Source organism: Phragmites australis, chromosome 17 (genome assembly GCF_958298935.1).
Source record: "Phragmites australis chromosome 17, lpPhrAust1.1, whole genome shotgun sequence".
Lineage (NCBI taxonomy): Eukaryota > Viridiplantae > Streptophyta > Magnoliopsida > Poales > Poaceae > Phragmites > Phragmites australis.
In genome coordinates, this window is record NC_084937.1 from 20308354 (window position 1) to 20377956 (window position 69603).

Below are 69603 nucleotides of genomic sequence, written 5' to 3' on the forward strand. Positions count from 1 at the left end.
TGTTTATAAATATAACACCTAGCATACCTAACACTTACCTCATCTTCCTCTCTGTAGAACCTTTCAAAGTCTTCCCAAACTTCAGAAGTACCGGTTCTTGACCATTTAGAGCTAATGCTTACTGATGTGTGTGCACTTGTAGAGCCTGACAATGAAGGTGTTGATGCATCACCTGCATGTGAATCTGGTCCATCATCACTTGCAGCACTAGTATCAAAGGGGTCGTAGTCCCCTGTGAGTCATTGATGAAAAAAACCATGATCGATGGATGTATTATGATCATTATCACTAACATCTATGATCAATGTTAAATGGCATAAAAAATTCAAATATTCAGAGTTAGAAATAATCAAATAATAAAATAAATGATAAACAAGAATGAACAACGATGAAAAAAATCACCGAGATTTCTTCGGTGATTTCTTCAAGACAGCAGAATGAAGTTTTTGAAATTGCTCAGATTTTTTTTAATACAAACTAATTTTATCAAATTATTGCAAATTCTCAAGAACTTCAAAACAACAATGTGAGTAAAAAACAAGAGAGCAAATGGTATGACTAGTGTGAAATGAAAGGGCAGGATGGTCCTCTATTTATATGTGAAAAATGATTATTTTTACATTTTTTTTTGAATTTTTAGAGTCCTAATGGTCACAAAACGGCTAGAAAATAAAAAAAATAACGGGTTAACAAGTTAAACGGACCCGTTAACCCAGCATGCCCATGCGTGCCTTCCTGTGTCGGCCGTGCTACCCATGCCCCTGCGTGCCTTCGTGAGCTGACTCCACCCGCAATGGCTTCTGGCTGGCCTAGGTGTGCTGGCTAGGTTTTGCCTTGCCAGGCTGACCGTGCCCCCGCGTGTCGAGCAGACGAGCCAGGCCGCTTCTATGTCGTGCCTGCATGGGCAAGCCATGCCTAGCTGGGCAAGGCGTGTGAGGCCTTGCCATACTCAGTTGTGCCGTGCTTGTGCCGGTCCGGGCTGGACCGTGCCAGCCCAAAATAGCCGGGTCGTGCTATGTGAACCTGCCGTGCCACGTCTAGATTGTGACTACAGTCTCATGTCTCGAATCGATCTAATAAACACGACCTATTTAGATATTTTTATCCGCATGGAATACGAGCAACCTTTCAATTTGTCGCATAGATGGATCTTAACGTCAAGCAATGAGCAAGATCTCTCGACACCGCCAGTGGGTCTAATCGCCTTTGGCCCGTAGCGATAGTTATCCAGATCACGGTCAGTTTGTGGAAAGGCACATGCCGACCAATAACCGGGCGTGGTGGCCGTCACAAGCATAGCAAATAGGGCGGGATATGCTAGCGGTCGGGAGTATGAACGATGATGACCATGACACGGGACGCGACCAAGGTCTATGAATCTCCCATCAAAAACCTAAATACAATGCTTAAAAGTTTCATGGACGTTTCCCAACACTGAAGATAATTCACAAGTTAGCTGTGCGCGTATGGAACACAAGAATTTTGCATTGTAAACCTTTCACACTACTTGCAAAAGTTCTCACCGTTCCTGAGCGAACTGACATTCATGGGGTGCAACTCTCAAACATGCATAACAGCATGTAAATAATCCAAACAGATCGAACATAACTCAGAACAAAGAAAAAGGGAACCAAGAGAGAACCGTTCACAATTAATATGCATAAATTAAAAAGGAAAAAACATGCCGCCAATTTCATCTTCCATTATACCCCAGAGATAGTACATTTGTACACCCATATCACCCCCTTTTCCCAATACCTGCAATTCAGTAATCAGTACCAGCATGGACATGATTACATGAACATACGAAGGGATACATAAAACACTCCCTCCTGAACCTTCAAGTTATCATTTCCATCATGCATGCAGACATGCACACACCATTTTACCCAAAGAAACCTCACCCCAAAAGCTTGAAATGACGGCGAAAGTTAAACTAGCTATGCTAATTAGCTCGCATATATGCGTTCATGCATGCATCCATGCAAAGCATGAACGGCCTAAGCAGCTTATCCTGGAACGCACTACACCGAGTACTGCTCCTGCGCGCCGTAGTTCATGCGCTGCCTCTTGATGCTCCGGCCGCCACCCCGGACGACGACGTGTCGCTGCTTGCCGCCCTGCGGTCCATGACGCCGCGCAGGGCCTCCTGGACCGACGCGATGCACTCGTGTCTCCGGTGCGACGCTGCGCGCTCGTCGTCGATGCCGTCTCCGCCGTGCACGGCGCTCGGATGCCCGTCCTCGTCGCCGTCGCCCTGATCCGTTCTCTCGTCCGCGGTGATGAGAAGCACGATCCGGACGCGCCCGCCCAGCGTGGTGATCTCGGCCCGGCGCGCGCGCATCTGGAGCGCGGCGAGCGCCCGGACGATGTCCGGGATGAGCCGCGGGCGGTCCTCGCAGCAAAGCGACGCCCGCACCACGAGCCGCCCCGCCCCGTCGGCCGCCGCGTCCACGGCCAGCTTGTCGGCCTCCGTCGGCAGCAGCTGCGCTGGCCCGGCAGCTTCTTCGTCGCCCGTGACGGCGGCGGCTGCCACCATCATCGCCGATGTCTGCCGCTTCAGCTCCTTCACGTGATCGAGCACCTCGGCCAGCAGTGACGCCTTGTCCGTCTGCACGCACGCAGCAAGCACATACAATCATACCAGTGCATCCATTAGAAATCTGTATGAATATCATCCCAAGAAGCATGATGATTTATCTCGTTTAGACCTTCCAAAAGGGTGGCGCACTCACACTAGCGAAATGATCAAGTGTGAGCGTGGAGAAAAAAAGCTGTACAAGAATTGCCGTTGCGGTGCAGCTTTTCTCTCTGCATTCGCATGGCCTTTTGAGCTTTTACACTTAGGTGCGTGGTGGTGTCGTACTGTCATACATGCTATGTTTACTTCTGACACGATATATAGCGCGCGCATTCATGTCATGTCGCGCAGGGGTTGAGCCGTTTTCCCCTCTCGTCCAAGCAGAAACAGCGGCATTATCCCGTATGAAAGATTTATGCTGCCTCCTCATGTTTTGTCAGGAGTTCGGCATGCAACGCATGGCGTGCGTGCTGCGTCCTGCCCATTGCCACTGATGCCGACCATTTCATTAATACCAACATTTATCCAACTTGTATATGTGCGTGTATACACTAGCTAGTACCATATATTTTTTATCCTACCCCTCGAATGAATATTGAATCTATACAAGTAGCTCATGAATGTCAATATTAGTTAAGGGGAAACCTCAAGCCTAGCAAAGTAGATGAGCATCGAGCTCAGTGACAACGCTGCAGATGGACGAGCCGGTTGGGATTTGAAGCCCCTGTCCCACACACCCTTGTTTAGACCTCCAATGAAGGCCGGGTAAGGGGGCCCTTATCTAAAAAAAGCGAAGTATATCCTTGGAAGCCGCTTCATGTAATGATACAAACTACAACTTTTGGCAAAGCTATAGCTCTCGCTACATGCAAGTGAAATCGATTGAAAATATGGCTATTTTAATTTGCCTTTCTTGATAAACAGGTCTAATCAAACAAAATACGCATAGCCATGTAAGTTCATCACGGAACTACCTAGTCCATACCCTTAACTAGGCATGGTTATCGTTTCACTGTCTTCTTGCACTGTGATCGCACTTAGGCTCATCGATCCACCTCGTAGTCCATTTGATTCTTTGATTGTACCAACGAGAACGACGGATCGACGTGAGTATATGTCGAAATCACAAAAATGGTGGCGCGTAAATTTGATGTGGTTAATTATAGCAAGTTTAGCTCGTGAGGATATGTATACGATGATGCCTAGTGCAGTACGAATATATCTAATGATCACCTTGGTGGTGCTGGGGAGGAGGCTGCGTAGCCTGGCGAGGTGCCCGTTGATCCGCTGCCGGCGGCGGCGCTCGGCCTCGCTGTGGCTCCGCGACGCCGCCAGCGCCTTAGCGTCCATCATCTCCCGCGCCGTCATCCGCCCCAGCTCCGCCTGCAGGCTCCCCAGCAGCCCTGATACCACCGCCTTGCCGCTGCCCTCCGCCGCGCGCTGCTGCTGCGCCGTAGCCGCCGCATCGAACCCGAACCCGAACACCCCGCCTTGCCCGAGCCCGAACCCACCTCCGACGACGTCGCACGCGTAACCACCCGCGGCGCTGACGAAGCCCCCGACGGCCGGCTCGGAGAACGGCGTGCCGAGCCACGGGATCAGCTGCGCGGCCTCTTGGCTCCCGTGGCCGACGCCTCCATCCCACATGGCTGAGCACGAACGAACTAGCTTCTGCTCCTCTAGCTGGTCTTGGAGTTCTTGGCTTTGTGGTTGGTGGTGGCGGCGGCTTCCGGTTGCTCTCGCTCTCGGTCAAATAGGCGTCGCCTTTTAAGCCGGGTGCTCGTGGCTACCGCGCACGGCGACGGCTTTCGGGGGTGGCTTTTTATCGTGCCCTTTTGGCGCCCGCGGCACGGTAGTGGCCGAGTCGGCGAGCGAACCAGCCAGCCAGGGGCTCGTTTACGGCACTACACTAGTCAGGGGGGCCGGCCTGCTGCCTTTCTAAAGATTTTTTTTTCCAAGTAGATGTTTCATGGTACTATAGTAGTGGAAGAATATGCTTTGGATAGAACAGGGACGTGACTAGGCATGTAGGGACTAGAGTAGTAGAGTTAGTTGTGATCGATTGTTGTTGCTAGCATAAGCTAGCACATCCGGTGGTGTTGGAGTTTTTCATTGATGCTTACTCTGTGTTTTAAAAGTTTGATTTGATTAATTTTGTAGTAATGGAAGAGAGTAAGAGCATCCATAGTGTGGGGCTGAACCGATTCTTGAAACCCATTTTCCGCTTCTGGCATCGGTGCTAGCCACTGTGGCATGAGATGCCTGGAAAAAGATTCCTGGTATAGATACAAATTCAGGCTTTGGTGTCTACTAAAGATGAGTTATGGGCCCACAAGTAAATGTAATAAGAGAGGGAGGAAGAATATGATGGGAAATAAAAAGATAATATTCAATTCAACTGTAGGTCGACTAAGAAAATAAAAGTGATGCTAAACACTATATCGAAAAAGAAAGTCTAGCACCGGTGTGATGTGGCTGTGACATGAATTTTTAAGCTTCATCTACACTGACTGGCCTAAGAGACGGCGTCGCACGGCTCACCGGCAGCAAACTCGAAAGGTTGAAACATCAGCTGCGTATCAGGTTCAGTTCAGAAACGGAAGCCGAGCCTGCGATTTGACAATTCGGGGGGCAGTATGAAACCTCCGCGCCCGTCAATCCGTGAGCCATCCGCGCGTCCGTGGACCCAACGCGCCGAGCATAAAGCCGACCAACGCTGCCGAGCAGTCAATGGAAAAAAGGAGCCCCGCTCCGGCGTGCCACCGCCGCAGGGAACAGCGCGGCGCTGCGTGCCCACCCGCCTCAGGCCCGAACCCCCGCGCTGACGAGTGACGACGCCTCCTCGTAAATAAAGCAGCAAGCAGCACCCCCGCCGAGAGCCGGAGCGCCTATCAATCGGCTAGGCCTAGGCGCGCGCCGCGAGCGAGCCAACCGAGCCAGCGGGGCGGAGCAAAAGGCGCACGCACCTGCTGGGCGCGAGCCACGTTTTGTCCCTCCCGCGGCTGACCCTGCCGCGCGGGCGAGCGAGCGAGCGAGCGCGGCTGCGTGGACGCGTGATTGTGTCCGCCCGTCCGCGCGCGGCTTTTTGGCAGGTCCGTGCGCCCGCGCGGCCCACGCCTCGCGCAGTGCCGCGCGGCCCGAGGCGCGACCGGATGATTGTGTCCCGCAGGCTGCCGCTGCAGCCGCCGATGCCGCCCCGTCCCGTCCGTGCCTGGCTCGGCACGCACGCTCCCTGAGGAATATCGCCTGCATGCCGAGATGCGCGGCCGTCCGCGCGACGCCTCGGGCGAGCGAGCCAACGGTCGCAGCGATCTCCGCCGGTGACGCGCGGCGCGGGTATTGGGCGGGTCGCTCGGTTGGTTAGGTTCGTTGCTCGATGGACGGATGGAAAAAGGATTGTGCGCGCGAAAGTTGGCCGAGTCGGGCAGAAAGTTCGCTTTGGCTCAACTTTGTTAGTTCTCTTCCTTTTCTTTTCTTTTTTTCGAAAGGAGTAGAGATTTCCTTCATTTTGTAGTACAGTACACTCTTATTACATTCAGTATCCTTACACAGAAAGAAATTACAAACAAGGACAACATGATCCTCGTTACAAACTTCTTCCACTCACACCTTCCACCGATGTTTGCGAGACTGCCAAAGCGTAGCAACGCAGGTCGGTGTAGACGAGATCTGTCATACTAGAGTTGGCGTGGAGGCCCAAACATTAAGAACCAAGAGAGCCAACAACTCCAAATCCCCTCGAAGCAACATCTTTGACGATGAAGGAGCATCGGCAGCGTCCACCACAAGTCTAGTACCACCACCCTCGACCACGCGAAGTATGGCGACCCAGAACAATACTCTGCCATCGTCGGCTTCAATCCTAACGACGTAGCAAAACAAAAATACGTCCAAACAAACAACAAGAGATAAAGACATCCCCATTCGCAACACCCATACAAAAGCATAACACGATAACCAACCGTCCGGCAAGTGCGTTGCTGGCCAGTGCTCCGACGCGTCTGCCTTCTTGCTGGCCTTGTTCCGCCGGCGGCACGAGACCAGGGGAAGGCAGCAACCGCGACGAGGAGCGCCTCCAACTCCATCTTCAAGGCCGTGGCACGCCGGGGCCAGCGCCTTGCACGGACAGCATGGTGGCAGAGCGCGGCGGGCATGCGCACCACGGCGAGGACGACGAGCACAACAACGGCACACGGGAAGCAGCAGCACTGGGCCGCCGTGTTAGTTCTTTTCGTGCTTCCTCTTTCGCTCTTCTTTTTGTCCGAACTCGGATGCGTTGCATCGCTGCGTGGCGTACAGCAGCATCTTGTCAGGTTATCAAACTAACTACGTACGACTACTCGTGAGGTTGTCGAGCTTTTGTTCAGCAGATTGTGCCGGCCGGACGAGTCATCGAGTCTCCGGGTCCAGCACTAGCAAATACATATGACATGCAATTAGACCTGAGCAAATTGAGTACGCTCCGAAAAAGCCCGAAAAGTCAGCAGATTGGAATCCCAAAACACCTGGACCTGGACCGAGCCCGGCCTGAATATTAATTTTTATTATTTTCCAAATAAAAATAGGCGGGCAGCCCGGCCCAGACCGGCCCGAAGTCCAACGCGATTGATTCGATTAGTCCAACCCGGAGTATAATGGAGGCACCGGTGTGTATACTCTGGTAGGGTTTGTGGGCAGTGAGACGGGCCGGCTGATCTGATTGATGTGTGAATCGGAGACGATGATGCCACCACCGAGCTGAGAGCCCGAGTCTCTCGTGCTCATGCATCCGCCACCGAGCGAGAGCGGGCCCCGCGTGCGCTTGATATCATCACCATGGCATTACGACGTGAGTACCATGCGGCTTTTCCCCGTGCTCCTCCCCGACGGAACAAAATTTCCTAGAAAGCATGCTCGCCTTTTCTCGGCCAAGAAAGAGGCCGGGAACATGCATGAGGGAAAGAAGTCGTAGGGTATAGTGCTCGCTCAAGATTTACTTGAGCTGTGCACCAGCTAGGCTGATCTGAGGTAATTATAGTGCTAGGTAGACTGGAATACTGATCAATATAATGCATTTTTCGGAGCAGGGATAATGTAAAGATCTTGTTAATTCGATCTTGCTGAAGCTTAATATGCTCAAACGAAATTAAAGGATTTGATTAAACACAGCCATATTCTTTACAATAGAACTTTGACAATGTCTTTTTTGAATAGTATTTTAATTTGGCCAAAATAAGGAACATCGTTTTGTTAAATTTGCCTTTGCAACACTAGTAATCCCGCACGTGGATCCACATGTCTATAGTCAAAGAGAAATATCAAATAATTCAATATGTTAAACATGTCCATGTGTCAAGCCCACCAAAAAAATCTCACGAACTAAACCCATCAATTAAATGGTTTTCATTGCATTAAACAACATTAATATTTCATAAATAATATCCGATTTCAGTTAGAACATATATCTGTCCATTGCATTGCACAGGCACCTAAACCGCTCCATGTTACTATAGACCTTACATATCAAATCACTACGTGAAAAATAGACAAATGTGACATATCATAATCGTCATGGGTGACGGATCCCACACCCGTCACTCCGAACGCGTCATTAATAACATGTAATAAGTGACGGGTAAGGACCCGTTACTAATAAGATCATTGGTGATGGGTCAAAACTTGACCCGTTACTTATTAAGGTCATTGGTGACGGATCAGAACTGTGATCCGTCACTTATGACTTGTTTGTGACCCGTCACTTATGACTGATATACGATTTTCGTGTTTTTTGAATACGAAAAAAAATCAAAAAAAAAATATTTTTCACCCAAGTCAATCCAACTTAGGCCTATCACCACTCGTCACGTGTCTCTACCTATTTTTAGGCTGTTTTTAGAATGTGCTTTCTGTGGGAATCAAACTCGCGACGGTCCCTTGCGCGCGTAGCTACCTAACCACCTCAACCTCGCGTGTGTCCTGAAGGGACTCAGATAAAAGATCATTTTAACTATTTTGCCGAGGGTCATAAGTGACAGGTCTTGTCATAAGTGACGGGTCACAGTTATGATCCGACACCAATATTAATTTTACAATAGACATAAAAATCAGTTGACTCAGAGTGCATTCGGTTAAATGGCCATAACTTTTGCATACGAACTCCGATTTCGACGTTTTTTTACTCTACGAACATCTATAGAAAAAGTTACATCCATTTATTCCCGACTTTGTCGGGTTCGGTGAATTTTTCAAAGCCTAAAACGGCTTGGAAGATTGAGTTCTCGCCTCCAGAAGTTTCTACACTGTTTTCGAAAAGAAAAAAATAAATAAAAATAATTTTTTTTCAATGTTTGGATCATTTTCTGTATTTCTGAATAACGTCATTAGTGACGGGTCCTAACTTGATCCGTCACTTATGACAGACCTATGAGACCCGTCACCAATAACTGACCTACGATGACCTGTGAGTGATGAGTCATCATTGGTGATGGATCAAGTTTTCATCCGTCACCAATGACTGTCATTAGTGACGGGTTACAACTATGTTCCGTCACTTATATAGTGTCTACTTTGTCTATTTTTCACGTAGTGAATCTATATCTATGCTAATATAAAAGGCACTAATTATGGTGATCCATCGTTCAACCCTGGATGAGATTTCATAAATAATATCCAATTTCGGTTACAACCTAGCTTTGTCCATTGCATTGCACAAGCACAAAAACAACTCCATGTTACTACAGGTGTACATATCAAATCTATATCTATGCTAATATAAAAAGCACCAGTTAGGATGATATGAAGTATCTCCAATGTACAACCCTTCATAAGAATTCGTAAATAATATCCAATTTCGGCTACAACCTAGCTTTGTCCATTGCATTGCACAAGCACATAAACAACGCCATGTCACTACATGTCTTACGAATCAAATCTATATCTGTGCTAATATAAAATGCACCAGTTAGTGTGATCCGAAGTATCTCCATCACAACCCTTGATGATCTAAAGGCTCACGTTGCTCCAATGTTCCCGCTCTTCCTACCAAAATACTGGCCCATTTAATTTTTTAAACATGTATTAGATGTACAAAATCAGTTAACTGGCTGACCTTTAAAGTTGAAAATTACTGAGACGACCATTTTGTTTCTATATTGTAAGTCATGTAACAAATTGTACTCGTTGCTATAATCACAATTACTATTATATAGTGCAATTCATATTCTTGGTGAAACACTAAAGGCATGCTCTATGTTACTTATCTATACTAACAATAGAAATGACAACAACAATATGCAAGCTCCAGTTTTCAGCACATAATTTGCATTTGATGCTTTGTGAGAGAGTAAGCAATTGCAAATAGATAATTCAACTACCCATCGAGCAGCTTGGCTGTATAAATGAATCAAGATGCTTTTTGTGCTTTTAACATATTCAAGATTCTGATTAATAGTGCATGTATTGTAATAATATTGAAGCCGGAAACCGTGCAGCAAGAGCGTTATGTCCGGTGTTCCACCTCCGCATGGCCCGACAAAGGTCTTCATCAGCCTCCACTCAGCTACCGTCACACCCCACTACCTCCCCCTGGTTCTTCTATTCCTGACCACATCCGCGTGTCCATGGCTTCACGACGAGCCTTTGGTTGTCAGTGGGGAGGTCTGGCTTGGGCTGGGTGATTACACATTGAGGTTGGCCCTACGCCGATGAGCTTTGCCGTTGTTCTTAACTCTCCTTTGGCAGCTGCCGTCGTGGATCAACAAGTATCAGTTGATAATTCCCGCTTCATCCTCGCCCTCTTAGCTTGGTTGTTTGTTGTCGCTATTTTCAGTGGCCCTGCCCCGGCCCCTCTGGGGCTTTCCTTCCTGTGGAGGGCGTCGAAGGGCGTTGAACTGTGTGGCAACCTAAGAAGATTAATTCTGGATGTCTTTATGCCTGCAGTCATGGCCAACCGCGGGAGTTGGACATTGCCGGGGGTGAACCGGTTGCGTGACCGTTTGTGAAGTGGACTAGTTCATGTCCGATTGAGCACTGGTGATCTTCACTTTTCAGTGCACAACCGGCAAACAGGGTCGCGTAGTGGTTGTTCAAACCGATGATCGGCATCATGCTTCGACGGTGGAGCAATACTCGGCTTGGGAGGCAATGACCGTTATTCCTTTGTTGTGTTGTCTAGTGTTATATCGTGTTGTGCATGTGTGTGCCGTGACTGTAGTTGTTTGTGCTCCATGTCGCTTTCTGTCCCTTATACCCTGATCACTAACTCGCAGAAGTGGGGGTGGTTGCCTGTTCTTGTAATATCGTTTTAATCGAATGGAAATTTTGAGGTAGGCTTGCTCAGCCCTCCGTTGATTCCTCGAAAAGGAAAAATAGTTTAATACCACTGTCTTGCCATAAGACTATAATATACTATATCAGAGACAACACGTTTCTGACTCTGTGACCAGCAGTGTAAAGCTTGAGAAGATCTTCTGCCTACGATGAGTAGTACACTTTGCAGGGCTCTATGCCCATTCACCGTTGGGCGTAATCTTTTCTCAAGCACAAAGTATGCTTCGACGCCTGCATGCGCGTACTGTACAAGAAAAAACGCACGGTTCTTCCCCTTTCTATGCGTGATTTATCACTGCACCCGAGAGTCCAGTCTCCGGAGCACCTGTCCCATGTAGATCGCGATATTGTTTTTCACAGATTCAGGTAAAGAAATGCTGTCCGTGATGCATGCGCCTATACGAGTAGTACATTATTTCTAGGAGTCTATAGGCGGGTATCTGTCCTTGAACAGCGGCGTGCCCTCCTTTGGCTTGGACCAAGGGTACTTCATGGTTGGATCCCTCGGGAACTTCCGGAAGTTGACGAATGGCGCCCAGAACATCAGCCTGCGAAAGCAGATGTATACGTAAACTGAATTCAGTTTTTTTTGTTAGTGTTTGAATCTGAATTCAGTTAGTAGTAGTGCTAGAGGACTAGATTTATATCAAAGTTAAGTCGATAGAGGATGTCATGAGTTTTGAGTTCAATTATCAGGTCAGACAAGCAAAACAACAAGAGCAAATCTGAATTTCCCTGCCCTACCTCGCTGTGTGATAAAAAAAAAACCCCAACACTTTTGATATCTGTGGCTCAATCCTGAGTGTTTGTTTTCTACTGGTCCCGGCCTGCGGAGACACCCGATAATGCAATTGGAACATGTGTTTGTTTTGTACAATTGAAACAGTTGGATCAGGAAAGTGTCAAACCAGATTCTCAGTTAAGCTAGGTGTCTCAATCCCTAAACAGATTACTCCCTAGATATTAGGCTTATTTTTTTAGATCAGTCCTCGAAGCTAAACTTTGATTAAAATTTTCTCACAAAATATATCGTTTGTAGCTACAAAACCTATAGTGTGAAATTATTTTGAATTATGAACTTAATTGTATAATTTTTATACAGTAGATATTTTTGTAAATGCCAATCAAAGTATATAAAATTTGATTTTTTTAAAAAAAATATGTCTATTATTTCTGAACGGAGGGAGTATGTTACAAACAAATGGTCTTCAAAATGACCTTAACGCAATGCCATGTCTAGATTCTTTCTAGCAGTTTGCCTGATTAAGCATTGTTGTATCCATCACATACGATCCATTGATCAATTACGCATTTTGCATTCATGACACCATATCTGTCCGTATAGAGAGGCAAGTACTCACGCGGGGTAGAAGATGTAGGTGAACATGAACTGCAGGTACGTCTCGACGAAGCCGCGCTTGTACCACCTCAACCTCATCCAGTTCATGATCAGCGGCTGCACACCACCAATTCAAAGCACGCGTTACTCAGGGACCCTCCGAATGAACTCGCTTCCAAGCAACAGAGAACAGCTGAGCTCACTCACAGGAGCAACGAGGAAGTACAGGAAGGCGAATACTGCGATCGGCGGCAGGATCGCCAGGAGGTCGATGTCCTCCTCCCCGGTCACGGCCAGGGCCGCCGGCGCCTCAACCTGCGCACAGCATTTGTTCGGGTTCAGTTGTATGTATCCAAGAAAGCTGCAGGATTGAGCTGTGGGATAGTATCGAATTGGGCGAGACTCTCGTACGTACAGCAGCCCAGACGGCGCCCCACTGCAACGCCGCCGCCAGCCTCTGCAGCTGCGAGCTCTCCGCGGTCGGCGCCGGCTGCGCGTTCAAGAAGCAAACAAGAAATCAAGAACATGGATCGGACATCACAGATGGTACAATACAAATTGGAGGTGAGATAGATGGGGATGATGTAGCTAGCTTGCTAGCCATGGACCTTGTCATCGCGGAGGCAGAGGAGCCTCCTGAACATGGCGTTGGAGTTGGCCGAGTGCTGTGGCGATGCCGCGAAGGTTGCTTGCCGTTTGGGTAGCTGAAGGTGGCGAGGCGGCGAGGAGGATGCCGAGGAGAGGAGGCGCCATGAGGCGGTGGTGTCCATTGGTGGCCGCGCCGAGGTTGGCTTTGGAACGGCTTGCGCAGCAGGCGTGGCCGTGGCACGCGCCTTATCTGGATAGGTGTCAGGCGACGGTTTGGGGACACGGAGCCCTGTCCAAGTCCAAACTGGCGGTGAAGATTACGGCCTATCTAAACCGTTGGATTGGGATCCATCCAATGGATGGAGGTACTTGATTTGACTGTCTACCAGGTGAACTTGTTAGTCGAAACCTTTGTGAAACTTAGTTTATGCGTGAAACCTTGTTGAAATCTTCGAAGAATCCGAAACTTTAAACTAGCTACCCCGTTGGTTCAAGTCCTAGTGAGTGGCTAATACTACCTCTCATTACTTATTGTAGTCACCTTAGACCTAATAAACCATAGATCACGTGCTCGATCAAGTCCCAAAAACCATGGTGAAAAATCCTCACAAGTTTCCAAACTCTGGTTCAAATATTTCCTGACCAAAGTTCAGAGGCTTGTGAACTTTCTTGCTGGAACTAACTTCAGCAAGAGATCCGCAGCAGATACTAGCTAACAACAATGTGCTCATTTGTTTAATCGTATCGTCTCATTCTGCTAACATACGCACCTTCCAATGGGTTCATTGCTACTACACAACCAATCCTGAGACGATTTAACAAAGGCGCTCATGTGAACTGAACACTCGCTGACGGACCTGGCTGAGTGAGGAGTGCTATGATGGGAGCAGTGCAAAGTGCAAACACAGAGAGAGCAAGCAACTTTTTTTTTTGGTCGAGTTGATGTGTCAAGCGAGCCCAAGCGTGCAGCCCGCGGCCAGATGCTTCTTCCAAGGAGCAGCAGAGCCTGCCACTCCGCCGGCGCAACATTTACCGATGCGAGGCGCTGCCGGCCATGACGGAGCGTGATCTGACAGACTGACACCTCCAGGTTTGCCGGTCCGCGGGCACGACGTCGTCAGGTGAAAGGACAGCGCGACAATGGGCACTCGAAATCCATTTCCGCCCTTTCATCCCCCACTTCCCCCACTTCCCCCTGGAGCTGAAAAGGCCGGAGCTGCAACAGTCCAATTTTGGCTCCTCTCCTCGTTGCAATGGGCCGCCCGATTCAGCCTCAGATTTCGCCCGGTTCCCTCTCGCCAACTCAGTTTAATGGGCTGACCAAGTTAGCCTGTCGCGCAATTGCGATGGCCCGGCATGGCCCGGCGGGCGAGAATATTCCAGCGGCACGAGAAGAGAGACCCGCTTGTGCGCGGCGAGGGGAAGATCCTTTCGGAATCGGCATCCCGCGCTCCCATTTCTTGGCGTCACGCTGCGCGGGGCTACAGAATTCCAATTTATCTCCCTCCTTGCCGGCCAGCGAGCGACGAGCCGACGACCATCGGGGAGGAGACCGGAGACCCACGCACGGCACGGCGCCGGGCATTGCTTCGTTCTCTCTCTATATATATGGCCTATCTTCGGCGGTAACCTTTACCACTGACTGATAAATTATACGGCTATTTCCTGAGTGATCTATCTTACGGTAAACTTAGTATTGTAGATCCTTAATGTTAAATATTTTTCTCACTTATATAATTTATAAACTATTCATCATCTAGTGACACAAATAAATATTACTAACATGATAAATTAAGTAGTAATTAAATAATAGTTAACTTTCAACATGTTCTTTATTCTTGATAAATAATATTGATATTATAATAAAAAAAAGTAAAAAACGAAAAAAACAATAAAATAAAACTAGTATGATTACCTTAAATAAGAATCAAACTTCACGACTATGTTTCACAAAAGAGTAGATGACAAACATCCAATGTCTCATAAAAAAAAAACTTATTCGGGTATTTCTTGAGGCAAAATCATTAAAGACAATATCGAGATCAATATTGTCCAAGTATTCTTCTCAATGCAGCATATAGCCAAGCCATTCAATCTTTTCTGTGTCATAGTTGACCTCAAATAGTTTTTTCAGTAATTTTAATTTTGAGAAACTTCTTCCAGTTAAAGCTACAGTCACAGATACAATTAAGAGGATCCGATAGGTAATAGAGATATTTGGATAGCAATCTATAGCTGTAACAAACTGAAGAATCTCATGTGCTAACATCAAACCATCTGACAAAGTTACCTACAACACTTTTAGTTTAAAGAAAAAAACATTTAACTCAACATCAGTAAACAACTTGGTTGCTGCTCAAGATTTTCCTATCAAGAAGAAAAAAAAATAAATTAAAACATTACATGAAGAAGCCCACTAATCCTTCGACTTATTCAGAGAAGCCACTTTGGGTTGTTGGAGAATAACACATGCATAATTGCCTAATTTTGACTTTTGACTTGAAAACTACAGCTGTTTCGATTGAGACCTTATTGATAATCGTCAAGTTTAATCACCTTTTAACTGAAACGGTACCCTACCTAAAAGCGTAGGTTTAGGAGCACCAAATACATAAGAGTAGAAAATTACTCACAATCTACAGTGAAGTCGAACGCTACGGATTATTAGTCTCCACGGACAATACATAAGATTCTTGAGCCATCGGGATGCATACTAAGCATTGAGCAGAGCGCAGGCAGGCCGCGTGTATGTGGACGTGTGGTGATTTTTGCGTTCTGGGTCTGACTCATGAGGCAGAGTACCTTTAGGCTGAGCCCCTCACTGGCTTTGGCCCTAGACGGTTGCACCCCCCACCCTGGCCTAGAGTCGGGCCTGCCCGCTCTTTCAGAGGGTGGTAAGGGTGGTACTGCCACCGTGGTTATCCTTACCGCTCTCTGAAAGAGGTAGGCGTTTATTTCTGTAAATCTTGTCATCATGAGTCTATTTATTTAAATATTTAATAAAAATAAAAAAAATAAAAAACTCTCGCCAACTCAGTTTAATGCGCTGACCAAGTTAGCCTGTCGCGCAAATGCCATGGCCCGGTACCGCCCGGCGGGCGAGAATATTCCAGCGGCACGAGAAGAGAGACCCGCTTGTGCGCGCCGAGGGGAAGATCCTTTCGGAATCGGCATCCTGCGCTCCCATTTCTTGGCGTCACGCTGCGCGGGGCTACAGAAGTCCAATTTATCTCCCTCCTTGCCGGCGAGCGATCGACGAGCCGACGACCATCGGGGAGGAGACCGGAGACCCACGCACGGCACGGCGCCGGGCATTGCTTCGTGCTCTCTCTCTCTCTCTCTCTCCGGAGGTGAGACAGGTGACTACCTTGCGACTCAGTTGCAAGTTTAATTTCTTGCCTCCTTGTCTGCATGGCTCAAGAGCATAAATCGATTCTGCTGTTCATCGTCCTGCTAAGCAGAAAAGCACGAGCGCATCGGAGATGGGGGTCGAGAACGACAGGAACCCTTCTTCTGCAGTCTTGGATGGCCTCTACGGAGTGCAGCTTGGGCGCCCATCGCCGCAGCCACAGACTGACGAGGCTCTCCGAACTAGCTATATTGAGTCGTCAGCTTGTGAGCCCCAGAAAGGCGCCGGCAGAACACAGCAAAGGTTGCTGATCCGGTGAGCAAATTTTGCAAACAATGAGCTCAATATCCGCAGCTCAAAGTGTTCCCTGGGCACCAACTAACCACTGACTAATGCCTTTCGTAACTGCAGACGCCTGTGGCAGCAGAGACCCTCGTGCTTGAAGCCCATCCACTGCAGCATTACATGTATGACACTATGACGACTTCTTCCATCAATCAAAAATCAAAGTTTCTGCTACTCCAATGTCTACTTGTGTCCAGCAAAACTTTTTGTCTAACAGTTCACTTCGAGCAGGTGACAAGCATGCCGGTGAAACCATTGCTAACGTTATCACCTCTCTGCCCTTCATTGTTCTTGGACTGCAGACTCCAAGGTAAGGCACCTCCAGAAAGAAGACGCGTCTCTGCTTTGTTTGCTAACAGCTGAGTACACACAGTCTACTAACAAGCCGTGAAAGGATGCTGCAGGAAGAACCTGAACACCGCTATCTACGCAAACTCGCTGGTTGGGGTAGGAATAGCTTCAAGCTTATATCATTCTTCCAAAGGAGAAATCCGAAAATTTCTGCGGTGGGCGGACTACACTATGATTGCTAGCACTACACTGGTAAGTCATATAGACTTTCTATCATTGTTAAACTACCAGACTTTGCACATCATGACCAGCATGTGTTTCACGCAGTGTTTAACGAGAGCACTTAGGAGCGAGAACCCGAGATTACTAATGGCAGCATCAACATTGCTCCTGCCGTTTCAGCCTTTGATAGTTTCCGCTGTCCACACTGGATTGATGGAGGCAAGCAATCTAAAATGACCTTGCATATTTTTCTAGCTAAAAGATACCACATCAACAGTCAGCGGACCAATTTGTTTGGAAATTAAACTAACTATTCATATATGCCAGGTTTCCTTTGCAAGAAGGGCATCAATTGAACCAGAGCTCAGGATGGCACATAACCTGCACAAGATGTCATCTCTGTTGGGAGGCGCGTTGTTTATTGCTGATGATTGCTTCCCAGAGACTCCCTATATCCACGCTGCATGGCATCTTGCTGCCGCGATTGGTATTGGCACATGCAATAAGCTTCTTGAATGACAGTGGAAACGATCCTGCTGGTATAAAAAAAGTAGTTGATTTCAGTTTTATCCAGAAGATATAGTGCATCGCCAATAGCAACTTGTCGACGTTAAAAACAGTAAACGCCACAGGTCTATATTGGAGAGGAGATTGAAATGTTTATCAGAATGATATCAGAAAAGTGCTTTTTAACCTCTCATAAAAGAGTTGTAGGTAAGAAAATTAGATGAACTAGGTGTCTAGGATGGATTATATCTGTATTTCTGCTAGGATTTTGCATTGGTTTTCGATCATTGGGGTGAGCTGCCGTAGATAGCTTCACCACAAAATTAATAAGATGAAACGAGAAGTTTACGATTGGATCAATACTATACTAATCTGTAATTGTTTCTATCAGTCTTTACCTTGTAAGTGCCACAGAAGAATCTAAAACAGTGATAACCTGAAAAGGAGCAACAATGGTGCATAATATCACGGGTTGACCACAAGGCGGTGAAGATTTGCTGCAGACTAATCCTTTTGTCATCTATATCCGAAGCTTTTCCACTACAAAATTCATACATTGCGGTGAGGAAAATGGTGGCTTAACACCCGATGATCACATAATTGCAATGCTCGTTCAATTGCATAGGCTTACTGCATATTGACTTCACGTGAAATCTTGTCACTGATCAATCAGTTGAGCTCATGCTACTACCACCATGCTGGACTGGTTTGGATTCACCCAGGTTCTACCAGCAGGCCTTTCAGCATTTAGTGCAGCCACTCTTTCCCTCACCATCCGAGCCTGCTCCCACTGTCCAACGTTGGCGTACATGTTTGACAACAGCACCAGGTGCCCAGCTGCTTGCTCTGGCTGCAGCTCAATCAATCTATCAGTCACTTCAGCTGCGAGCCCAAGATTACTTCCCTCCTGCACCCGCTCAGGAGTGTACCCCACGAACTCACGTTAGGCTGAAATGGCATTTTCTCCACAAGTTCCAGTGCTTCGTGCAATCGTCTCCCGCGGCAGAGCATGTCAACCATGCATCCGTAGTGCTGTATCTCTGGAGTTATCACATAAGCTCTTTCCATGCTCTCGAAGTATCTCTGTCCATCATCAATCCTCCCTTCATGGCTGCACGCCCGCAGGACCGCGAGCAGCGTGGCACCATCAGGACGCTCCTGCATTCTGTGGAACAAATCCAGTGCCTCTTGGGCACGACCATGCATCGCAAGCCCCGAGATCATAGTTTTCCATGAAACAGTACTCCGCCTTGGCATCTCAAGAAACAAGCGGAGCACATCCTCCACAGCACCACACTTCACATACATATGGATGAGCGCATTGTCCAACAACACCGTCCTCCGCTGCCATCTTTCCCATTCCACGCGAGCATGCACCCACCGCCCAAGCTCTAGGTCACTCAGCTCCGCACATGCTGTCAGCAAGGTAACCATGGTCACCGCGTCATCCTTGACCCGCGCCTTCCTCATCTCCCAGAACAGCTCCACCGCCTCCGCTGCCCTCCCAGCATTCACACACCCACCGATCACCGTCGTCCACGCCACCGCGTCACGCTCAGGCATCTCGCCAAAGAACCGCAGCGCGATGTCCACCTCCCCGCACCGCACGTACGCGACCAGCATGCAGTTCCATGCCGCCACCGTCCTGCCCAGCATTTCGTCGAACACCTTCCAGCATCCCCAAGCCGCCCAGCCGCCCGGCCGCCGCGTACACGTCCATGAGGCTCGTCATCACGCGCCGGCCGGACGACGCGAGCACCCCGCCCGCGAGCCCGCGCGTGTGGAGGGCGCGGCCGTGGTTGAGCGCCCCGGCGCCAACAGCAGCTAGCGCGGCGAGGGTGGAGAAGGAGAATGCGTTGGGCCGTAGCCCGTGTGTCACGTCTAAAAATGATAAATCATAATTAAGCATCACTTAATCATTATCGTATATGTTATCACCTATATTATTACGTAATTATTCGACAAATTTAGTTCAAATATGTTTCAAATACACTAAAAATGGTTTAGAGCTTCTTAGAAAAGTCATAGATTTTTTGGAGAACAAAGAGAATAGAAAACGGGAATACTTATAAAGATTTAGCATAAAACCCTTCTCGTGATCGGATCGAAATCATCCGTGGTCTGACCGTCAGGTGGCAGCCATCACATGTGCTTGCTGTGGTTTGATCGGTGCCCTACACGGTCCGATCGTCAACACACAGAGGCTCGACTTAAGGTGGTCGGTTGACTCTCTCACTCTCTCATTTGCTCTCTCACTCTTTCGATTCATTTGTCGTCGTGTTCGAGGGCCGGAGATCGGAAGAAGGGACTCTCACGAGCAACCGAAGGACTTCCCCAAGCGTCTCTCCCTCTTCTCCTTTGTCAAAGACCCGCCATGCACCTTAAGCTCCACCACCACCCCGAGAGTCGATTCGCAAATTAAAGCTTTCTCAAAGTAAACTCATCCGCTAGAAAGCTTCAATGCACTAAGGTGAGGTTTCCCCTATCTTTTTTCGTTGTTTTCAAGCTCGATTCGACCCCCGTGTCATTTAGGCCCAAAACTCAACCTAGCCTAGGTCCAATCAATGGGGGCATTTTGAGTTTATCTCAGTGAAGGTAGTCCAATTCACTTTAAACACTTCACTAGTTTCATAGAGCATTTAGGTACTCTCTGTGATCCAGAGTCTCACGGGAGCTCTCGCCGATAACCACACAAGGGTGTTGCTGGCAAGGCATAGCGGTCTGACCGCCGCTAAGGCCGGTCTGACCGTCAGTTGGGACCGGAAGGTCCAAAGTGAGGGCTCTATACATAGGTCAGACCGCCGCTAGGCCGATCTGACCTTTGGTGGGCGGACTGATCGCCAGATCAATGTCGGTTTAACCGCCAGTCCAAAAAACTCTTTGCTGGCCACTAGTCTAACTACCACCCCAGGGCCGGTCTGACCGTCAGCCACTGAAAGCTTGGTGCACTTTAAATTGGCTTATCCAGGGTTTCACGGTTTGAATCCCTAGTCCCTTAGCGGTCTTTTACGAATGTTTTTGAGTCTCTGTGCTCCACTATTACTTGAGCATGTATTTTATGCATCATTTTTGTATTATTCATTTATTTATGCATCGCACTCATGTTTCTTTTAGAGAGCATCGATGCGACAGTTCAGACGAGCGAGGGCAACACCGAGGCACCCTACTTCTGTGAATTCTGTGAGGGTAGCATCAGGTAGCCAACAGAGCAACAAGGTAAGCATCTAAGCAACAAGGCATATGGCTCTATCCTCCTTTTATTGTCTATAGCTTTAGCTTTCGCTGCGTAGTTTCTTTTGTTGGTTAGGAGTTGAGTGGGTTTTAGTCTCCTCCTAACTCTCTTTTGCTGTAAATTATAATAACTTGGTAGTGCTTAAGAACTTGTAATGTAATGTAATGTAATGTAATGTTAATTACTTGTTATTTCTTAATGTAATGTATGTTTTCCAATCTTGGATATAAAACACGTGTCAGGACTATCAGGATGATATTCTGGTTAATCATCGAAGTTGTGATTATGAATATGATCTTTTTGGTGATTAATTAAAATATTATTTGGACGGTTCCCCCACACCGTGGTGGCCCACGAGGCGGGAGAAGAGCGCGAGCAAGGCTCAGGGCGTGGTGCCCGATGTGGTGGCAGCGCGGAGGAGGACTTGCAAGGGTCGGGAACGGGGAAGAGAGGAGGAACAGGGACTCAGCGCGGGGGAGGTCGGCAGCAGGGACGGCAAGAGAGAGGAGCTTGGTGAGTAGGAAGCACATGCAGGTGAAGCCGTTGAGGAGGAGCTGCGCATGCAGCTGGTCGAGGCCGCAGCGAGCGGTGGAGGGGGAGGGGGAGCACATGTGGCGGAGGTGCTGCGTGAGGAGGTAGATGCGCTGCTGCTGCGCGCGGGAGTAGGGGATGTGAGGTGGCAGGTTGGGCGGGAGCAACGCAGCATGGTGAGGGGGGTCGCCCGGCATGTCTCGCCCGGCTGCTTCTAGCTCGGTGGTCGTCTTCCAATGCACGGTAATGATAGTACAAGTGAAGCACAACACCTTCGTCTGTTGGGATTGGGAAAACCGATCATTTGGAAGTTGGAACTCCAAGGATGCGGCTTTTCAGGATTTGCAAAACATTTCTGACGGAGGGTGAACTCCTCAAGCGGGGATCCGGAGGGACCCCCTTTGAGATTCGGTTGGGGGGATGATTCTGAATCCGTTTTGCGGGTGAAATAAATGGGCGTAAATGAGATGCAGGTGGAATGGAATGATCGAATGCAGTAAGTAGTAAATGCTCAGGGGATTTTTAGACAGGTTCGGGCCGCACTGAGCATAACACCCTACTCCTGTGTGTATGCTATAAATGCTCTGAGAATGTCTCTCTGAGTGTTTGTTGGGTTACAAGAATATTTGTCTAGTCTAGAGCTTCGTGTTCCTTATTCTTCGGTGCTCGTCCGGCTTCAAGACTTGAGCCGAACTGAAACCTTGCTGTCTGAACCTGACTCAGTCTTCCTCGTTCTTCTCCGGGGAGCCCGCCCAGCTTAAATACCCACCGGGGCGGTAGCGTGCCCAGAAAGGATGGTGCGAGTTTCAAGGCACCATAAATGGAAAGCAACTATCATGGGCTGCTGCGCGAGGTGACGGGGAGAGTTGAAAACGCGCCCCGTCCGGTCTTGTTCGCCATCATGCCGTTCTTCAACGGGCGCCACAGGGAGGGCCACTGGGCAGCCACCGAGCAGCCCGGCGTGCCCACCCGGTTAGAGCAAGCCTGACACAACAGGGCGGTAGACGGTGCGCTTTGGGCTTCGTGATGTTATCCCGAGGCGCGCCGGATACCGCGCGATGGGATCTGTGCATTAAATATCCCCACGCCTCCCTGCCAGGCCATGGCAGGGACTGACAGCGAGCGTGGGAGGTCAGTTGGAAGTGATAGACCACACACCCTCTTAAATGCAGCATCGAGCCTCTCACCAGCTAACACCTCACCGCTTGACCCCTGTGGGGGCCACCGGCGAAGGACTTCTCAGGCCCTCGGGGAACCGAGTGCTCGGGGGGCCACTGTTCGCCGCCCCGAGCACTCTCTCCCGGATATGCCCCTTCTTGGTCCTCGAGGAACCGAGTGCTCGGGGACTACTGTTCACGGCCCCGAGCACTCTCTCCCGGAACTGGCTGTTATGGTTCTCGGGGAACCGAGTGCTCGGGGGCTACTGTTCACGGCCCCGGGCACTCTCTCCTGAAACTGACTTCCCTTGGGTCCTCGGGGAACTCGGATGCTCGGGGGCCACTGTTCACAACCCCGAGCACCCTCTTCCCGGTACTTGGCTTTTTTTGTTATCGGGGGACTTGAGTGCTTGGGGGCCACTATTCGCGGCCTCGAGCACTCTTTTTCCGACACTTGGTCTTCTCGGGTCATCGGGGAACTCGGGTACTCGGGGACCACTGTTCATGGCCCCGAGCATCCTCTCCCGGAACTTGGTCTTCTCGTCCATCGGGTCGTGGGAGGGCACCACGTGGCACTCTGCTGTTCTGGCCTCGGGACTCGGGGACCCCTGGTTCCTGTGTTACTGACAATTTCTATTGTAATCCAGGATTTGCAAATCATTTATCAAAAGTTTTCAAATGACCATGTGAACGTGCGGACGCCGATAAGTTTAGAAGAGAGGTTAGGATTCGAGGTTCATTGGTAACCACAAAGGTTAGAGGGAGACTAGCGGTGGCAGTGCGGCAAGGCAACGACGGTGGCACTATAGCCTCGGGCAGTGGGCGGGGTTGGTGGTGGGGGCGATGAAAATGGAGCGGTTAGTGCGGCGACCGACGGTGGGAGTGGATCTGGCGGCGGGAGAGCAACCGGAGATCGCAAGAGGCAAGCGGCACAGGGCAACCAAGCGCAATATGTTGTTACGAAGAGAGAAAGAGACTAAGAGGTGGACATTAGGAGGTTAAAGATGGCTGTGAGCCGTTAAATGGGTATCTAACAATTCACAGATATCACTTGTAAAAATGGAAAAAAATAAACACCTAAAATATAGTATTTTCCTATGTACATAGGATTTGTCACTAGTATAGTAACATGCCGTTTCGTCTTACTGTCTCTTAAACCAAAATCCAGACCAAAATGCTTTGGTTGGCCGAAGGTGCTGTGGAGCACCCAGCCCGCCCCCGGGCTTGAACCTTGATGTCCCTCTTTCTCAAGTGAACGAGAGAGCGTGTGGAATTTTCTAAAATAAAAGGGACCAAAGCGCACTTCATTGCATGTACATCTCGGTAGTCAATATCTCTACAATTTTTCTAAACACTAATATAACTCATAAATGTAAGTGCACGTTCACACCATCATACACGTACTCACAACGTCTACTGAAGATTAGATATATAAAGCTTGGAGATTAACGAAATATCTATAGACATCTTGCTGTCAATGGGTACATCGTCTACCACTAAAAAAATCATCTTAGTAAGAAACAAAGAGGTAGAGGTACAACTACCTTCATTAATCATCAAGTCGGAGGTTGTTGTCAAAGATGAACACTTTTGTTTGGTACTGCGCCGAAAACTTCCCGGTTTCCTCGACCAATGATTAAGGCTGGCAACGGGTCAGGTTCTCACGGGTTTTAGACCATGCGGGGGTGAGAACGGGTGTAAAATTTGTCCCACGGGGGTCGTGGGTCGGAGATCCGATAAGTATTTGAGTCACGGAGGCAGTTTTTCACCCGCAAGCCCTTGATAACGGTCCACATTGTCGGCCTAGTTGGCCCAGCCGCCACTCCACCCACTAACCCTGGCCCATGCCTGGCTCTCGGCTCCTGCTGCCACTCCCACCTGTTCCCCCGCCTTGGTGCCATGCCACCGTCCACGAGTCCCTATCAAGTTCAGGGGCGGGGATGAATTCTCACTCGTTACAAGTTTTAGATCGAATCGGATTTCACGTATCTAGTTTTGAATTAGGTTTGTTCTCGCTGCACCCGATCCATTTCTAGGCCTAACAATGATTTGTTTCCTATCAAGTTGAAACAAATTTTTTTCTCGGATTCCAAAGAGACGGTAAATATATCCGAGGTAGGACTATGGGCCAGTTTGGTTCCTTCGCGAGCTTGGGCTCGCTTGCGATAGCAAGGGAAAAGCTTGCCGGTCAAGGCCTCGACGAGAGCTTGCCAGGATCCAAACGTCCGGTCCAGCCACCTCCAGTTCCTTGCTCAGCTAGGCGAGGCCGCCCAAGCTCGTCTGATTAGCTGAAACGATGCTCATTGCTCCTGACGTCATCAGATATTGAGATGGTTGAACAAACCCCGTAGTCAATTACGGCAGATTTGCCGCCGCCTCAATGCCAACCCCATGCCGCCTTCCTCCCCATCGCTCCGCTTCCTCCTCTCCTCCCGCCGCCACCCCGTCGCTCCGCAACACCACGGCCTCCGCCGCCACAGCCTCTCCGCCTCCGCCTCCGCGCCCGCCGCCGCCGCCCCGCCTCCCTCCCGCGACCGCGCCGCGCGCCTCGCCGCCGCCGTCCATGGTGCAGCCGCGGCCAAGAACTTCGGGCACGCCATCCGTTTGACGAAGTCACTCATCCAGGCCTCTTCCCCCAGCCCGCGCCCCGTAGCTGGCGCCGGCGCCAGCGCCTTCGCCGCGCTCGCGTCCACCTCCAGCTGCCCCGCCCCCGCGCTCGGCGTGCTCGTCATCGCCCTCTCCCAGATGGCGCTGCTCGACGAGGCGCTGTCCATCTTCCGTCGCCTGCGGACACTGCCGTCGCTGCCGGCGTGCAACGCGGTTCTGGACGGCCTCGTCAAGGCCCGCAGGTTCAGGTGCGTCTGGGAGATGTTCGACGAAATGCTTAGCCGGGGGATGTTTCCCAGTGTGGTCACGTACAATACGCTCATCAATGCGTGCCGGCATCAGGGTGCTGTGGAGAAGGCTTGGGAGGTGTGGCATCAGATGGTGGCGAGACGGATTGATCCGAATGTGGTCACCTACACGACGATGATATGTGCACTTTGTGAAGAGGGCTGCATCGGTGAGGCTGAGCGGCTGTTTGTCACGATGAAGGAAGCAGGGATGCAGCCTAATCTATACACATACAATGTGCTGATGAGCAGCCACTGTCAGACAGATGATGTCGACCGTGCATTTGCGCTGTACCAGGAATTGCTGAAGAGTGGCCTTATTCCAAATGCTATTATCTTTACAACGCTGATTGACGGTTTCTGCAACGTGAAGAGGTTCAGTGAAGCAAAAAAGATGTTTCTTGACATGCCCAGGTTTGGGGTTGCTCCTACTGTGCCTGTGTACAACAGTTTGATGGATGGAGCTTTCATGTCTGGAAATGCTCGAGAAGCATTAGCAGTTTATCAGGAGATGACTCGCCTATGGTTGTGCCCGGATGAATTCACCTGCAGCATAGTTGTAAGAGGGCTTTGTGATGGAGGGCAAGTGCAGGTAGCGACCAGGTTTCTTGAAGGAGTGCGGCAATCTGGTGCTAATCTGAATGCTGCTGCTTACAATGCACTAATTGATGAGTATTGCAAGGATGGAAATTTGGAGGAAGCCCTAGCAACTTGCACAAGAATGACCGAGGTTGGAATTGAGCCCAATGTGGTGACATACTCCTCTTTGATAGATGGGCATTCGAAGATAGGGAAGATGGAAAAAGCAACTGCTATATACACAGAGATGGTAGCTAAAGGGATTGAACCTAATGTGGTGACTTACACGGCTCTTATTAATGGCCATGCCAAGAATGGTGACATAGATGCTGCTTTTCGGTTACAGAAGGAGATGGTAGAGAAAAGCATTTCTCCCAATGCGATCACAGTGTCAGCTCTTGTTGATGGTCTGTGCAGAGAGAGTAGGGTTCAGGACGCAGTCAGGTTAGTCATGGAGTACTCAGGGAACAATAAGTATGATCATCGTCATTCTTTTTTGTCAAACTCTGCAACTGTGGAAGATCATTCAGTTCCAAACGTTGTGACGTATATGACCTTGATATATGGTCTCTATATAGATGGCCAATACAATGAAGCTGGTAAGATCTTCTGTTGCATGAGAGAATCAGGTATGGTGCCTGATAGCTTCACTTACACACTACTGATTCGTGGGCAGTGCATGCTTGGTTATGTCTTGAATGCCATGATGCTCTATGCAGATATGATGAAGATAGGTGTTAAACCCAAGAAATACATGATAGTCTGCCCTGAGATTTGGTCATCAGAACCACCAAATGGCCTCAGAACTGTTGAAAGTTAAGTTTTGGTTTTCAACTGTAGACTCAAGGCTTCAACGCAGTTCAACACAGGTCAGTTCACAGATTGTGAAACCTAGTGGCTTGTCAGTTATCAGTATGACGGACCATGCTGCTACATCTTGGGAAACATTGAAGGCTCACCATCTCAAAAACCCTCTGCTTATGAGCTTCAGAGGTGGAATATTCAGATAAAGTCAAGCTGACTCTCAAGGCAATTGAAGCCCACCCAATTTGGCTTTGGTTAGCATCATACTACCAGCTCTGTGAATGAAAGAACACTCACGTTCCCTATTATATGGTCAATGAAATGCTGATTAATAGGAACGGCAGAAGATGAATGTGATGAACAGAGACTTAGAGTTGAAGCCAGATTGTAGCAAAGGACAAATATGCTACCCATCACGCTGAACTATAATAGCGCCGGTTGATAATTCTGGGACTAGCATGCTTTTACTCTACTCTCCAGCAGGGATAGGGATAGCTGTGGTCTGGTCAGCCCGTCAGAGGGATGTAGTGTAGATGCAAGTATGCAACATACGCTGCACTCGGAGTGCAATTGACTATATGGTCCATAGCACCTTTATAGATATTGTACAGCTTTACTGGCAATATTCAAATTTGTTGCCGGATGTGCTAGTGAGAAGATGTTCAATTTGTATTTTGGTGAATATTTTTACAACTATTCACCTGATATAACTATGATGATCATGTATTCTTTTGAATGTTGATCAGTTGATGATGATTCAATTTTTTCAAACTTTTTTTACTGATTATGTCACAGAAGTGTGCATACCATTTTACCATGCAATGCTTGTTAACAGTGTTAAGAAGGCATTTCTTCATTAGCTCTGTAGGACAAATAGCGCTACAAAAAAACAATCTCTACGATTCCCAAAAAATAATTTCACCATTGTCACCGACAAAACCGAGATCCTTGAGTCTTCTTTCCTGGTAGTACTCAAGGCCATCCAATTCTTCCTCCCTCTGTTTAAAAATATCATCAATCTGCTGTAGTACTTTCTTTTCACCGGCTCTTACTCCAATTGCAATTTTAAGTCTTGGCTGCAAATTTTCTCTTTCCAATAGTTCTTCGTCCTGAATATTCCATACATGTTTCATAAGATTAATCAGTAGATAACAAAAAGACGAAGGAATGGAATAACAATATCCAGTTAATAGGCAAACCTCTTGTACTGTGGTGTGATAGGCAGCAAGGGCAGATTTGCAGGCATCTCGGATGACCTGACATATTGATTCCTCATTGTCAGGACTCACTGGCAGTTCAAGGTGGCCCCAAACTGAGTTCCTAAAGAGTGCTTCCAAGAGAAATGCATCTGATCCACCAATGCAAAGTAATCGCAGGTAAGGAACCATTTGAGGAGGAAGGGGTTCGTCAAGGACAATATCGAAATATGCAGTCTCTCCCAGGCCGTTTAACTCTGCAATGTCAAGCTTGTCTCCATAAAATGGATCAGATTCAGATATCTCCAGAGTCACGGTATATGAATCCCTTGATGGATTTGATTCAACGAACCCGTAGTCAAGTGCTAATTCAGAATTACTCTTGTCCAGGTCGTACTGAATATATATCTGTCAATGTAAAGCTCAGTTATAAATTGCACATATCTAGCTTATCACCTGAGACATCCAATATGGTCTATATATGATGAAAGCCACATGAACACAGCATCTAGTGTAGAAAAATAGAACTTCAAATGTACCTGTTCTCCAGATTTAACATTCACTGGTGTACGCAAAGAGAACATGACTTCCCTACCAAAAAGCCCCTTTCCTTTGATCTCCCAACTAGACCCTTCTGAGGTAATATCAGGACTGTGATTAACCTGATTTGGCAAGGCAGCAAAACTATTGTAAAAAATGCATTCTCAATCTTCGAAGGAACTCTCCTACGAAAAATATTCCATCTTCTGACACGGTACATTCCCAATCACATAAATTATAAAAAATGCATTCCCAATCTTAATCACAGAAATTACAGGAATGCACATCGCAACAGCAAGTAGGTTCGCAGCCTGTTGGACTAGAAATTAGAAAATGTTGACATGGCTTGCATTTTGAGAACATACCAGATCAGCAAACGGTATGAGAGCAAGCTTATCTCCACCGAGCCCTGGAAACACCCTTGATCTGAGTATTCCAAATGCCCATAAGAAATCATCAAATGTTATGGTACCAGGGAAAAGGTCTTTGTTCGCGCTTATGATCTCAGCTTCAACACTATCGAATTCACTCTGCACATAATCTTTCACACCCACTGTTGTGCCCAGTAACTGTGTTCCTGCAAGTGACAGAAGTAGCGTAAAAGTTACTATGCAAGCAACAAATCCACCAAACAATTGCAGACGACCAAAAGAAAAGGCGCGGGTTTTTCTCATTGCACACTCACCTTGTATCTCCAGGAGCTCTTCTTCTGACCTGCACTGGAGGCACGAAGCAACCACTCAACGTGAGGTCCATAGCAACAGCACAGAAGCATTTCGGCAGAAACATGGAGAACCGTTAGGGTCAGTTCACTCACCAGAAGATGGTGGAGTCGGTCTGGCGCGGGAGGATGGCGAGGTAGGGCGCCCACGGCGAGTCTGCCCCGCGCGCAGCCTCACGGAGCAGGAGCAGCGCGACGGTGACCCACGGCCGCAGGTCCCTGCCGCCGCAGGCGCGGCCGATGTCGGATGCCGAGACGGCGTCGGCGTCCATCCAGAGCTTCTTGGGCACCTCCGCGACGACCTCCCCGCGCGGCAGGTCCCGCGCCGCCACGAGACCAAGGCCCTCCAGCACGGCGGCCGGAAGAGCCTTTCCCTCGCCCGAGCCGTGGGATGAGAGCCAGCGCCGGAAGTCCTGCAGCGCGGACGCTGCCGCGGTGGTGTTGGCTGCCGCGCGTGGGAGCAGGCCGCGGGGCATCGGCGGCCTCGTGGGCAGGCGAAAGCGAGGAGGAGACGAACGGAGGGAGAGCGGGCGGTGATGCGGGGGGAGAAGGTGGCGGTGGGGGTGGAGCGTGGCCATGGCGCGGTGGCGCGCTGGCAGGAGACGGAGCCGGGACTCGAGAGGGATCCGCTGCGGCGGAGGGGATAGAAGGTTTGGACGACCAACCACGGCCGTTGGTTTCGTTTTTTCTGGCGGGAGTGGATACGTTAGCGATGGACGCAGTTCAGGGATTGGTAGAGCAGTTTTTTAATTAGAATTAGAGAAATTTTACTAAATAGTAGGTTTTAGTTTTAAGTTCTTTAAGTGGATTCCATATAAATGATTCTGTGAAATGAATTAAAAGCTGAGAGCTGAAAAAATACTTTCTCCTGATTCACTTTTCGCATAGAATCATTTCATCCATATAGTTTATTACTGAGAATCACTATAAAATCACTTTTAGCCACAAAATCACTTTTTTTAGAGAATTATTCTCCACAAATTTGAATCAGTGAGAACTCTAACAAACAGACCCTTAACTGCAAGCTCGCTGGAAAGCAAATTCTATAAGATTCTATTTAAAAAAAAATTCTCGTGAGATCTTATCCACATCATCTATCTCATGATCTAATAGTTGAATTGAAAAATAGAGAAAGAGAATAAATATATATCATTATAAGATAAATAGTTATTTATAGAACATAATTATATAGAATTTGTTTCCTGCTCGCTGACCTATCATCTGATGTAGTAATTGTATGGAGAGCGACGCTGTCACTGATACGTGGACACACCTCTCGGTGGGCCCTACACGTACACGTCACGTGTGCAGTTAGTAGGATGTCTGGGAGCTAGCGCTAAGCCTCTCAGTCCCAGGCCGCGCCGAATGCGTTTCCACAGCAGCGAACGACGAAGCTATCTCGAATCGGCGCAGCTCGTTTGATCATGGAAACAGAGAGCAAGATGCCGGTGGATGCTTGGAAGAAATCGGGCGAATCAAGGGCAGAGATTTGGCCGATCATGTCTGATATTCGGGAGCTCAGCAGGATTTTTGCTTCTTTTGATTTTAGTTTTACGCGCAGACATTGCAACTCTGCGGCGCATTTGTTTGCCAAGCAAGCTTCCTGTGATTTGCACAGGTGTTTGTGGCTTAGTGAGGCACCTGACTTCTTGCAAGTTTTGTTGCAGTGAGATTGTTAACCCTCCTTGTAATCCTGCTGTGATTTAATGAAAGTGATCCCGTCTAAAAAAAGTTCCACAAATTAGCTCAGCGTGGCAGGTGATTATAGGCAGACGATCAGCTCCTGATGGAACAAATCGCTCCTGCAGAGTTAGTACTTTCGTTCTTATTTTTTTTTTTATCACACTTCATATTCTTTAGGCGACTGAAATTTCGGAAGTGACTCAATTAACAATGTAAACAGAATGGCGTCGGAGAAGAAGAATGAGCGACGACAAGGTTAGGAGAAGGGGATAGGATTCGGTGGATTCACCAGGTGCCAGACTTAAAAAGGGATGCCCGGGGAGGCGACCAATAGTGAGCGACAAAGTGGCAGTGCGGCAAGGTATGGATGACGGCGGCATCGGTGCAACCAAGCTGCAAGAAAATGCGGAAACAAGTGGTTAGCAAGGTAGGAGAACTTGGATTCGACGGCGAAACATGGAAACAAGTGGTTAGCGAGACCGGAGTGATGATCGCAAATCTGACAGCCCGGACAGGGGAGCGAGCGATGACAGCAGGATGAAGAACGGTGCTAAAGAAAACGTCAGGAGGATGCAGATGACCTTGTGACCGATGGATTCGTATCCTAAGGCTACGAACGTCGAGTGAGAGAACTCTTATTTTCAGCTAATTGACATATAGCACCTCCTCTACAACTTTTGCAATTCAGTTCAAATCGGAACTCAAATCACAATGGTTTGAATCGAAATCCCCTGTCCAAACATGTTCTGATTGGAGTAGCATCCAAGACACCGAGTTGCCATTTTTTTACCACACCGGCCCTGCGGCATGAAGAAAACCAACAGGATAGAGCTCAAGTCGGGCTCAAACAGGACTTACATTTGACAGAAACAATAAAAGAGCAGCACGTCCAACCTCACGTTAGAGCACGGGAGGGCAGAACATAGAGAGATGTAGGCATGTAGCTTGAGCAACATATCGCTCAAAAACAAGTGATTACCATGAAGTGGTGCGGTGTCGGGGTGGTGGTCAAAACTTAAAAGGCATGTAATGCTAAAAGTGAGCTTGTTAACCAGGTATGCCATATCAGTATTATAGGTTACTTACAGCAAGCGCACATTTGTTTGGCAGCTCCTTTGGGACACAGCATGAGAATAGCTAAACATAAAATACACAAGTCCAGCGCATATTAAGGCAACAGAGAAGACGTGGCGTTTACATTGCGTCTCATATAGCCTGAGGTATCCCCGTCCCCAACCCGAAGCGCCTTCCAGATCAGTTCTTCCTTCCTTCACAGAGGATAAAGTGATACCCGTGCCTGCACCAGAGACAGATCGTCGTAGTAAATACCAGACAAAAGATAAGGCAGAAGATCAAGAGGCACAGGCTAAAATATGGAAGAGCATATCAGTGCTTTTCCTTATTCATAGAGCAGCAGCATATGTTAAATCCTAAGGAACAATGCAGTGTTGCACAGACCAGGACTCATGCCATAGGCACTACTAATTGCATACTCCCTCCGATTATAAATATAGATTATTTTAGACTTATGTACAAAGATTAAAAAAATAGATCAAATGATATTGTTACCTCTTATTTATTCTGTATTGGAAAAGATAACTCATTCATTTGTGAGAGTGATAGTATTTATTAAACAATGGCAAGAAGAGAACAAGAGAGAAAAAAATGCATAAAAATTTAAGAATGACTTATATTTAAAGAATAGTTGAATAGGCTAAAACGATTTACATTTGTAATCAGAGGGATTTCCAATCAGATGGAGTAATCAATAGACCAACTATGAAAGAAAAAAATGACAATACATACGTGGACTTGAAAGGTGCGCTAGTAGCTCCCACAGGTGTGTTAAATGCAACTTCCTGGAAAGGGCCAGCCATTTTGCCACGCGGGAACCATCCAAGATCTCCTCCTTTCTTTCCTGATGGGCATTCAGAATATTCTTGGGCTATCTGCAGTATGAAACCAAAAGGCATGATGCATTCTGATTTGCGGTATCTAATGGTGTTGAACTAATGAGATAGCCTCCAGACAACATATTTAAGAAGATTGTACATGCCTACATAGTGGAACGCTAAATTGAAATTTTAGTCCGGTATAATGTATTTGGCCGAAATTTTCCAGTTTGATGTCCCATGCATGATGCACCGCACTAAATAGCAGTTGCAGGCATGTCCCTAATAGTAACTCCACTGAATCATTAAAAAGTTCATCAGCCTTCATAGAAGGTATATCGCCACTGACTATTTTTTGCCACTTGACTATCAACAAACTAAAATCTCTAAGTGTAGCTATACACCCCAACTCCTCCATTACCCTTTTAGGGGTTCCCAAAGTTCAGAAGCTTACCAAACTCAATTAAATTACAGCAGTAAAATGCACGTAAAGTAGATAGTCTAGCCAGGCCAGTTTCAAAAACCAGTTTGCTTAACAGACTAAACACTGGAGCTTTCCCCTGCATGTTTTGCATTTCTCATGCATGTAAGCGCAGTTTATCAAACCTTCGTAGGAAACATGATTTAAAAAGATTCATTATATATACATTATAGTGATTTTCACCAGAAATTGACTTGCTCCTATCCAAGTAAAGCTCCCAAGATAGCCAGTCCTTCAGCTGGGTACCCAAACCAGTTACCAGTCAGAAACTGGCATTGATAACCAAGCAGTATAAGTACAAGGTTTAAGGCCATGCATCTACCAATTTTGAGTACCAGGACTGCGCAGCCACATTAACAATAACAAAATCACCTAACCCCTGTTCACAGTAGACCTACATGCTTAACATGACAGCAAAGGCCCATCCTAGAAAAACTGACCACAGACATCATCTGCGTTTCCTCATGAGACGAATGGACTTAGGGCAGTCAGGGTGTGCAGCATAACAGATTTTTCAAACTAGGCATGCATGTAAGCAGGGGTGGAGACAGGAATCGAACATAGGGGCCAAATCGCCAATGTTGATAATAATTATAAGACAATAAGTATGACGTGATGGAGAATTGCCAATGTAGTTATAATTCTTGCTTGGTGATCTTGTGGCGGTGCACAAGTATTTTGATCAGGAGTTTGCACATCAACCGGTTCAATAGCTTGATTAGTGGCCACATTACGATTTTCAGCACAACTAGAACTTGAAACAACTAGCTTATAAAAGCTATTGATCATCCTTAGCCTCTTCATCATGGCTAAACAAGTCAACAACTAAAGGCTATCAAAGCATACTGAAATTGAAAAAAAATGAATTAGATTTTTCATGGCATCTTCAATTCATCATTACAACTAAAAAATAGTTCATACCTTTCTAGAGATTAGGATAACTAGTAGGGATAATATAATTAACCCTACCCCTACACGATTAATCTAATCCTAAAGTATAGTTCCATACAGAAATTGGAGATTAGGATGGCCAAGTTAATTAATGAGGGCCCTAAAGCATGTGATTAATGGAGTCTCTAGTTTCTCCGCCCCTGCATATAAGTTTCAAGAACCATGATGGCCCAACCTATGGAACTACACTGGAAGACAAAATATATCACATATTTTGGGTTGTGTTATTAAACTGCAGGTGAAGATCATCTAGAGCTAATTCATCATAACCAAGTAGACTGTCAACTATACCTAATGATACAAACAAAGGCAAAATTGTATGTATCCTGCAAAACACGATATGTGTGGCGACCCGACATTCTACTTCCGAGGTAAAACATCTTACTATGGTCCATACCTTAGTAAGCGAACTCACCAAAGCATGAACACACCAGAGAAGCATAGTAGAAGGCAATGTAGTAGATCCATATACAATAAAAACCCTTACTTAAGGTAACTTTAGGAAGTAACATTAAGTAGAAAACAAAGGTTCCAACAAGATCCAAGTTTCACACCTTGAAGGCAGGTCAAGTTATCCTCCCAACTCATCCTTAGTCTTTAGATGTGCTCATGATGTCCTTCTCCAAGTACGAGAACATCGAGTTCTCCACCAATTCAACCTTCGGTCGCTTGTGAGGGTTCTTCGTTGTCTTTCGGAAAGCTGGATTCTAATTCTATCTCTAATCCATCTATATATTAAGGAGGTTTAAAGGTATGAGTACGAAGGTACTCAGCAAATTCCATAATAGCAATCACACACAACATTGACAAGGCTCTCAGTGCTTCCACTGAATTCTCAAGGTTATTAAAAAATATCATGCATGCAAGGGTTTTCTAATAGTGCGATAACAACATAGTCTAGTTTTAACTCCAAACCTCTACTGGTTAGGGCACCACATGATAGAACAAAATGGTGGCTCCCTTTTCTGCTGTGAACAAAGCTTCTTAACCCAGATGCAGAGAGTGACAGTCACATTCTAGACTCTGGCCAGGGATGCATTATTGTAACCATAAACCGACAATTGATTATATATGTCTCATGATGTGCCTGACATGATCAATGCCACCATGACTTTTTCTCACACTATTGATAGGTTGTTCCAGAATTGGACCGGCTGAACCAAGACTAGGGCAAATCAGCAACCACACCCTCTCGTCCCTAAGAGGCAGATGGAGTAAGTCCACCGACCACCAACTCACGAATGACAACCATGTCCGCAATATTTACTACATGGTAATAGATATCTATAACTTTACTAAGTGCTACTTCGTGATAGTTCTGAGGGTCTTTTTGCAAAGTGGCCCAAGGCTTGAAAAGTCAAAAGACTTGGTTTGGGACTATTGGCACGAAAGGAAGGATTTTTGGTGGACTTTTGAAACACTAAAGCTGCAAATTGTGCCCCCTGCAAAGGTTGGCACAGTTTAGCAGCTATAGGGTATTCAGAAGGATTTTTTATCTTTGTCTAGTTCTGGGTTTTTTTCGAGTTCTGGCCTTCTATAGCAAAATGCTTCCCATTGGGAAAGCATACATTTCCAAAGCAATGTAATGTTTATCTCCACTGGTGTATGCATGCAAAGATGAGATGGGTGTACGTATGTACTATGTATGCAAAAACATGTAATCTAAATGCACTGGTGTAAAAAACTCTGTAACCATGTATGTATGTATGCATGTATATGCCAAGACATGCAAAGAACTCCTTCTGAATGCAATAATGTATGCTATATCTTATTTATGCATGAATGAAATGGATGCGATGTGAAATAGATGAGAGTCGGACTTCTAATTTCCCGGTTTTCATTCTATAGAGTCGCAACAAGCTCACAGTTATTGTTTAGCTAGGAAAAACCAATTCTATATATGATAGGCTATTGCCGGCATCACGGCTCGTTCAACGCGTTCACAACACCACATGAACATACCGGTCAGTGTTAATAGGTAATTACCCAAAATTTAAATATACTGCTAAAACCTGGGTCTTAGCAATATGGAATGGAATCCTCTAAGTTTAAATATCTCTATGCGTTTAATTACACTAAAAATTACAGGTGGGGAATATCCCTAAAAATCCAAATACCATAAAACCAAGTTTTGCAAGTACCAATGTGTGAGATGCCTCACAAATTTCCTTTTGTTTTTTTCTTTGAGCAAACCTGACTAATTTCTACCAATGTCGTATAGATAAGTACTCATCAATCAGTCGCTTACCTTAGCAAACTCAGCAGGAGGGACCTTGTCCCCATTGTCCAGCCATCCATCCTGCAACTTCTTGTATGCCTCATTGATCTTCCCCTGCTTCTCACACAATACGTGCCTAGCTGCAAATGAACAACAATGCAGCAATCAGGTGAAAACAAAAAAAAATTGCAACAAAGACTACTGTCCTAAATGAAATGAGCCTTTTCTTTTTTCAATACCGAAGGCCCAAGACCCAGTTTTATTATACTAGAAAGCATGGCCAATTATGTTAGGTTTACCAGCTTTACATGAACATTGCCCAAACAAATTGTAAATGCCAAACCTCTCAGCAACTATCTAATCAGTGGAAGCCTACAAAACCCAGCATGTAATCTAAGTAGTATACTAATAACAAGATTAATGATCATGTAATCTCAATTCAAACCCATCCATAAACCCAAGAACCATCGCCAACCACGGAAGACCCATCCTTCCGCGACCTAGGACACTAAGCCCCACAACCGCAAGATTTCACCCTAATCCCGCGGGGTCTCACTCTGATCTTTAGTTCTTTACCAGTAACACTAATACCACCACCATAAGGCAAAATCCTCGCGCGCAATATAGCAGGGGGAACCCGCAATACCTTTGACGTAGGTGCAGGTGCCGAGTCCGTCGGCGGACTTGCCGCCCTTGCCCTTACCCCCCTTGCCGCCGGCATCATCGCCGCCGGAGGGGCCCGCCGCCGGAGGGGCCCGCCGCCTGCTTGCCCTTGCCCTTCACATCCTTCGGTTTCGAGTCCTTCCCCATCGGCGGCAGCGAGGTGGGTTGGATTTGCAAAAAACCCTACTACTACTGGCAAGTAAGATTGGTTCGAAACCGAGACGACGACGAGGAGGAGGCGACGAAGATATTTGGACGGGAAGATGGAAAAGGCCTCGTCGTGGAGAAGGCATTCTTGGGCTGGTAAGATGAGCTAATTTCTGCAATGGGTTAAATTGGGCCGAACTTGGACCGTTGTTTTCTCTGTTATTTCTTTCTTGTTTCTGATAAACTCATAACTCCAAAAACCGATCCAATTTAGACCAATGTATTTGTAGTCCACTAGTAACTGCATATGTGTTTCACATATGTAGAATCGATTCAGATATAAAAATTGAATAAGTAAAAAAAATATAACATAATAAAAGAGGGATTTGCATACACGATGATTGAATTCAGTGTTTGTATGACACAGAGATTGATGATGTTGAGGAGACAGCCTTTTATTGTGTGATAATTATTTATTTTGATTTAAGTTTTGAAAATAGAGTGATAGATGGAAAAGAGAGCATGCTTCAATCAAGGAAAACGATCAAGGATGACACGTGGGGAATATGTTGATTGTTAATCGGCTAATTAATTATAATATTCTATATTATAGGAAAGGGAAAACCAACTTTGATATATAGTGAAGATCATTTAAATTTGTCATAACTCGTCTATTTTATAGAGTATAGATGAATGTTAATCAAGGCCTGTTCGGAACAAGAAAATTTCTGGATCCCATGAATCGACTTCTCTTCCGTGAAATATAAGCTCCATGTGTGCCCTAAATTCCTCTGAAAAACAATCGTGCCCTAAATGGAGCATGAAACTTGACAGTTGAATTCAGTTGAAAGTTCCTTTCCCTTATCTTGTTTGAGTACTCTATTTACAGTTTAATCAATCAATTAATTAATTGTGCGTTCGTGCCATTTGGAACTTGGAAACTCTTTGAATTCTGTTTCAGGGAGTCATCTTCATATTTTCTTTAGCATCGCTCCTTATGGTCACTTGTTCGTATTCAGGCTGAGGAGGGACATTCCTTTCTGTCTGGCTCTCTGCATGACGCCTGCTGCAAAGAAACAAGCATACAGCTGCAACCTGCAAGCCCTGAGCAGTCATAGTTTGGTAGACCTGCCTACATCTCAGGAATGCTCCTTTTTCCTTTACAATCTGCTTAAACAATTAACAGTCTTGTGTAGTGCTACTAGAATACAAGCCGGGGAATAATGTGGCGCAAGCTGCGATCTAGGGAGATCTCGGCCACCTCTCGTAATCTGACCGCCGCAGGGGATCGCCGGCTCGGCTCGGGACACATGGAGACTCAGCGTCGAGTAATGGTGGTGGTTGTTCCGTGTAAGCCTCAAGAGTCAGGGGCTCAGTGCATTGCATTTCATACAATTGCACCGGCATGCTTGGTTTGTTCTGTTCGGGACGATGAACACGTGTTTCGGACCAGGTCTAGGCGTCTGTATAGCAGGGGATGCTGCATCGCCGCAATCGAAACGACAAATCTAAGCGGGATTTTAAACGATGTGACGTTGAGATAATAATGCATAGTTAGATGCTATGAGTTTGTTATAATTCTCGAAACATATCTATATTTCTAGAAATAAGATTATATATATATATATATATATATATATAGCCAAGGGGATCTGCGGAGGGAGAGAATAACACAAACAAGAGAAGCCAACAAAAGCTAAGAAGTAAGTTGCCGACTAGGTTTAGATCTATCGACGATTAATAAACCGCCGATCTAACGAACTTGTTGAAGAACAAAAGATGCTTTGAGTAGACAAATCACTAAAGGATATACAGAGTTTTTAGATAAGTTTGGATCTCCCTGAGGATAATAATCTTACGTCTTGTTTATCTTATATAGATATGAGTCTATTAAATAGGGAGGCATAGCTAGCCTTAGATAAATCTATATCTAATTGACGACTTTTTTTTTTAGCATCGGTTGGCTTATGGTACTTTGGTTACTGTTTGGGCGTGTTTGGCTCTCCTCTGTAGGGCTTTCTGGCTCCGTATATATATAGAGGTGTCGTATATCTTTAAAATTTCTCATTTATATTTTTAGAAATAAACCTTGCTGGTTACAGACTGTTTTGGGCATCTATGGGTAGTTTTTTCTTTCTTTCAGTAATCCTCTTCTCAGAGATATAGATATGTTTCGAGAATTATGGGACATCATAGAGTGCTAGAATATGGTAACTATCCAATATTCATCATTAAGATCTATCTAGGCTAGCTATACCCCTTTGTAACATGCTCAAATCAATACAAGACAAACATGATGTAGAATTATTATCCTCAGGGAGACTCAAATATATCTAAAAAATCATACGTGTTTCACTTGTGATTCGTCTACTCAAAACATCCCCTAATATTTTAACAAGTTTGTTAAATCAACGATTCATCAATCGTCGACAGCTGGTGCCATCCGCGGGGATCATGAAAAAAAGGTGTTGAAGAGTCTACACGTGACATGCCATTGATATCGCCCAAAGCTTCACCAAAAACTGGTTTTTTGGATGAGGGATTCTACGATAATTTTACCTCTCTTCCTGATGAACTGGTGATAGATCAGGTGAATTTCAGTGATGAACTTTCTGACGACGATTCAAGCAATAAGGTAAGTCAATTTATGGATCAAAACGTCAAAGATTATGGCATTGAGTTCGAACCACTCGGCAGCTAAGACAACTGTGAATGTAAGATTCACAACAAATCGGGATCAATCACCGCAGTTTCTAACAATATGAATTGTCAAGATACCAATCTGGAGCAACCCGAGGAAGCATCCATGATGGATCGAGACACTTCCTCTAACGGAGATTACTCTGGAGAAGTTTTTGCTATCAGAGATAGGGGTGATAATCTGGGTCATCATGATTACGACTCTGTAATCGGTTGAGGTCCTCCGGCCCTGGTGGTAGGCAATGATAAGCCTCAGACGGGCACACCACCTCCCGTCCTTATCAGGGGCCCAATCATACAGTCTCTTGATTATCAATAGGGGATTGATCGCTTTAAATCCGCGACTGCTAAGAGGATTCTCGTTCTACAAGAGGCCCTCATGTGTTATCTGACCATGGATCTAGCTACCCCAACCGGTAAGGATTAGGTGAATTCGGTGGTCAACTTAATAAAGGAGATATCCACCAGACCGAGAACTCTCACAAGGTCCTAGCCGGAAACAATGCTCATCGGGGCAGACCAGATAATTCCCTGTTGCAAAACGCGTCGGGCCCGGAGAGGTGTAACCCTAGGAACAAGGCTTTCCGAGGTAACAATCGTGCAAACAACCGTCATCGGACCTCACCGGTCAAAGGCTATCTGATCGATGATTTGCGTCAGGTCATCCACGACCAGCGGAGACGCTCGGGGGCTTTTCCTACCCCTCATCGATCTAATCGGAAAACGTTCTGACATCAATCGAATTAGGACCAATCTCCAATCATTGTAGAAAGACTCTTGGGGATGCTAGAACCAAGCAAGACGTCATCAACGAATGTCTGTCCTTCCCTCTAGATTTACAGAACGTAAGCTGGCCGGTAAGGTTCCGCCCTGGGATGATTAAGAAATACAATGGAAGCACAAATCCCGTTCAGTTTCTCTAGATCTATACCACGACCATCCAAGCGGCTGGTGAGGACGAGAAGATAATGGCGAATTACCTCCCCACGACTCTTGAAGGGGCAGCCAAAACATGGTTGATCAATCTATCGTCAAGGTCAATCTACTATTAGAAGTAGCTTTGTGATGTGTTCCGAGCTAACTTTCAGGGTGCGTACGTTCGCCTCGGCACGATAAATAATCTTCACCATTGCGAACTGATGGGGAACACAACCTTGCACAAATTCGTGCCCTGCTTCAACAATACCCGGAATACTATCCCTAAGATCAATGACTACGATGTTATCCAGAAGTTTACTCAAGGTGTTAAGAGTAAGTGTTGCATTGAAGACATCGCTAGAAAAGAGGCCGAAATGGTTAAAGAGCTCTTGCAAATCGTCGATAAATCCACGAGGGCCAAAGATGTGCTCCTATACGTCAAGGAAAAGACTTATAGCATTAAGCGTCCTCAACCCGGGCTTGATGGCGACAATGCTCAGAGTAAGTGCAAGAAGAACATCAAGGGAGGTAAGGGCAAGAAAGCTAAGTTTGACAAAATTGAACATCTAGTGGCCTGGTATCTAGGATATCTATAGATGAACTGCTGTAGCGAACTCATGATTTCAAAAGCCTTTTTTATGGAAGTTTTTATGGTGGCATCCTGGGAAATATGGAAGCTCTGAAATGCAAAAATATTTGAAGGCCAGCGCCCCTTTCTCCATCTTCGAACCTTGAGGCTCAAAGAGCAAGTTTTCCTGCACCTGCATAGGATTCCAGGATCTCTCAAACCATGTGTTACACAATGGCTAGATAGTATCCTGTAGCTTATTTTCTTTGTTCCCTTTTGTCTTTGCTGTAAATATTTGTCTTTTTTTCTGACCCCTTTAATGAAAAATGCTTTGTGGGGAACTCCCCTACAGTTTTGCGTAAAAAAATCGGCAAACTTAAAGACGAGGGATCAAATTGGTCATCTGTTGAAACTTGAAGGACCAAGTTGACTTTTTACCCTTTTTCACAAATATGACAGCAAATATAATGAAGTTATGAAACACAAACGATAAGCTTTATTGCAATAATCAAGTTCTACACATATAGGTATGCACACTCAACCAAGAGTTTAATTGCTCTCCGTCATCCCCTTGTTGGCCTCTTGACTACTCCCACCAAAGAAATGTTTCTTCACATAAACGGCAAGGCCAACGAAGATGGCACCACGCACCAACAGTCGTCTACGCCTACAAACAAACCAAATTGTTTGCATGTAATCAGTACAACTAGAAGAGAAAATAATTAGGATACACAGCCGCAACTCAACTAAACAAATGCAGTGCATATATATATATAGAGAGAGAGAGCAATGCAATAAAGTGGGTTGATATTAATATATACATACCTGTCACGCTTGATCTTCTCTAGTATCTCTACTTCCAGTTCCTTTATCATTATCCCCCGCCAATCAAAGATACGGTCGACTTTGTCGAGTGTCAAGAAGACGCGTTCTTCCGCCTTCACCTTGTTCTTCGGCACGATTAAATTTTCATGTCCCGAGCTGCGGAGTCTTCCAGGAGGACCTAGGTGCCGTTCAAAAAAATGATGATCTTGCTGGGAATTCTGTGGGCACAGCCATTTTATTAGCGCAGATTTAGGCAAAATTAAGAATCACGTGCCCTAAAAAGACATAACAAAGCGAGGAACAAAAGTTATTTCAAAGATGGATGCATGAATGTAGAGCAGATCTATTGGTAAAGAAACCGGAGAGGACGCACCACACGACGGCACGAACAGGTCGATCGGTTACCTTATTCAGCTCAGCGGCCTTCATGTCGCAATCGGAGCTGTAGAGCCGGCGCGGGCCAATGGTCTCCCTCGGCATTGACGACCGGTGCAAGAACCGCTGCTCGTTGGCGCCGACGGCGCGCGGGAACGAGGACGGCCGCCGGAGCGCGCGGCAGGCGGATCGGAGCACTGCCGCCGCCGACATGCTTGCTGCTACGTGCCGACGTACGATGTCGCTGGCTTGGCTGTGGGTGTTGATACGTCGAGCCAGCGCGCTTGCGTTCGTGCATAAATAGGGTGACTGCATGGGACGCACGGATCGAACTCCAACTCAGCGACATTGTCGGATCACATAGCTAGCGTGTCCGAGACGGACCTGGCCACTTGGAATCCGACATCCAACAAGATGACGAAGCGCGCGCGTTTGTTGTGATCGGTGATCACTCTAGCGGTAAGATAAATATCCCAACTTTGTTGATCGCAGATGATATGTTCGTTCATGTGATTAAATTTTCACGGGCAAATTCAGGACCGAATTTATTTTTCATGGGAGCAACGAGGTCCATGTCGTCAGTATGTAGCTGCAGTTAGGAATATCCAACAATACTCTCGCTGACTGCAATGCAGCTAGATGTTTAGTAAAATAACGAGAGCAATAAGATGAAGAAGGAAGACACAGGAATATGTACCTAAGATGACGACGCGTTCACGCAGAACTGAAGCACCTGTACAGGAAATGGAAAGAAGGAGCATGCCAAGCTAGGTAGAACCATGATCATATCAAACGCCAAGAATTCAACACTGAACATCTGCCCACACAGATCCAGTGATCCCCGGAGTGTGATCAGAGCTGGCAGTGGACCTTGAGGGCATGCATGATCTGACGGACGAGCGAGAGAGCAGAGTGTAACGGTGCCACAACCTGAGGCTCATGATGTATAGCTGTGGATGCATATATATGTATACGGAGGGACAGCCGGATAGACCCTGCAATGTAATGTAGTCACTCCTGAACCTCTCTGTGGTTACCCAGCTGGCCGACATCCTGACCTAAACCTGGCCTATATTTGCGTTGAAATCCCCGTCGACCGGCGGCGCCACAGCGACGGCTTTGAGCCCATGATCCGGTCCTCCGTATCTCTGATGAGCTGAAAAGCGAGCCGAGCTGTTCGATTCGTTCGACCTGGTGCGGCACATCCAAGTGTCGAAACGGATCCGTTCACCCATGTCTAATGTCTTGGAGGAGGCGAACGAGCTCGTGGACACGAAGCTGCAGCACACCCATGGCTTCAAGGCAGCGAACAAGGTAAAACGCTGCACATCCTTCATGGAGCCTGCTGATCAGAAACTGCGGCACACGCAAGGCCTCGCGACCTCCTCTCTCGCAAGCTGCCGCATACGGAAGCCCTCATGCTGGCCAGGAAGCACGTCGATCAGGATCCGCCGCACACCCATGTCTTCAACCATATATGCACCGGACCACAGCTCTCGTGTGCACGCAGCGCAGCAAACTGAGTCCCCATGGCGCCCAAAATACTGTGACCGCAGGAGAATGGGGCCCGAACCAGATCACAGAACGATGCTAAGCTAATTCAATATTCAACAATCATACCTGGAGGCTGTCACCACTGGAATCTAAGGATTATACCATCTGAATGCAAAGGCACGACACAGGCACCAAACAAATAAAGCCATCGACTTTACAAAATCATCGCAATTGATTGCAATAACGTTGCAACTCCAGGCAGATTTAGGTCCAAATTTAAGAACTGAGGTAGAAACACTTGGCATTCCACAGCGGAAACCAGCTATTGTGCCCAAAAAACTACCAGAACAAGTGAACGACAGCGTGACATACTATGAAACTATGTGCAATAGAGACCACAGAAGTCAAAGTCTTCTCCACCATAGAGCACCCAAAGCTTTTTTCCTACATTTGCTCCGAACCCCTTCAGTGAGGAGGCTCAACTGCTGCCGTCTTTGCCACATCCGGAGTACCATCCCTTGACCACCGGCTCGACCTTCTGATAGCAGAACACCTGCAACAGTCACAAGCACATCACAATCAGCAGAAAGCAAATGGTATCTATTAGAAATGCAGTTAGATCACAACTAGCACTACAACATCATGAGTAATCTCCTCAGTAATTTTTTCACGAAGAAAACAAATCTGAGTGGCTGCAAGAATGAAAATGTACAGAGGATAATTAAACAAGTACGTCCATGGCAAGCTTACCCAAACGGATCAGAGGCCAAACCGAGAAATTGTGCATGCCAAGATGCAACCAATCAGCACATACTCTAGCATGGAGAAAAAATCGTACATGAAGAATCTTGCTAGAGAAAAAAAAATGCAGGATTGATCACACTAATCACTGCAACACTAGCACATGAGATGGATTTAAACTGCATAACAAGAACATTTCTCACGCAGACTTGCTAAACAGAGCACACCACATCACAGGCAGCACATCAGAATCAAAGCAGCCAATCAAGGTACGGATCTTTCTACTCAAGGATAATTGCTTAGCTAACCACCAAATATGAATATCTTCAGCTTCCATAAAATGTTGAATAGGTTGGTGAAGTCCGTGTTTAATAAATGAATAGATCAGTAGAATTTTAAGGTGGTATAAAGCAACAGAGGCTGGTTCTCTTGAAACTTACAGCTTACGAACAAACACCTTCACTGAACCCCAATCAGTTTTTTGGTTGTGCAAGAGATCAGAGAGTCTGCGTATATCCGCCCCTTGTTCCTTCAACCGTTTCAATGCGGTATCAACTTTTGACTCGACACGAGCTAATACAGGATTCTGATTGTATTCATCTTCAGATGAGCAGCCATATAGCATATCCTAAGACAAGTTAAAAGAAAAAAAAAATGAGTATGCAACTAAATGAAATAAACATAACTTAAAATAAATACTTTCATACTGCTTTAATCAAGAGTTCCAAATACTTTCATACTTCTTTAATCAAGAGTTCCATCAGCTCTTTATGGGGGCCTGCTTTGCGATTCACGATCTTCAAAATGTATCGCAATTCTTCAAAAGTCCACTTCTTGTTCTCCAAGTAATCTCCAACATCTGCAATCTTAAGAAAAAGAAAAAAGAAACCATAAGTTAATGCATCCCTCCTCCATATTCACTTTACAAGCAGCTAAGATCGTCATGGTGATGCATACCAGAAAGTTCTGATATCTGTCGTTGAATGCCCTCCTAAACAGAATCTCCTCCTCTATATCTAGTTCAGTTCGATTCATCAAGGCCATGAGATCACGGACAGTCTGTAAAACATGGCAAATTAGCGCGCGCACAACAGTAGCATTAATACAGAATTCTACTCTCAGGATCACCTTAAAGAAACTAACAACATGGATTTATTTGCTGCAGATAGAAGATGCTGCAATGAACTTTTGTGCTATGAATGTACTGCAAAAACATTTCTGAAAATTGGTGCGCAGACACAATGACTATTAGGAACTGATTTTGAATTTGGCATATGCCTTTTTCGCAGATCATTTGTCCAACTGTTATGTTTCAATTCACTATTCATTGAGAATAACTCACAACTTGCATTCGTGCTCTCACCAAACATCTAAACTATAACTAAAATGCTTAAACCTACAGATGAATCATAATCTGACACCGGCAGACATGTATGACGAGCAAATGAGTAATGTACTATCAAGCTATCTCCTATTGTAGCATTCATATATGGCAAAAAATATTCAAGCAAACTTTTGGAAATATTCAAGCAATCTTACGGGATAAGATAGTGGGGATGAGATAGGCTCCTCGGACTCTGAATTGGATGAACTGGAGTAAAACACGTGCCAGGCGCTGCTGGCAACAGATCTCGGAGCGAAGCAGCGGAAGGGTTTCATGGAAGTAGCCGTGTCGACAAGGCCCCACATAGAGGAGGAGCGAGGTGCGCGACGCCTGCCCCCCTTGAGGACGAAGCTGATGGCGGTGGAGGAAGCGGGAAGCACCGCGGCGATGGTCGCCTCCGATTCGTCCGGCACGACGAGTCCAATGCGGGAGGACGAAGATGCGGGTATGAGTGTGGTGAGGGCAGCAAGGTTGGCCGCAGCCCGAGCGGCAGCGGCAGTGGGGAGTACCGGGGCGACGAAGGTCGGGAGCAGGAGCACAGAGGAGGCGGTGGATGAGGGGTAGGCGAAGTAGTCGGCCTCACCTCGAGCGGCCGTGGCCCCGATGTTGGGACCCAGTGCCGCGCGCACCCAGTCGATCGCGTGCAGCGCGACGACGAAAGGAAGAGTGGAGGGGAGGCGCGGCGCCTCCAGCATGGCCGACTCGGACGCGCACGGCTTCTGGAGCGGGAAGCCAGGGGAGGCGCTCGACGCAGCGCAGGTGACGGCGTGGTTGACCGCGCGGCGGGCGGCGGAGGCGGTGCTGACGCGCAGCTCCGCGTAGACCTCGAGGACGTCGTACCCCGCGGCGGAGGAGGGGGCCAACGAGGAGGCGATCGCGCGGCGGGCGGCGGTGGAGGAGGAGGCGAGCGAAGCGGTCACTGCATTGGGCAGGTGCACTGCTAGGGTTTCGAGCAACGGCTTCGCCATTGGTGCGAGTTGAGTTGGGCGGAGGAGAGGAAGAGGAACGAAATGAAGATGCCGCCTGATTTTCGATCGGGGTCGGGGTTTCTTCGTGAGGCTATTTGGGGTGGGGCCTACGCCTGGGCCCAGGTGACAGCTGGCAAACCGGAACCTGGAGGCGCATAGAACAATGTGGAACTAGAAGCATTTGCACTGAGCTTAGCATGTAGTACAGTACTAGTATTTGTTTAAATAGTCACCAAGTCTGGCATACTAAATCACAACATCCAGCAGCAAATCATGAAGGTTTTCCATAGGGAATAATAAATGAAAACAAATTGCTAACACTCATTGGTTTTCTCCTTATCAATATGCTCTCAATGCTTTGTTATTCCAAAACATGTTGAATAGCTAGTTCATAGCGGATAGGGTTAGTAGAGACCAAAAAGCAAGGGAAACAAGCAGGAATAAAACTAAAACCACCTATTTTCAAGGAAATGTGACATGTTTAGTGCTCACAGTACAGAAAAGCTCTTGAGAAGATAGTCATGGACAATACTTATGCTTAACACTGCAGGCAAAAGGAACCTTTCATGATGGCAAAAGAAGAAAACTACTCTATGTACAAAAATTACAGAGTAGCCGGAAAACAAACGCATATGACGAAAATAAAAGTTAAGTGGCGAAGAAGCGGGAAGGAAATTGGTTCACAGATAGCTAGGAGGAGAGCTTTGGTGAACCAAATCATCAATCCAGTTTGTGCTTCCGATCAGTGTTCATAGGTAAAGCAGGTCTGCGACATATAACACAGTTAACGCTAGACTGCAAGGCAATGCAGGTTGGCGCCATATTACACAATTAACGCTAGATTTGTAGAGCAATGCAGATAAATATAACACAAAAGAGGGAACAAATTAGAGCAAATCAATATGATCTCCTGTAAAAGATAATCAAGAAATCCCATGCACATACTGCAGCACCTAAGTTAGAGAATCAAAACGTTAGAACTAAAAGACTATAATTGTGAGATCACATTATTCCATTTATCAGAATAACACCCCATGTGGAAAACAATGAAGTCAGCAATCTGTAACGCGTGGACATTCAGCAAAGTGATTGAGGCATTTGATGCCCGATCTTTTATCTCTAAACGATGTCTTATTGCATCAACTATATAATATTGCACACCTCTCATATCTGCCGGTGAAAGACCTTAGTATTTTGCTAACATTCACACAGAGTTAAATTGTATACCTAGGAGCACAATGCTAACAACTTTAACATCATATGCATGTAGAGAATTTGCCTTTGCCTATTCGCCTGTAATTTTGGCCTAACAAAGTAAGGACTTGTTTGTTTTATGTTTTAGCTGGGGATTGTGAAAAGTAACTTATAGATTATGGATTATAAAAAGTTTTAGATTGTAGAGTTTAAAAATTTTGATGGACAATTCAATAAAATGAACTTTCAGAATCTGTGAAAGGTTGAGAAAAATCAGCTTATTGAATTCTCACAATATAACAAGCGGATTGTAAAGCTATGGCAAAAAACTGTATGCTTGTTTCAGCTTCGGATTGTAAAAACAGAAAGCTACAATCCGAAGTCAAAACAAATAAGCCCTAAATTGGTGAAATGCACGGTAAGACCTCGAGTTGTGGGACGACTGACCAGGGCTCGAACCCTGGTTCTTAAAAAAAAAATCTCTCGCTATGTGTCGTTTTGAGCATGTTCCTGGGTGGCTAAGCTTTCGGGGCCTTTCTTGATCTCTGATACGATATCCTTCGAGACGTCTCTCCCTTTTGGGTCGAATTTTAAGTAAATTGGTGAAATTGAGGACACGGCCTGGAGATGTAATCGATATAATTATAAAGCTAGATCATAGGTTTATGTTCATTATTGAAGACTATACTAGATCATAGACTATAATTTACTACTTTCGGTCAGTTCTCACCCAGTTTCAGACAGACAGAAAGAAAGAAAAGTTCAGCACATCTATCAGGATCTCCTAACCTGTGACGCAGGTGATCAGCTCGGCTGGTCAGCGTCGAGCGTCGCCCACCTGGGTGGCCGCCGTCGAACGCCACCCTCCCCTCGCCGCTTCTTGCGCCGCGTGTCCCTCAGCAGCTCGCCGCCCGCAGGCGCCGGAGCTCGCCCTCAGCAGCAGCAGCAGCCCGCCCTCAGCAGCTCGCCGGAGCAGGCGCCAGTCTTTGAGGAAATCATTTGTGCGCGAATATTGATGCATCGAGATGGTTGGCAGCAGGGCCCCGGAGTCCTGACTGCACATCTATATCAGCCGCGAGAGCTGACGGAGGACATCGGCATGCAAGCATTGTGTTTGGGCAGGATGCTCACGAGGATTGCTGACATTGTGCATTACTGTATCGAATATCGATCGTTCTTCATCATGGGGGATGCTTTTGGCTCAGCTGTAGTAATGCCAGGGATTAAACAGTTTTTCAGGCTTCTGAATATGCTTGCATCTGATTCTGGTTTTGGTTGTATATATTGTTTCGGTTCAATATAGTAGCAGGATCAAATTTTCCAGGAACGTCAATGTGCGCATTTTATCAGTGGCCGCAGTATCAGGCATTTGCGCATATACTTTACATCGAAGAAATAGATTTGAGTTAATATATTGCCTCAGTGTTTGTCTGAGAAAATAGACTCATGACTGAAGAACATTGACCGCATGGCTTTCTCAAATTTTACTCAAGTCAGAATACATTTGCATCTTGCTAACTGAAGGATTGTATGTGAGAGCAAAAGCTTCATACGGTTTTGACAAAATCAGTCCTGATTGCAGAGACCCGAGCTATTTTTTACGGTCGTACCTTTAACTTCATTTCTAGCAGCAGCACTCACTATCACAATTGCCGTATATCATCACAAGTAATGAACACATGCAATGAACGATTCAAGTTGTGCAAATGTATGTCAGTATGCGTATAAACCTTCAATCCCTAGCACCATCAGCTCCTCTGCGAATGGAGTCCAGTTTACAATCAATTCAAGTCTCTTGCAGTCCCTATCATAACGTCATCTGAAAGAAGGATAAATACATCCATTCTTTTCATCAGAGAGTAAAGATTCTTGAGAACCAGGTGTTTATTTTTTCCATCAAAGAAGGAACTGACCCAAACTCAAGTCAACATGTACTGGAGAAAGAAGATTACATATAGCTGTCACTACACGTAGCAAAAATTCTGGGGTAGATGGTCTGATCTTGTTTGGAGATATCACCTTGGTATGTCATCATTGCTTTAACGCTTTTTCGTAAAAAAGCATTGGCACCAATATATACTACACAGCTCCCATAAACCCATATAGTTAACAAATGTAGGTGTAGTGTTATGCGCCCTTTAAACTTTAGAATTAACCCTGATCAAATTCAGCACGAAACAAAACGGGTAAGCAACCAGAGGAAAAGTGAGGACAAGCATAGACCACAAATTGTTTTATGAAACCTTGTAAGGCAATATAACATCCAATGCACTACATCACTCGATTTTTTACAAAGGATACAGAAAGTGCATTCAGGTTTACACCAAGTCGGGGGTTTTCTGACATTTCTCCCCCTCCCAACTCAGCCCTGTACATATTTATAAAGGACAAACGAAAGGAAAGAGGCAGGCACCAGCACAGCTACGGGTGTCAAGTTTATCTCTCGACTATGCCTGTAGGTTAAAGGAATGACAGTTAGGATAACCAGAAAAAGGAAAGGTCTGCATATATCAAACCAAATAAGTTCTTGCTTACTTATTATTATTTTTTATCCGAACCTCGAGTTCCTTAAGTAAACGCGAATGCTCATCCAAGCCATCCAAAATCTTGTCAACTTGTGTTGATAGTCGTTGATAAATGTCTTCCTTCTTCTCATTTACATGCCTTTTGGGTTCCATCATGTCTCTTGAACGAGGATCTGAGGAGGGAAAACATTTGTGTCTCTGCAGAAACATGAAAAATGGATTTGTGTTAGAATTTTGGGGAACAACGACTGGCATATTTTGTTATGCATATTAAGTGCCGCGTTCTCATGATATAAATTATTCTGCTCACATTTAAGTTTTGTTAAGTTTCATAGGAAGGAAAACCTATCACACACACTTCCCTTTCATACCCACCTGGCACTGTCCATTGCTCTTATACCCGTTGAGGAATGGGGGTTACCTTTGAGGATGGGCTTTTCTCCCCATCCTTGAGGCAAAGTCTTAAAACTATACCTTCTTACAGTCATTCGTTCATCTAAGTCATTGCAGTTAGAGAAGGGGATCATCGTCTATTGATTAAACAAGAAGGTAGGTAGTTTGCTCTACGCCAAAGGTCAGAGGCAGGAGACCCTGTAAAGTGGAGCCGCCGGCGCTGGGCCTCTGCTTCCCCCAGCCTCCCTCTGTAGCCGACCCGGGCAACCTCACCTGGAACCCTAACCCTAACACCACCGCGGCGACGGTGGCCGGAGAGTGCGATGACGAGGAGCTACGCTCACATTAAAATCGACTGAAAAATTTGACAATTTCGGTCGAATCGTAATCTAGCGAATCAAAAAAGCAAACATTCTGAAGATGAGACAGTAGGTGGGAATACAGTGATTGATTATAAGCTCAGCTAGATTAACTGGGCCGACTACAGATCCCAAGAGGAGATTCCCAATTCTCGGTCCCAGTCCAACAATCCAAGGTGGTCAGGTCGCGTAACTTGACATGCCGTAACTAGTCTAGACCCAGAGGAAGCGGGAGGAGGGATTACCTCGGTGGGCACTGAGCTGCTGAGAAGGCGAGGGCTCGGGCCCTCGACGGGGCGCCGTGCCAGCAGGCGCCCCTGCCCCTGCTGCTCCAGATGCTGCCGGAGCCGGAACGCGCGGGCGGCGGACCGGAGAAGCGCCATGTGCTGGAGTTCTGGAAAACGAATCGCTCGTCGGTGTCGGAGTCGGAGGTTCTCCTCCGCGGCCAACCGGCGGGACCTCGGCCCTATTTGACTCGGGCTTTATTTCGACTGGACCGAGCCCAGCAGTGAGCAAGACAGTGGGCCGTCTGTACCTGTGGTATGGGGATTTTTTTTATATTTTCTAACATAAATATTTAAATAAATATATCTCACATGGAAAGATTTGTTTGAATAAACTCATACCTCACTCTCGAAGAGTTGCAGCCCTTTCAGAGGGTGGTATGCATGCCAAACCGAGTAACTTTTGGAGGGCCTAATCAAGTTACAGTCGTGCTTGCTGGTTTCCAGTTTTCTTCTGTTCTGGATCGTCAGGTTTGTGTGAAACGCCATTATTGGGAAGTTTTTGTTGTGTGCAATTTGTTCCTCACTGCACATGTTGTTGGGCCATTTCATTGTCCTGAAAATTACCAGTACAGCTGAAACTGGTATTGCGCTATTGATTTTGTTTTAGGGAACCAAATTCTACCGTAATTCTGAATCAACAAGGCTGTGATTCGTGAAAGTTACTACTATACTAGTTTGCAATACCAAATTGTGTGGACACGAGGAAACTGGGAAAGGATGATGGCACAGCGGAGCAAGTACATGAGCATAAGAAAAAAAGATATCAACGAATTCAACAGTACACCCAATCACAGAGCAACAACACCCAAAATTGGTTTAGCCCCCACGTCGCTCCAGGAGCGACGCGGGCGGCTCCACGTCCCTGGTGCCACCACCCCTCCCTCCTATCTCGCTCACCCGTGCGCCGGCTACTGAAAGCCCGCACAGTGGTGAGGACGGCGGCGACGAGGCCTCCCACAAGTGTGCCGCCTCCCTCTTTCTCTCCCTTCCCCTCTTCTTTTGTTCTGTTCAGATGGTGTCGGTGTGCGGTGATGCACTCGTGGGCGATTGGATTCGTGCGCCCAGGCAAGATCCACGCTTGGGCTGCCTAGATCTGTGCGCCGCAAGCGGGTTCCGAGAGATTGGGGCCAGGTCTACGCTTGTGCAGCTAGGATCCACACTGTGGTTGGGGTGCGGCTCGGTGGCGTGGCTGGGGTGTTACGGCGGTGGCTTCGTGCCATGGATGACGTCTCGGTCTCCCCGCTGAGGTCTTGGCGTCTAGCCATCGCCGTTGGTGGCTCCACGGTAGCCTCGAACTAGATGGGCAGCTTTGTCGCGTGTGTGGTTGAATGAATCACCGATGGGCTGCAGCTGCTTTGCCACGCCTGGGCAAGCCAGTGTGAGCCTACAAGATGGCAGTGGGTGGCCATGTCAGGCGCGTGGGTGGCTGCCGACATTGTGGGCCAGAGAGGAATGATGGCTGCTGCGACGGCGTGACGCATTGCGGTTCTGGCGGGCTGGCGGCACGGCGGGCCAGCGATCTACTGAGTTTTTCTTGTAGGCACCAGGGTTTTGCCACGGTTTATCTCGATGGCACCTATGGTGCATGCCGCCGTGTGGTGCAGCGCAGGCGGCGGTCCTGCTCAGAGGTCGTTGGCTCGTGGCGCCGTGTGTTGGCCATCGATTCGCTGTGTTTGGCTGTTGTTTGTGATGTTGTGTTATGCACACCTTCGAGTGCGCCTCATTTTGCAGGTGGTAGGACAATGCCATTCTCAGCGTTGTGTATGCAATTCATGAAAGCTGAGCCCCATTTGCTGTCATATGAGCTCCATCTCGTCCCGTGTCGCTGTTGGGTTCCTCCCTTGCTGGATCTCTCTCCTCTCTCAGATTTGGCCCGCGGGGAGCCTGGTGGCATGGTGGTTCGGGGACAAGGTTGACAAGGCGATGAGGTGCAGCTGCTGCCAGAAGCTAGGTGGGATGGAGGAGACATGGGCGAAAGCCTTGCCCGACATTTTATCGGTGCGGACAACAACAACATCCTCGGGCATCGCTCTCCTCCCTTGAGGCGTTGTCGTGACGCTTTCTCTCATCTTACCCGTGGGGGATTCTATGGGTGAAAGCCCTATCCGAGCTTCCGGACATGCGACACTGGCATAAAAACGCAGTGTCCTTCTCGAAGGCATGGAAATCCAACATAGCTTTTTGGTGGTCGTTGGCCTCTTGGTGTAGCTTTGGTCAATTCAGGGATGGCTTTGATCACACCTTGCCTCTTGGAGGCTCGAAAGGAGTTGCGACAGAGCTGGGCAATGATGACATGAAGCATGGCCTGTCTCGAGGTGCCAGTGGTGCCTTTGGATGCGAGCGTGATGATGATGGGTTGGAGGTCATGGTCTATTATGGAAGTCAGAGCTGCTGTGTCCTTTGCAACGAGCTGGGCAACGATGACCGGTGCCAGACCCCGTCATTTTAGAGCTGTGCTAGGTGGTGTGTGAGCCGTTTTGTGGCTGTTCATTTGTAGTTGATCCAGTGTCATCCTGTCGTCCTGTAGTTGTTTAGTTGTATGGTTTTCAAGCCTAATTTCCCTCATAAATTGAGTCAATTCTCTTCTTCTAATATAAAATCGGTAATGCTCGTGCTGTCCTTTCGAAAAAAAAACCACTACAATAGAATAGGTCATCCGAGCCAAGTCATCAGTGCCAGCTAGGCTAGAACTAGCACTGATGAAGTATTAATGCCATTTCTTAACTTTTCGCGCTCCATCAATGATTGAACTAGGTTGAACCAGCATTGATACTATCTATCAGTGCCAGTTTATAATTCGAGCCAGCATTGATACTATTAGTGGATACAAAAATTTTATACACCTTGATTTTAGCTCGTGCCTCAGGTCCGGTCTGGCTCATCTCTCTTTCTCACTCCCTTATCTATTCAGGCTCCCTCACTAGCTCAATCTCGTTCTTTCTCTCTCCCTATCTCTTCATTAGCCTCTCTCTCCCCCTCATCGGCCTCTCTCTCTCTCTCTCTCTCTCTCTCTCTCCCCCCTCACCGGCCTCCTCCCACCCTCCCCCACTAGCAACTCCACCCCTTGAGATATCCATAGCGGGATCCGGCAGATCCGGCCTTGGATCTCGCTAGGGTCAGAGATCCATGCTGGTTGTGCGTATCCATTGTCGTTGAAGCAATGCCAGACATGCTCCAGCATGTGCATGTGTTATGTGCCACCGTTGAAGTGATTCGGGGCTCCGACGCGTGCGTGTGTTATCTGCAGCCATCAAAGTGTTTGTGTTCTTGTGGGCTTTCTCTCTCAGTCCACCGTACTTGCTGATGTGTGGGTTGCCATTGCGCTGGTGTGCGTGCGCCGCTGGTAGGCCGCCACTGTTCTGATAGTTGGCCAGTGTGTCTAGATGGCTAGGTGGTGGCTCCATTGTTGTTCTGTGTTAGCCGGCTGGTGTGATCCTTTATCGCCATGTATTCTGTGCTGGTAGCTGGCTGGTGCATATATGTGTGTGCTGCTATTGTTCTATCACCGGCCGATGTGCTTGCTCGCTAGTGATTTGGCTCCCAGTTGATGTTGTCGTCCATGTGCCATGTGTGCTCCGGCTGGTCGTATGTGTATCGGCCACTGTTGAGATTGGTCGTAGGGTGCCCTATGTTGTCTTGTGTTGGATGGAGCAAGGCTGCACCGGTGAGCTGAGCGGCCTCGTCAGCTGGAGTACGACGACGACGACGGGCTCTGATGTGGGGCACCGACAGGCTCCGGCTCAAACCAGCACTGATAGCGATTTTCAACTGGCACTGTTGACCCTTTTTGTTGTAGCGAACCTAGCTAGGACGACCACATAGTACTATCTTGAATTTCTCCCTAATAAGAATTGGGAAAATTTGAAGAACGCCACCAACAGATGATTGATTATATATGAGTTAGATGTCCATGACCAAAACAACACAACCCGGCTCAAACAAGGACACCTAGCAGGATATGACTCCATGGAAACCTTGCTCATGCATGTAGGATGCAATGACTGCGATTATTATGAACAGCTGAACTTGTTTCATCTATCTCCGAATCTGCAGGTAGACAAGGACATATACAACAGAGAGTAAAATACACTGACGGTCCTTAAACTTATCCAGATATATCATCTAAGTTTACAAACTTTAAAATTACAAAATCAGCCCCTAAACTTGTTAACTTGTTCACCACAGGTCCAAAACACACATCTTAGCAAGCAGTATCCTATGTGGCATGATGACATAGAACTAGATCATTGTCGTCGCTGACACGTGAGACCGAACCCACACGTTAGTGACAACTTTCAATTTTAGGGGATCTCGATCCGATGACATGGTGCCAACGTGGCTCTTTCTTTCCCAGCGATCCTCTTTTGTCAACGGCGGCACCGCGGCGGCCACTCTCTCCTTCCTCCAATGCAGAGAACTCTTTGTCACCTTCTCCACTATGACCCTCTCTCTCTCTCTCTCCGACGGTGGGAGGACAGTCAACGTCCAGTCTCTGCCTCCTCATGGGTGACAATGAGATGCACAGAGATCCGGCGATCTTGCCCATCTCGCTTTGTCCGCAGCCCAGATCAGGCTTTAGGTGGTCGTCCCTAGCTCTGGCTTCAGGTAGTTGTGGAAGACCTTGGACAACCGGCCAGCTCGCAGGCCGCAGAAGAGCTCGGACGGCCGGCTTCCTTACTACGCGCGTAGATCCGATGGCCGATGCGTGGTCATCGGGATGGAGGATATGGGGGCACGGCTTCTTGCCATCGTGCATGTTTGAAAGGGGTAGACGACGAGTCAGCCAGTGCACTCACAGAAGGGGTCATCGGCTCTTGGCTGGCTCGGTCGACGGCTCCAGGCGGGCTCGGTCGACGACTGTGGGTGAAGGAGCTCATCACAATCCTGTAGCAGGAAGGGCTTCGTCTAGGAACCTCGGATCTGAGGCAGTAGTAGGAGGCCCGTATCCACTTCCACTCCGACAATGACTCCAATTCGGATGGTGGCCACAGGTGAGCTATGGCAGCGGCTATGGCATGGGCGTGAATGGTGGTGGCTATGGTAGCATGGGTAACTATCATTGGCATGCATAAGAAGGGACACCAGTGTATACATCTGAAATTTTGTATACATTGTTTTCTATATATCAACTATATAAATGTATAAGTTGGTTTATGTGTCACCTATTCTCCTTTCATCTAATAAAAACTCCTAAAATTCAAATAATTTACTCACTTTTGCTATCTACTCTCGTATTCTTGCCTCACCACATCATTACTGAGTATGAATATGGAGCTCGTTTTACTAATAAAAATAACTAAAAAAATTAGGAGGGAAATTAGCGAATAATCTCCTACTCTTTTTTCGAATATCACCTTAAATCAAACTATTGCATCGCTCTCGATGTATTCATTCAGTGGTGCTCCCATGACGCATTCACATCTCCATACCATAAGTGTATGTTTGATGTTACTGCGTCCAATGTTCGTATTTTTGTTGCAACACACAGACACTTAGCTAGTGTCATGTTCTGTAGGTGTGCTTGGTGACTATCGTCCACAACAGCTCAAGCTCATATCTCTATGACTTGACCGGTGTTGACACGGCCACAGCTCATGAACCACTACCCACACGTCCATGCATAGCGGCCTAGGCACCCTCAAGGCACGAGTGACAACTGCGCGCGTGGGTGCATCGATTCTTGAGAGGCTGAGACCTTATGTGTGACTGTGTGACGACCGCGTTCCTGAGATGGAGGGTGACGGTGGCGCGGGCGCGAGTGAGGCAGGGAAGGGCAGCGATGATGGCAGTGGGCATGAGCAAGGCGGGGAGCATGTGGATGTGCACATGACAGTTATATACACCCAAGTTAAATATACTGGCCCATCACTGATAACTATGGTAGCATGGGCATGGACGGCATCGGCTATGGTAGCATGAGGGAAGTGGCTATGGTTAAAGCTATGGTGGCATGAGCAGTGACAGTGGTAGCAGTGGCTATAACTCGGGCTACAGTGGCATGGGCGGCTACGCCCAGAGCTTCTTCAACATCAGCTACGCGCGCATGAGCACCGTTTGCTGGTCACTAACGCCAGGGTGGCGGCGGCGGTGGTGGTGTTGGTGCTTCCAGCGAGAATCGCTGGAACTGGTCATTGTTGAGCTCTGCTTCGCCGCCACGGACAAAGCTACCCCAGCTGAGCTCAGCGGACGGCAACAATGTTGTGGCAGCAGCGTTGTGAGAGAAGATGAGAGAGGGAGGAGAGAGGCCATGCTGTCACATGGTCAGTATGCCACACAATCATCTAGATGCTGATGACCGAGATGGTTTGGATCTAGATGACATACATAACAATGTTTTTAGGGAGCCAATTCTATAATTTGAAAGTTCATTGACTGGACGATACATTTGGACAAGTTTGTGGACCGCCAGTGTATTTTACTCTATAACAGAGGTAGTTGTTGTTAACATAACAAAGCGAGCTAGTAGATCTTCAGAGTAACATCGCAATGACGACCTGGACCACATTGCATGCTGCCATGAATATTTGCCCTTGCTTAATCACTGCATATGCTGATTGGATTGTGATCTCATCAAGAGATGCAGCAATGCCTCCTACTTCAGTGCCCACCACGACGCTAGGGCCCCAGGACGGTGTTCCAATCCACGACTCTGACCAAGGGCCACAATGGCCCCACCGCGCGCGTCGACTATCCCGTGCCGTCTACGTCGATGTCTCGTGTTAGCGTGCGAGTGGCCCATGCGTGCAGCAATGCCGGTTGCTCATGCACCCACGCCACCGCCACACGGGACTAATGATTGTAGTTTCCACGCGCTCTGCAGGAAGTCGAGTGTCGTTGTAAGCGAATGCGTTGTCCAGAGGATCAATATAGGAATCACGAATGGATTCTAGATTGATGGATTCCAAGTGGGCACGCGCGTCTCGGATTGGATACGTAGTTGTCTGATATCCAACATCGACCATGTCGCGAAGTCGAGCTTCGATTCGTGTGCGTCTCCTCCCAAGCCTCCCTGGCATAAATAAGCCCATCACAATGGCACTAGTTCCTCTCGTAGGCTATAAGCCTCAGTCACATGACACACTGCCTCGACAGCTTCGTGCCTCGGCAAAAGCCCATGACGATGACATAAATCAGTGCATCACATTGGCACTAGCTCCGCACCTCGTACGCTATAAGCCTCGGTCGCGTGATGTACTACCTCTATGGCCCTATGCCACGATAAAATCCCACAATGATGGCATAATAAGCTCATGACAGTGGTACTAGCTCCACACCTCGAAGGCCATAGGCCTCGGATGCATTGAGCAGGTACCCCTCTGCCACCTTGAAGGTCACATGCATCAGTTGCGTCGAGCAGGTGGCAACCCTCCTGGACCAAGCCTGCGGTAGTGGCACCCATTGGCCACCATCGTGGCACTGTTCAGCACCTTGAAGTATCAAGACCTCGGTCATGAAATATATATGGTATAAACGCTCCACACCCCTATAAGAGGCCACACCTGCACGTAAGATGTAGCATGTTCCCTTTGCTCTCTCACAACCAATAGACGCGAGGGGGTCGGGGATGATGCCCCGCGCAGTACACACTATACACAAGGAGCAGGACGCGCCCACTGCTCGCTCGTGACCAATATACGCGAGGGGAGCTGGGGGTCAAGAAGCCCATGAAGGCGAGCACCATGCAATGCTGGATTAGGTTGCATGCTAAGCTAGCCCATAATAGCTCGCCACCTTTAATCGTTATAAGAGTCAAAAGGCTTGGCTGATCCACATGGGTTAAAGAATTCCGCTAACTCTGTCAAAATATATTATTTTGAAGACAATAACAGGAACAATGTAAGGGTCGAGATCCCAAGAAACTTGAGTAGGACTCAAAATATGTTGGCTTTGGGGCTTCACCGTCATCATGATAGCACCCGGCTCCCTTAGCCTCACTGTCAACTTCGCCTCCTGCACTCACCATGATGCTCCAAACGACCCCGCGTTCATCGAGCATTGTCATGGCCACCTGCTGAGGAGGTCACAAACTGCCTCCCTTAGCATCTCCATCGAGCCTCACCACTATTCCCGTTGAGGTGGTCGCTTACTGTCTCCCTCAGCTTAGTCGTCGACTTCGCCTTTAGCCCTCGCTGTGGTGCTCTGGAAAGCTCCACCTTCGTCGAGCATCACCATAGCTACCCATTGACGGGGTAGAGAATTGTCTCCCTCAACCTCGCCGTTGACTTCGCCTCTGGCATCACCGCGATACTCCGAATAGTTCCGCCTCTATCGAGCCTCGCCGCAGCACCCACTGAGAGGATGGTCAGCTGCCTCCCTCAGCCTCATTGTCAACTTTGCCTCTAGCCCTCGTCGTGGTTCTCCAAACAGCCCCGCCTCTGTTGAGCATCACCATGGCTACCCACGGAGGGGGTCGCATACTGCCTCCCTCAGCCTCACCATCGACTTCACCTTCGGCCTTTGTCGTGGTGCTCCGGAAAGCCCCGCCTCTGTCGAGCATCACCACAGCTACCCACAGAAGGGGTCGGCGTTGATGGTTCTACCAGTGTAGCTCGGGAGAGGTTGATGTTGCTCCACTTGTTTGCGGTTGGGTGGAAGCCTTTTTGGGTTGCTTTGTTTTTTGACATTTCGAGGCCACATGCGATGCTTGTGGCGTCTACCCTTGCATCCCTCGGCGATGCTACGGCCGGCGGCCGACATGAAGTGCTTGAGCATTCAGCGGTTCAACATCATATCCTTAGATGTGTTACTGATGGCAATAAAAATCTTTAGAGTTTCTTTGAAAGCTCCTTCGTCGGGAAGGGTGTCGGTTTCAGGTTGCAAGCTTAGCGTGACTCCTGCCAGTGCGTTGGTAGTTACCTGAGTGGCTGCTCCGATCGCCGGTAACGAAGAGGACTAGAACATCCCTGCAAGGCTCACGATATTTTGTTTATCTTTCTCAAGGATGTTCTTGTATGCACTTCAATGTAATCCTTTTCATATCTATATGAATATCCTCCCGGCTTCTAAAAAAAATTAAGGATGCTAGAGATGGGAATCAACAAGGTAAGGAATGGATCAGCGGGTGCAGACCTTGTCGGTGGTGATGATCTGGTCATCTAGGATTCGAGGTAGGTTGTAGGCGTAGCTGAGAAGGGGCAACATCTTATCTCGGTACACTCCATGGAGAGGATGCCCTCCAGGTACTCGTCGATGGCCGAACGCAGGTCCCCGGGCGTCGCTACCACCACCAGCGCAGTGCCCTACAGCCGCATGAGTTCAGATCTGGTGGCCGGGCGGCGGCGTGCAAGCGTACCAGGACTGCACTGTGGTGGTAGCAGACCAGGAAATCTCGCACTCTCCTTCTAGTTTCTTTCTTCTTCCTCCCTTCCAATGTTCTGCAGTACAAAAAAGGAGGCATCTGATCCATGCGACTTACAAATAACAGCGGTTATCACGAATTTATTTATAATGATAAATGAGATTTTATTAGTCACAAACCTGCATGTATGTCTCCTGTTGCTCAAAGAAATCTTAGCAATCAACCAAGTGATCTGCCTTCTAAACAAATAGAAATTCTGTAGTAACCACAAATGAGATTTTATTAGTCACAAAAACATCATTCATTAGTTATCTGCCTTCTAACCAAACAACATCCATTAGTCACCAAAGGCAATAAACCATTTCATATTCTTTTACCAAATATTCAAAATTTCGGAAGTGAACTTTTTTTGCCTTCTAACCAGTTGAAACACAGATTATCCAACCACATGTGACATGTTACAATATTGAGAGGACATTAGGAATAAAGCTTTTCATCATACAAAGACAAATAGGAAAGAAATATACAACCACCTATAATACTGATCTCTTTCAATTGCTTGGAATCCATATTTGGTGTTCAGTGCTCAGCTAGAACTTGGCATATAGGGAGCACACTACTGATGGGATGACACCCTAGAGAACTAATCCAATGAGTGGTAAACTGAATGAATTGATGACAACAATGATGCTCACTCGTTTAAAATTCTCCTCCTAACAGAAAAGTAGGATATAGATTACAAAATGACATGCATGTGCATCCACAGCTAGCTAACTGGATTTCATTTCAGGTTTTGCTTTTCCAGTAAACAGTAGGCACAAAGCACCTAAAATAGGCCGCAAAAGTGCTGGAATACTATCGACATCGCCTCAGTCGTAGAGAACAAATGTACAACAAAATGATCCAAGTAACGTTATGTAGCAATGTATCCAAGTTACAACGTTCAAAGGAAGCATCAACAGCTAGTCGATGGATCCAGAGTTCTGACTTCATGGAATTTTCAAGTGACATCCTAACTTAGTCAGAGCATGGTAAATATCTTACAATGCCAACTCAAACCGCTTGTTAGAAGAGGCATCCATGCATGGTAAATATCTTCGAGTTGATCTTAATGCCTCAATGCTAATGGCCAGCTTCTCTGGCATAGGCACAAGCACATGGTGTGCACGTTCGGGCAACCAAAACACATGGTCGAGGCACGAAGCTGCAGCTTTGCGAGGAGCTACTCTACCCCATATTTGATCATCATACCCTGCCCTGCCCCAGATCCTGTGCGGCGGGGAATGAAACGCTCCTGGCCCACCATGTGACGTCTAGGTTTCGGAGGAGATCGAACCACCTGAGCAAACGACCTCGAATCTCCGCCAAGAGTTGTCCAACCCCCGCTCGATCCTACACCAAAAAGGGGACAGGTCGACGGGTTGCTCGGTTTGGCTTGAGATCGAAACAGGATTTCAATTTCGTTTTATAATTTTTTTTTCACGGGTAAAGAAACCAAAATTCGTAAAATTTCAGTCATTGTTTATCCTCAGGGTTATATATATCAGTGAAAGAAAATTTTAAAATTAAATATTTTGTTCCTTTTCAAAATTCACAAATTCTAATCCCTGCTGAGCACCACTACCAACTCACAGTAACCCACCGCCACGCTCCTACGATTAGGTCATACGAAAGATCTTGTTTTATGTGATAGCACATATCTTCTCTCTCCTCTTCAACTCAACCGTTAGATTAGAAGATGTATGACTGAATCAGAGTCTTATAAAAATCTTTTTATAAAAAAAAATCCTATAGTGCTTCCCACTCCTACCCATAGATGCCTGAGTTTCGTCGCCAAATCCGAACTAGGGCTAGAGAGGAGGCCACGGACTGATTGCGAGATCTTGTACCTGATCTGGGCTTGCTCCGTGTTCCCGCGCTCGGGATTCCATGGAGATCGCGGCAGCGCCACCCAACCGGCCGTCGACGGCTGCAGTACGGCGAGAGCCTTACTATCGTCCTATCAGCAGCCCCTTCCCTACGCTAGGTTCCCTGCGGTATGATCTCCATCTCGACTCTGACTCGTCATACTCGTACGGCCAAGCCACGAATCCACGGCCGTCTAAAAAAAAAACACGAATCAATCCACCACCAGGGCAGGCAACGAAGCTAAAATTAAAATATTTGTGATGTACTATAGTGAAAAAATTTAGTCTGTATAAATATGATCAAAATAAATTGATTACTACTGAAATTTTGATGCTTCGGATTTATTAGAAAAAACAAAACAGGGCAAAAGCAAAAATACCACTGCTGGCCCATGCAGGTCTCGAACCTGCGACCTTCGCGTTATTAGCACGACGCTCTAACCAACTGAGCTAATAGGCCATTTTGAAACCGAAATGCGCCAAAACCTCTAAATCTAATGCACCCATTTATTAGTACGTGAAAAGCTTTTCATTTACCAACTTTCCCTCTAAAATGAAGCCAAGTTTCTGAAGACAAAAATACTTCTATGATATCCTTGCAGAAGATAAGGTACTTGATTTAAGAGCCAAAACTTAAAACATGTCACAAAAAAATTTTATGGCTAAGTAATCGATATAGATCCGACGTAAAGCGCAGGGCCATATATCATCGTATCTACATATCTACTAAATAACAGCAACATAACGGCATGCTGAAAGATTCTCAATTTCTGATACCTTCTTCTTTCTGAGCTGAGCACTCTGTTTGTATTTCTCCTTCCAGCGAATGCACTCCAAATCAAGCCGACACATTTCAAACTGACTGGCATCTTTAACAGCTCTAGCATGAGAAAAGGGGGCAAACGCGTAGCCAAATATGACTTGCCGGCTCTCCCAACATAGCATTGCAGGATGAATTTTATGTGTGCACACTGTATGCTAGTCTTCACCTTCAGTGTTCCAACTCAGCAATCGCCGGCAAGTCATCCTTGGCTACACGTTGTCCAGCTAGCCTCCTTCCCACATGCAAGAGCGAAAAGATGGCAAACATATTCCAAGGAGCAACGCATTCACTGACAGGATCGCGTTGCAGTTCAGGGAAAGAGGAAAAGCTACTGGTCTGCGAGTTCATGGCGCCAAGAAGCGAAACTAGCAGCTGAGAATAGTTTGCTCCCAAGAAGCATCAACTGGGAAGACGATCTATGGGTGGTGCATTGCAGATGTGTAGCATGGCCTGCGCTTCTTATAGTGGAGTTCGCTAGCTTCTTGGCGTTCGGACCGGCCGGCCGATCATGCATCTGAATTGGACACATGACGTGGGGCAGGCAGTGAGCCAGTAACTATGGGGTCCCGTAGGAGCATGCAACCCCATTACCTACGCACATATAGGTCATGCTCTCCCTTCTGATCACACAGTGTAGGATCTATAAATTGTCCTGGCTCTTCTGTCCGTGTCCACCTCCGGCAGTATCTTGTTGCGTTTCATTTGACAGTCAGTTAACCAGGAGTTCAAGTGCTCAGATTTTCATCGTTCAATTCCTCCTAGTGTTTAGGCCCAAGCAATGATCAAGCCTGCATCTCTCTCCAAATTACAGAGATCGATGACGATGGCCTTTTGGGAGTTATCGTTCCTTCGCTCGCTTGAGTTGTTCTAGATCAGAAAGAAAGGAGGAGGAATGTGGATTGAGTTACAGAGAGCAGGCCGGGCAGTTAGCCAGGTACCGAGCGCGTTGTTCTTGCACAGTCATGTCGTCCCATGCTGCAGACCGACCGCTGCTGAGCTTCGCAAACTGCAAGCACGGCACACCGAAAACTGTAGAATGCTGCTGCTCTGGGCTCATGCATCGTACATGCATTGATAGTCCGGTACATGCACGGTTAGGCTCCCACAAGCCCACTGTTCCCCGGTAAGCCCAGAGACAGCCAGATCAAACCATTGTCTGGTGCCAGAGCGGCTGCGCGCACTGAAGTCGTATCAAGCACTGCTGCTGCGTATGACTGTTCCTTCTTTTCGAGCACACACTTCAGCAGGAAGAATTCAAAGGATCAGTCGAAGAGCGGAGAGACGGTTTTCTGTAGAATTGAAGTGCTGCCACACAGGCTATGCCGTATGTACATAATTTATTTAGTAATAGATGCATCTATGAACCTATCCGTGATATTTTTTTATTATAGACGGTTTTAAATTAGAATCATTTGAGAAATTGACAGCGAGTCATCCTAATAAAATACTACGTTACAGTACAGACAGTTATAAACTATAATCATTTATATTAATAGTACAAATAGTTTTAAACTGGAACCGTCTGTATTATTTCATTTATACAAATAGTTCTAATTTAAAATAGATTATAATAATACATATAGTTTCAAACTAGAAACGTCTATACAAATAGAATAGTACAGACGATTTTAAAATAGAAATTGTATGTACTAATAATATAAACGGTTCTTAAAACCATCTGTACTACTTAGTGTCTCACTCATTTGAAGTATATCTGTTATATAGATTATTTTCATGTAATATTTAGCATTCAATGATAGATGAGATATAAAGAGGTTTCACGTGAGCCAGAGATTATGAGTTCAACTCTCGAAAACGCATGCGTGTTATTTTGCGTGACTTACGACCACGCCTACATAATAACATTAGATGGTTAGTATGGGTAGGAAAATTATTTTTTGATTTTTTTAGCTTAAAAAATTTAGTACATACGATTTTAATTTGAAACACAAAACTCGTCTATATAAATCTGATTTATACATATTTTTTTTAATACAGACGATTAAAAAATATCTCACATAAAATTTGTAAACCCTCTATACAAATTATTTCTCTAGTATTACAGCTGCTCGGCAAACTTAGTGATTTCATGATCGGAATATCGCGCTCTCAGGATTTGCCACTTGCCAAAGTTTGCGGGCAAAAATCCAAAATTAGATAATATACGCGACCGTATTTATCGAAATAGACAACATGTCAGCGTATTTATAATTTTAGCATCCGTATTCGGCAATCGTGTGCCGAATATAGGCTACAGTGCCATATTCAGCGCACGGTGTGCTGAAAATGACACTGTAGCACCATATTCGATATTTGTTGTGCCGAAAATAGCACTGTAGCACCGTATTCAGCACACGGTGTAATGGGCTACAGTGACATTTTCGCCCCCACCATACTCCGAAAATAAACAGTACCGTGCATAAACAGTACAGTAACAGTAAGTGAACAGTACCGCACATGAACAGTACAGCAGTGCGTTTGAATTTCGTTTTCCACTTTTTCAAAACGGTGATCTTCTGTTACTCCAAAAATGTTAAAAAAAAATTGCGTGTTCCATAATCTATGTGCAACTCATTTTAATTAGATTCATCAAAAAATCCTTTGTATATTTAAAACTAAAATTCTCCAAAAAAGACTACTTTTAATAATTTTTAGTGTCTCGAATAAATTTCCAAAAATCTAGAAAAATTCACTAATATTCTTCTTATATGATGTACTAATTTCTATAATTATTTTCAGCTCTAGTTTATATGATAAAAAAGTGAGTTCCTTTGTAATGCTTCATTTATATGCATATAAATGAAGCATTACAAAGGAACTCACTTTTTCATCATATAAACTAGGGTTGAAAATAATTTTAGAAATTAATTCATCACATAATAAGAATATTAGTGAATTTTTCTAGATTTTTTGGAATTTATTTGAGACACTAACAATTATTACAAGTTATAAAAGAATTTTTTTCTGGAGAATTTTAGTTTTAAATATACAAAGGATTTTTTGGTGAATCCAATTAAAATGGGTTGTACATGTATTATGGAGTATGTAAAAAAAGTTTTAATATTTTTGGAGTAACAGAAGACCACCGTTTTGAAAAAGAGGGAAAACGAAATTTAAACGCACTGTTATTACTGTTCATGCGAGGTACTGTTCATTTCGGAGTATGGTATGCTAAAATGACACACCGTGTGCCGAATACGGTGCTACAATGTCATTTTTTGCACGCTATATGCCGAATATGGTGTACCATTTTCGGCACATCGTGTGCCGAATATGGGCTACAGTGCCATATTCGACACACGGTGTGCCGAATACGAATGCTAAAATTATAAATACGCTAACATGTTATCTATTTCGACAAATACGGTCACATATGTTGTCTAATTTTGGATTTTTGCCAAGTTTGCGAGGTGCCAAAACAAGTATTCCAGGTACTTCACATTTTTCCTCTTTCTTTTTTCCCAAAAGTTGTGAAATTATGATTTTGCCATCGTGAGAGTATTATCCCTATCTTTAACGGTAAAATTAGTAAGATCAAGAATTACATAATCTATATCCATTATATTTTAAATTTACTAGCCATAGTTTTAAAATAGACAGTCATTCTAGCTTTTCAATAAGCATAGTTTGACCTCTCAAAGAACGAAAGCTTCCACACATTGATATGAGCGTCACTAGCCATAATACTACTCTGGAATGGTTAAATTCGCTATAAAAAGAAGTCACATGTTCTGATAGCACTTGTAAGATCAAGGATACCGACTAAAGAAATGTGAATAGGCAATGTTAAAACTAATTAATAAGTGATAAAAAAAACTTAAAAAAATAAACTAAAGATCACTAGAGCAATATGAAAACAACTAAGAGTTATGTCAAAATTTGCAATCCTAAAATGACATGTAACAATTTATATTCTAGAAAAATAAATTGCATATAGTAAATTATTTAAAGGATGACACATGAAATTTAACCCGTGTATCAGTGATTTGTCGATCACCCCTAATCCATGTTGAGACGAGTTCAAACTTCTAACCACTCCTCTATTAAGTATCCAATTCTCACACGAGAAAGGACTCACACCGAACAACTTAATCTTAAACCGGAATAGAATAAGAACTACTCAATACCTCGATTCCACTAGAGTAGCAATTTGCCTCTCCGACAAGACATGCTCAAGGCATCTCACAATCACCGTCATGGTTCCTTCACAATCTTCTTTGAAAGGCTCAACAACGCAATAACCTCCAAACCATCTAGGAGACGACAAACTCCAAGAATAACAAGCTGATGATGCTTGTTTGAAGGATCACTAGTGCCTTAATGCATAAACTCTTCAAAGTTATGCACTAGATGCTCTCACACTAAAAAATGCAACCACTAAATCAAGAGAGGGAGAGAAAGAAGGCAAGAGCTCAAATATGTTGTAGTGAAGTGCTAGAGAACTCCTTTGAACTAACCAAGCGACTATATATATGTCACACTCCAAAATATAACCGTTTATGTTGATTTGACACCTTTACAACACTGGCTGTCAGACCGCAGGTCAACTGGAGGTCAAATCGCCAGCTGTTCAACGACTATAAAATCGTGATGATGACTTCTGACATAGGCTGGCGGTTAGACCACCAACCCTCTCGGCCAGACCGCATATAGGGAATAGAGTGTCAAAACTCTCTGTTTTCGAACGGTCAAATCGGTCATACCCGGCGGTCAAACCGCCAACCAGAGAAGAGGGTCTGAACCCCTCTGTTTTTTGGCGGTCAGACCAGGCCACACCACAATCAGACCGTGACTGAGATCCGAACGCATCTCAAACATGGTTATACATTGATCAGACCGACAAAGCCCTTCGATCAGACCGTGACACTTGAAACTTGAATAGAGCAACCTTTGTTATATAGCAGTTAGACCAGCCGTTCCGATGGTTAGACCGCCAGAACTTAGAAACACCCTAAAGGTCGTCTTGCTTTGGTTTCTCTCAAACTAAATTTCCCACTCTATATGAAATGCAAGTTTAAGCAATTGCAACACTATAAATGTCCTAAGTAAATGCATATCAACTCCTCTTAATAGTACGTCACTTATCATATCAATTCGGTCAATTTTCTTCTCTAATTTCTTTTGACCAGCAAAAGAAAATACCCTATAATTATACATTTGCCTTGAACTAGCCATTTTTATGTTTTTCATACATATTTCTTCTAGCTTCGCAACACCTTTGTGACTAATCTTTTCATAACTCAAATAAACAAGTCATTCCACAAATTTTTTATTATCATTAATTAACATGACACAAATTAGGGGCCTAAATGTTTCACCTGCAACGACCACGGCACCGTGGGTGGGCTCCCGGCTTCTTCGGCGACGACAACGGAGAGTGAGACGTCGTCGGTGAAGCGCCCTGTGCAGGGTTTGCTCTCACAGAAATGATAATGCTAGTAGACTGATGTCCAATGGAGTTGAAACATTGGACGCTTTATCCCTTGGTCACCATGTCTCTGTATCTCAAGCAACTAAGGTGAGGTCCTCTCCATCATCCTCTTCCACGCCAAAGCTTCGGTGAGTCGTCTCTGGTTGGAATCAGGAGATGAGTTCCTCTCCATTCTCTCCCTTCCTCTCTCCATCC

General features: G+C 46.4%; 6 protein-coding genes, 1 non-coding gene and 3 pseudogenes across 10 annotated transcripts; 2 read left to right on the forward strand and 8 right to left on the reverse strand.

Moving 5' to 3' along the window:
* Positions 1-1631: 1631 nt before the first annotated feature.
* Positions 1632-4362, reverse strand: LOC133896672 (transcription factor bHLH30-like; annotated as a pseudogene).
* A 6771-nt stretch (positions 4363-11133) lies between these two features.
* LOC133897814 (NAD(P)H-quinone oxidoreductase subunit L, chloroplastic) lies at positions 11134-13084 on the reverse strand. The gene is made up of 5 exons (XM_062338644.1): positions 12836-13084; positions 12643-12717; positions 12435-12542; positions 12250-12344; positions 11134-11436 (listed from the first exon to the last, which is right to left on the reverse strand). Exons 1-5 carry the CDS (start codon positions 12995-12997, stop codon positions 11307-11309), a joined length of 570 nt encoding a protein of 189 aa, XP_062194628.1. The 5' UTR covers positions 12998-13084; the 3' UTR covers positions 11134-11306.
* A 3195-nt stretch (positions 13085-16279) lies between these two features.
* Positions 16280-17934, forward strand: LOC133897583 (uncharacterized). Its single transcript, XM_062338368.1, has 6 exons — positions 16280-16479; positions 16576-16631; positions 16741-16819; positions 16914-17052; positions 17128-17241; positions 17350-17934. The coding sequence occupies exons 1-6, from the start codon at positions 16298-16300 to the stop codon at positions 17539-17541; spliced, it is 762 nt and encodes a 253-aa protein (XP_062194352.1). The 5' UTR covers positions 16280-16297; the 3' UTR covers positions 17542-17934.
* A 274-nt stretch (positions 17935-18208) lies between these two features.
* On the reverse strand, positions 18209-21489 carry LOC133896953 (pentatricopeptide repeat-containing protein At2g20540-like; annotated as a pseudogene).
* Positions 21490-24702: 3213 nt separating this feature from the next.
* On the forward strand, positions 24703-27436 carry LOC133897267 (pentatricopeptide repeat-containing protein At5g61400-like). Of its 3 annotated transcripts, none has more exons than XM_062337925.1 (2): positions 24703-26521; positions 26642-27436. In XM_062337925.1, the coding sequence occupies exons 1-2, from the start codon at positions 24841-24843 to the stop codon at positions 26740-26742; spliced, it is 1782 nt and encodes a 593-aa protein (XP_062193909.1). In that variant the 5' UTR covers positions 24703-24840; the 3' UTR covers positions 26743-27436. The 3 variants fall into 3 exon arrangements, with proteins under 3 accessions (XP_062193909.1, XP_062193908.1, XP_062193907.1); XM_062337924.1 differs by having other exon boundaries at positions 24704-26551; XM_062337923.1 differs by having other exon boundaries at positions 24704-27436.
* Positions 27437-27560: 124 nt separating this feature from the next.
* On the reverse strand, positions 27561-29900 carry LOC133897268 (fructose-bisphosphate aldolase-lysine N-methyltransferase, chloroplastic-like). Its single transcript, XM_062337926.1, has 6 exons — positions 29280-29900; positions 29148-29176; positions 28828-29039; positions 28462-28584; positions 27926-28330; positions 27561-27835 (listed from the first exon to the last, which is right to left on the reverse strand). Exons 1-6 carry the CDS (start codon positions 29759-29761, stop codon positions 27623-27625), a joined length of 1464 nt encoding a protein of 487 aa, XP_062193910.1. The 5' UTR covers positions 29762-29900; the 3' UTR covers positions 27561-27622.
* Positions 29901-31905: 2005 nt separating this feature from the next.
* Positions 31906-37347, reverse strand: LOC133896674 (uncharacterized; annotated as a pseudogene).
* A 7042-nt stretch (positions 37348-44389) lies between these two features.
* Positions 44390-47351, reverse strand: LOC133897648 (uncharacterized). Its single transcript, XM_062338443.1, has 5 exons — positions 46379-47351; positions 45797-45898; positions 45580-45705; positions 45280-45467; positions 44390-44651 (listed from the first exon to the last, which is right to left on the reverse strand). The coding sequence occupies exons 1-5, from the start codon at positions 47189-47191 to the stop codon at positions 44564-44566; spliced, it is 1317 nt and encodes a 438-aa protein (XP_062194427.1). The 5' UTR covers positions 47192-47351; the 3' UTR covers positions 44390-44563.
* A 3252-nt stretch (positions 47352-50603) lies between these two features.
* On the reverse strand, positions 50604-52101 carry LOC133897353 (uncharacterized). 2 transcript variants are annotated; one of them, XM_062338058.1, is made up of 3 exons: positions 51908-52101; positions 50944-51108; positions 50604-50838 (listed from the first exon to the last, which is right to left on the reverse strand). In XM_062338058.1, exons 1-3 carry the CDS (start codon positions 52043-52045, stop codon positions 50833-50835), a joined length of 309 nt encoding a protein of 102 aa, XP_062194042.1. In that variant the 5' UTR covers positions 52046-52101; the 3' UTR covers positions 50604-50832. The 2 variants fall into 2 exon arrangements, with proteins under 2 accessions (XP_062194042.1, XP_062194041.1); XM_062338057.1 differs by having other exon boundaries at positions 50921-51108.
* Positions 52102-63540: 11439 nt separating this feature from the next.
* On the reverse strand, positions 63541-63614 carry TRNAI-AAU (transfer RNA isoleucine (anticodon AAU)). The gene has a single exon. It is a non-coding gene; the product is annotated as a tRNA-Ile (tRNA).
* Positions 63615-69603: the final 5989 nt, after the last annotated feature.

Coding starts and splice junctions, on each gene's coding strand:
- LOC133897583 (XM_062338368.1), top strand. CDS start 16,298: ATGGGGGTCGAGAACGACAGGAACCCTTCTTCTGCAGTCTTGGATGGC. Junction 16,820..16,913: donor CTTGGACTGCAGACTCCAAG/GTAAGGCACCTC, acceptor AGGATGCTGCAG/GAAGAACCTGAACACCGCTA. Junction 17,053..17,127: donor TGATTGCTAGCACTACACTG/GTAAGTCATATA, acceptor TGTTTCACGCAG/TGTTTAACGAGAGCACTTAG.
- LOC133897268 (XM_062337926.1), bottom strand. CDS start 29,761: ATGGCCACGCTCCACCCCCACCGCCACCTTCTCCCCCCGCATCACCGC. Junction 28,331..28,461: donor ATGTTAAATCTGGAGAACAG/GTACATTTGAAG, acceptor TTACATTGACAG/ATATATATTCAGTACGACCT. Junction 27,836..27,925: donor ATCACACCACAGTACAAGAG/GTTTGCCTATTA, acceptor TGGAATATTCAG/GACGAAGAACTATTGGAAAG.
- LOC133897353 (XM_062338057.1), bottom strand. CDS start 52,045: ATGGCGCTTCTCCGGTCCGCCGCCCGCGCGTTCCGGCTCCGGCAGCAT. Junction 51,109..51,907: donor GCAGCTCAGTGCCCACCGAG/GTAATCCCTCCT, acceptor ATGTTTCTGCAG/AGACACAAATGTTTTCCCTC. Junction 50,839..50,920: donor CGGATAAAAAATAATAATAA/GTAAGCAAGAAC, acceptor TTTAACCTACAG/GCATAGTCGAGAGATAAACT.
- LOC133897267 (XM_062337923.1), top strand. CDS start 24,841: ATGCCGCCTTCCTCCCCATCGCTCCGCTTCCTCCTCTCCTCCCGCCGC.
- LOC133897648 (XM_062338443.1), bottom strand. CDS start 47,191: ATGGCGAAGCCGTTGCTCGAAACCCTAGCAGTGCACCTGCCCAATGCA. Junction 45,899..46,378: donor CATCCCCACTATCTTATCCC/GTAAGATTGCTT, acceptor CATGTTTTACAG/ACTGTCCGTGATCTCATGGC. Junction 45,706..45,796: donor ACAGATATCAGAACTTTCTG/GTATGCATCACC, acceptor CTTTTTCTTAAG/ATTGCAGATGTTGGAGATTA.
- LOC133897814 (XM_062338644.1), bottom strand. CDS start 12,997: ATGGACACCACCGCCTCATGGCGCCTCCTCTCCTCGGCATCCTCCTCG. Junction 12,345..12,434: donor TGTACTTCCTCGTTGCTCCT/GTGAGTGAGCTC, acceptor GGTGGTGTGCAG/CCGCTGATCATGAACTGGAT. Junction 11,437..12,249: donor ACCTACATCTTCTACCCCGC/GTGAGTACTTGC, acceptor CTGCTTTCGCAG/GCTGATGTTCTGGGCGCCAT.